Genomic DNA, 72,089 nt, shown 5'->3' with positions numbered 1-72,089 from the left:
TACTAAACTCAATTGACCCTTTGGGGAATGATGAGAATAACTAATTGGCAATTAAAAATCAAGTTTGTAAGCCAGAGGGCATCCTTTGTAGCAGAAAAAAGATGTTAATTTATAGCTAATGTCACTGAAAGCTGAAAACAATGCCCAGCACTTAACAAGAGTAGTGCAACTCCAAGGTTCAGCTGTGCCTGCTCTGCCAAGATCAGACCTTGTATGGGAAAGAATGAGATCCTGACACATAGTTGGGGTTATCTGAAGTTCTTGAATCTCCTGACTCCCCTGCCTTATGAGGGGCTACTCCTTTCCATTAAGAGTTTAAACTGCTCCCCTTACTGGAGGATTATATGGAGGTCCTCCCTTGCAACACAGTATGAGCCACAATCACTATCTGTCCCCACTTTGTCTCCTGGCCACTAGAATAATAATAACCCAGCTAGAACATGTTGGGCCCAATAAGGAAAAAAAGGGACTCTATCCTAAAGGAGCTGTAGGATCTGGCCAACTCATACTAGAAGAAACTGGGAGAATTCAGATGGAGCTGGATTCTGAGGGTACTAGATCAAGACGGGTAGTACGTAAGTTTGAATAAGAGAGTACACTCACCTGAGATACAGGGTATAAAACTCTGGCAAAGACCTGAGGAGATGGTGCAAGCATGATGCTGGAGTAGCTCCTAGAAGCATGTGAAATGTGATGGCCCAGACTATGTGAGGTAGAAATAGGTTTAGAAGAATTTTCTCATGGTCAGTACTATACAAACAGAATGGTAATGTAGAAAAATAATAAATTCCATGCAACTATAGCAACTAGAGCTTACCAAATTGGGATTAAATTAGTCATTTGCATGATAATTAATTCTGCCTCTCCCAGTAGACTTGAATCTCCATGGAGTCAGAAACTATGTGTTTTGTTCAGCACTCACCCAGTGCCTAGCAGAAATTTGTAGGCTCCCAATAAATACCTGTTGAACATATAAATGAAGAAATGTAATTAAGAGAAATTACACATCATATAAGAGTAGACTATAGAGAGAATGAAACTAAATATCTTTGAGATTCTCTTCCCAGCTCTGAGCTTCTAATTTTTAAATTTTGATTCCACCAAGAATTTTCTAGAATGTCAGTCAAAGTCAACATCTCAGGGCATATATATAAAACACTTTTGCTAAAACAATTTTCCTTTGCCTTTTGTGAAGCATATATATTTTGGGTACAATACCACAGTAGAGTGTTTAAAGGAGCCACAGGCCTTATATGAATTTCAATGGGCCTGAGGAGACCTCTTGTTTTTGGAAAGTGATCAAGAACCTATTTTAAAAAGAACATATTGACAAGGTTAGTTCTGTGGTACTTGCCCTCTTTTAGTACTTCGCTTGGTGATGGAACTGGGTAAAAATTTATACTAGTTGGATTTGGAGAAAACACCAGGTTTATCCATTGGATCGTTATAATAGCAAAGATACGTGCTCCTTCTAGTTATCATCCAATAGTTTTCGATCCCTAGATTTATCCTGTACTAGAGCTATTAAGAAAAATTTGTCCTACCACATTGCTTATGACAATAAAGACCCACTAATGACAATAAAGAATATGTATGAAAGGCTCTTTTCATCTTGGAAAAGTTCCCAGAAGAAACAACAAGACAAAGAGTTAGTTGAGGCTTGTCTCAAAATAACTGAAATTCTGCTACTTGTGGATTCTTCTCTGCAGCTTTTAGCAAAGAAGAATGTACTGTGAGTAGTGACTCCTTCTGACTTTCCTCCCACAGAATAAGATTTATATTAATTGATCAAAGTTTTTACCCTTAATCACAAGTTCTTAAAGTTGTTGGTTTGTTTTCCTCAATTCATGTGTTTCCATTACATTCTCCATATGAAAAAGTCATCATAGTTTTTCTACCGTGGGAATGTCTTGTTGCTTAAAACAGACATTAATGGCAATTTGATTAAAAGGAAACCTCAGAAAAGTCAAAAGGACTGTGGGAAAGAGTGTTAATACTCTTTGAGGTTAAAAAAATATAACTATGTTGTATTGACACACTTCAAGGACTAATGTAAAAATTCTTCCTTTGGCTGTTCATGTGAAACGGACATGTAATCCAATCCCAAAGGTTTCTGTACTCAAGAGACATTTCCTTAAATGATTGGTTATGAAATTTTCCTGGGGAGGGATAGTAAAAATATTCTTCCCAGTTGTCCTGGACTATTCTCACTTGTCCCCTTATATTCAACACTTGAAGTACCAGAGAGTTTATATATTGGCTAAAGTCTATGGGTGTGGAGAAAGGAAGGGGGAGAACCCAAATGGGGCTGAATAAAGTACTTGCTAAGGACCTAGATTCTGCTTAGTCTCTAACGATCCCCTTAATTATACTAGATCAGAGACTCTTTGGGGGTATGACTAATTTCCTCCATCTCAGCTCATTGCCACTGAGCCTCTACAAAGGTCTTATGATGAAATGCAGGAGTTTCTATTCTTGAGAGATTTTGCTTGACCTACTCATGGATTCTTTCCTCACACTGTCTTCTCACCCCCATAGCCAGTTTCTCTCCAAGTTGACGGACATAAGTAGTATTCCTCAGGATCTTGTCAGTTTCCTTTTTGTTTCTTTGATGAGACTGCTGGGAAAGAAGCCTGGTCCCCTCTGGTTCTTTGACTTCTATTATCAAAAAATAAAATTTTTGAAATTTATGGCCTAATCTTGTTCTGTGATTGGTTTCTGCTGGTGAATTCTTAGCTTTGCTGATCAAGATTAATTTTCTTTGGGTTTGGGGCATGAGATTCTAGTCCACTACATCACTATGCTGTCTTCACTTGCAAATATTCCAACTTTATTCTTCCCATGCAGGAAACCTTGATGGAGAATTCAGGCTTTGGGGAAGAGTGAAGTAGGGGATACAAAAGAGAACCCTGAGCCAGTGATAATCTACCTGGACCATAGTTCTTGAATAAAGTGATAAACTGGGGCATTTCATTACCTTACTTACCTTGTTTCTTACATAGAAGAGGAAGAGTAAAACCAAGTTCATGTGTGAGAACCTTTAGAACTCTCCCCATCAGCAACATATTTTGGTACACTTGGGTCAAATCTACATTATTTAAACAAAGGAAAAGACAGTTATGAGCAATTATCAGTTGAGTCTAGGCAATGAACGAGCTATCTGCTAATTATCAGCCTTAGCTATTTCCTTTGACTAAATCCATTGGATAATTGCCCAACACACTTCTCACTTAGCTTGCCATGGATTTCCAAAGAATTAGAATCTAATTTACAATTTAAAAGTCTGATGTTATACACACACATGCAAATGCATACAAAGAGAAAGAAAGAGACTTTGAAACTGGGAAAACAAGTGAATCTTTATACAATATTACTTCTTCAAAAGATAAATTTTATCCTAATTCCTTGCTTAATGATATATAAAATATAATTTATAAAGAACTCGACCTGTAAAACTATTAAATTAGGAAATTATTAGCATGCTAGAAGCCTTGTTTAATTTCTAAAAGAATTCTAAAGATCTTTTTAGCGTGTAATTTTTTATTTTCAGGTCAATAAAAGGATAGTATTGACAGAAGAAAATTCAAAGAATTAGCATTGTATTTTGAAGGCCCATTAAAAAATAAGACTTTAACTTAATTCTACGGGGCAAAAATAATAAATATAAATATAGTCATAACTCTGGGCAAAATACCACACAAGTGGCTCCTGAACCAGTAACCCCACACAGAAAAGGGGTTACTAAATTTAACCAGGAGTTTGACTAACTACAGTTTTTTATTCTTTAAACTTGCCAGTAGCCGTTTGCAAAACCATCTGTATCAGCAAAAATAAATAAATGTTTGCAATTGTTTTTAGGACCTATTTAGTAAAACTTCTAAATTCGCAGGTATCAAAGAACTTAACATCATTCATTGCATAAGTTAATGAAAACACCCGAAAGCTTTAAAATTGCTAATTAGAGCCCAGTGGCCCTTCAAAGATATTTAACACCTAGTGACCTGTGGAAAACCTGTCCTATTTGGTCTACAAGTATTTATTAAACACCTATTTTATAGCACGTACTTAAGATTTAGTTTCTCCAATAATACCTACATTTCTTTCTCATATTAATGTTCTGTTCTTAATGTCAACAAAAAAATCATTCACTAAAAAATTTTTTAGGACCTGCTCTCTTTTTTCCTTACAATATTCACAATCAAACTTGGAAAGTAAAAACATAATAAAACAATTAAGAAAATTTATATGATCTAAATGAGTGATATACAATATACATTTTACTGTTACCATTATAAAATGTCACATTCTTCTTAAAATAACAACTTAGATTTAAAGTAGGTGCTCACTCTCCATTAGACTGTGTCTTTTGGTTTTCATATAGTTGTTGATGGTATCAACAAACATTTTCTGTAAATTACACATTTTTCGTGAATTTTCTGGATAATTGGAAATTAAGTATTTAACTTTTCAGTGGATATGCAGTTTTGTATTTTGAAGGTCACCATTGCCTAAAGGGTTTATGGCAAATATTAAAGTGTTACCAAGCAATAAAATATAAATAAGTAGCTACAGATATGCACCATACAATAATGGCAAAACCATCGGAGGAGAAGTATTCAGATTGTACCGTATGGACCGACATGAAGACTGCTCTGCCTATAATTGCCTGTATGTATTTCATGTAAACCTAACCTATGATTTCCTACAGTTCATCTTAATCCTGGCACACTAACAGGGGGCCTGGCAGCTTCCTGCCTCTTGCAGGCAATAGCATGGCCCAGGGCATAACTGGCAGGTCCTTTAAGTGGTTGATAGGGCAGTGAATTTGAACACTTCTCTACCACCACCAGAGAGAGCAAGAGTCTGCTGTCTCTAGATGCACCTTCAATCACTCTGCATACTGTCATTTAAAGAGAAGTGTGAATTGAAATGCAATGGGATAGGTTAGGAGAAGAGAAACAGGCTGTTGCTGGATGTCTTTTAGACTTAATCACATGTTAAAAAGAATCTTCACCACATACAGGTCTCACACATTCCTTAATGAGACCATTGCAGAAACTAGAAATGAAAAGTGGGCACTCTAACAAACCAATGCTGGATTATTTTAAGGCAGCTATATATAGCAATGCTTATTTAGAAAATTAAAACTCGGAGACAAATGCTAAGCCAGTCAGGAAACCAGGACAATTGGTAGAAACTGGGACTTTCTAGGCAAACCGGAACATATAACTTTATCTCTTATTTAACACTATTATCACAAACTCTTCCAGGCCTTCTAGTGTTTAGCCCCTAAAGACTATTTTGGAAGCCCTGGCAATACCCTGTGTGATCCCTTCCTTCTTGGTCACAGGACCTCTAGAGCTCAGATTATACCTCGGCCCTTGAGATGAACATGTTCCTATATGTACAAGGACCTTTGGTTACAGATGACAGAAACTCAACTTGAGCTAGCTTAAGCAAAAATCAACAAAAACAGCAGCAGCTGCAATTACAGCAAATGATGTTTACCGGAAATTTATTGCTGCAGCTTGCAGAATTAAAGATGAGGAGCCAGGTGTCAGGACACTAGGAGTCACAGCAGCATCAGGGCCCTCAGAGACTAAAACCAAGAATCCAATGCCACCAGGTGTGTGTGCGTCCCTCTCATTTTTGCATCTTTCTGTGCATTGGATTTGTTTCCCCCAATGTGAACCAGCTTCTTCCACATGGCTGGTATCATGGCCTATGGCAGCTGCTGGGTCACATCCCCCCAGCTTCACTACAAAAAAAGAACCTTCTTCTATTAATTTAAATCTCACAGATAAATCTAGTTTAAAGGTAGAATACCTAATTATATTAAAAGTCAATGTTACCATTAAATGACAGTAAACACACACTTTTTCTGTACCTTGGAATCATACAGATGTTCATAGCTATAGGACCTCAAAGGGAGTTGTTTTATTTCCTCCACATGTTATGGAAGCTGTAAAATAAGGTAATAAACTAAACAAGGTGCAAATAAATAGATCTCCAGAACCAGGGTTCAGAGACTGGCCTTGTTTCCCACCATTCTCATGCTGACCTTAGGGATTTAAAACAAAAGAGCGAGGATTCAGGACAAACACAGAGTTGATTGGTTTCTATATTCTCTGTCTTTCTGAGGATTGTTTATATACACATGCGTGTGTGTGTTTTATAAATGTGCTCTGTAGGATTTTATTGCTGTATTGAAAATTAATTCTTACCCACAATTTTACTAAATAAATACTTTCTTCACAGTTCAAAAGCGTTTTACACACTGGAAAAAGAACAAAGAGAGGAAGCTGGCTATTGAGGCATAGCAAAAGAAAAAGCATGTTTTATAGGCTTTGAGGCTAATTGAATCATATAATCTAACTATATGGTTAAGCCTGGTTTCCCATTCAAACAACACTGCTAATGTATCCCCTTTCCCTGTCTGTTCTATAGAGTATGTATACTCTAGATATGGTACTTTTAGAAGTCTTGGCAGAAATTATGTCAACAATAAAGCACTGGCTGATTTCCTGGAAAAGGAAAGGTTAAACACACACACACACACACACACACACACACACACACACACACACACACACACACACACATTCCTCTTAACTTTGCAGCCTTCTTCCCCAAATAATTTGCTTGCTTAAGAAAAGTGTTTGACCTTAATTAGTATATTGATAAAACTGTTCTTTCAAGTGGAATTAGCTCTTTGTGAAATTCAAGGCTACTCTGGAAAATGCACAGATATTCTCAAGTAGCAATTACATATAAAGCAAAAATTCATTCTAATAACAAATTACATTTGCGATCAAATTTTTTAATTTGAGCACTTTTTTTTATCTTGTCATATTTGGTTACTATTTACAACATCTTGACCCTGAGTCCCAGTGCCACCATTTAGTTGATAAGTAACCTTGGGCAAGTTAGTTAATTTCTAAATTTTTCCCCCTGAATGACAGTAACATTAGCTTCTTTAGAGAGTTGCTACCAAGAGTAAATAAGGTGATATACGGATAAGCCCTTGATATAGACCTGGCATAAAGTAATGTTCAATAAATTTCTCAATAGGCTTTACCGTAGGTTGAAGTCTGTAGCTCAAAAGATAGCTATCAAAATTTTATGTAAAGTGAGTCATGATGGCACAAAAATAATCAGATCTTTCTCATTCTTGTGGGACCCTACGGGGTTCTGATAATACAATGATTAAAACAACATTTATCAAAGAAACAGAATACCTCCCTGTACCTTTCTATTTTCATCCATAGTCCAAATATTTTTCTTTTTAGAAGGGAGCATCTTTCAGTTTCATAGGAGTATAATAAAGTTATATGACAACATAGGTTATCTCCTGGACCTAGGTAATCTGCTTCTCTATTTCAGTTTGCTTTGGATGGTTCATTGGTCTAGCCATTTCACGAGCTGAAATTGCTAATTCATTTCATCCCTGTGATTCACAGTGGCCCACAAGGGTAGTATCACTGTGTTAAAAGGGATTGTAAGGTAATTCATCACATCTACCTGCTTGAAGTTTGATTCTTGCTTTTGGTTTGTGAGGTACAGTCTTTAAATGCTGGCCCATTCTTTCTGCTTAGATGGTAAAGCTCATGGAAAGGACTGAATATAACTCACCTTTGAATCTTCAAAATTAGCTTGGCTCCTAGAATGCGAATCTTAATATGTGGTTGTTGATCTGAGCTGCAATATATGATATCTCAGTCCTCCTTATCTTTTCTCTTGCCTCCAGGACTTGGTGTCATCGACAAGTGTGGCACAAAGATAGTGTTAAACTCACTATCACACAGGACAATCTTTAATCAACACATAGAGATTTGAGATGTATTCTTCTTTCCCTTCCCTTCTTTCAAATAATGGCATGTAAGGATTTCTGTGGTTAAATTATAGCCTTAAATCAGCCCTTCAGCCACCAGAGAATTGAATCAAATCTTCCATAAGCAAGGAAGCTTTTCATGTGGGAAGTCTCATTCCCATGGGATCTTTTGTACCACTGTTCACATTTAAACAATATATCTAGGCGGGGGAAAGAATGTGGGAAAAATATAATAAGTTTTTCTTGTGTGTTTGTATAATTGCTACTTTTTGGCCACAAGAAGTCATATGTAATCAATGGCTTTGTGTTTTTTGGCACTTGGTCCCAAGCCAGGTTGAAAAATAGCTCCTCTCCCACTGAGGATCGTCCCAAGGCGTTCGTGTCTCCTTTGTGTTGTGAGAACCACATCCCAGGATGTTTCCCTTGTTCTGAACTAAGGAAAGTGGACGTGCAGACCTGAGCACTGTGGCCTGGTCATTAACACTCCCCAGCTGTCTCAAGACGTGGGAGCTCAAAATAAAAGTGACGTGAAACATCCCCAGACCTAAAAAGTCACTCTACTAACAGTGGGGCATGAGAGAGGAAAGAACTTTCTGTGACTCCAAGCTATAGCTTAAGTGTCAAGGGAAGAGCACTTCCTGATGTTATTTCTACGAAACTGGTGAGGGGAGAACTTGGCCTCTGCTTTCCCCAGAGGTCCAGGTGTGGGAGCAGCTGTGTGAGCATGTGACCTTTGTGTGGGCTTTGCCCTTTGCGTCATTATCAGCCAGGGTCTGGGACCGGAAGAAGACTCTACTTCAGACAGAAGCATTTTGTGCAATTATTATTTTCCCATCCAAATTTAGGTCAAGAGATTGGTTAATTTTTTATGGGAATCAAAATAAAATTAAGATTGGTTGTTAGAGTTGTCAAAGTAGCCAAAATGACTGCATCCTTATCAGGATAATTTTATTATGTAGATTAAACTGATTTGTTCTTTATAAAAGGACTAATGAGATCAGTGTGTAACAGGACTTGAAATATTCAAACTCCACTTATCCAGATCTAGGGTATGTGTAAAGGGACCTAAAGCCCGTGTGTCTTTTTAATCTATTTTTATCTAAATTAAAATCAAATAAAATCAAGTTCATTGCAGACCAGATAGAAATTAGAGGTGAGTCTAGAAACTGAGTCACCTCTCGGCTATACATGTTCAAGAATCACTGGGCTATCTGATTTATAATATACCAGGTCTTGGAATAATACATACATACATACATACATACATACATGTGTATATTTCCCCTTAAAATGTTTTTTAAAAGGAGAGAAGATAGTGAGTGTCATGAAAAGACCATGAGCTTAGGAATCAAAGCTAAGTTTGGATCCCAGCTGTGCTACCAGCTAGCTGTGATGTTGGTCAAGTAATTTTATCTTCCGTAGCCCAAACCTCCAAGTCAGCAATACCTACCTCATCGAGTTGCAAAGAGTAAGTGATAATGTATATGTAAAAGACCTTCAGTGTCTATATACATGGTAGCAGCCCAATTAAAGTCAATTTCCTTCCTTACTAGGCAATTCAAGGTATTCAAGATAGTAAATATTTCTCAAATATTAGGCACCTATTTATTATACCTTAAATTGTGTGAGTTGTATTTTGAACTAGGCCAGCTGTCCCATATTTTGGGGTTTCATTCTAGTGAGTCCACCACTGATTCATCAGATTTAAAATCCATTATAACAGCAAGTCATCCTTCAAAATGAGTTACAGTTTCTAACTGAAAACTAAGTAATATTTAGAGACCTTAAATACTGAAAAATTATGGTATAGCATCCCCCTTACCACTCAGTCATTTATTCAGTCATCATTTAACAAATATTTATTGATTACTTACAATGTGTCAGGCACTGTTCTAGGCACTGATAGAGAAGTAATCCAAAAAGACAATAAACTCTACTGATATGAAGTTTATATTTTTGTGCAGGAAATAAATAACATAATAAATGTTGTATCAAAGGTGATATGTGCTTTGGAAAAAAATAGAGAGTTGGGTAAGATAGATGGGCTGCTGGGGCCAAGGACAAAGTTTGAAATTGTAAATAGGCCCCTCAACATACTCCTCAATGTGAGAAGTGAAGAAAACAAGGAAATAAGAGAGAGAGCCATATAAATACTACAGGGAGAATCTTTCAGGCAAAGGGAATGGCCAGTGCGAAGTCCCTGAGGTAGGCGTGCATTTGCTGTGTTTGAGGTAAAGCAAAGAGGCCAGTATGGTTGGGATGGAGTGAGAGAGAGAAAGAGTACTAAGAGATGACCTCAAAAATGTAATGAGGGCCAGGTCTTATTGACCTTGTATTTATTGTAAGGACTTTGATTTATTCTCCATGAAATATGGAGTCACTGCAGCATTTTGGGCAGGAGAGTAACAGAAACTGACTTACATGCTAACAGGACCACTGTGGCTGCTCTGCTGAAAATAAATTGTGGGGCAGCCAGAGTGGAGGCTGAGAGATCGGCTAGAAGGCTATTGTAATAGTTCCAGTGAGAGATGATGATTGAACCAGGCTGGTAAGAGTGGAAGTGGTAAGAGATGGTCAGATTCTGGGTGTACGTTGGAATTAGAGGAGCCAACAAGACTTCATGACAGGTTGGAAATAGAGGAGTCAAGAACGCTTTCAATGTTTTTGGCCGATCAACTGAAAGGATATGGAGCTACCGTCAACTGAGATAAATAAGACTACGGCAGAGGAGATTTGGAGGTGGAAAGAACATTTGGGCACATTTGAGATTTTTATTAGACATCCAAGTTGAACTGCTAGATAAACGGTTGGCTATATGTCAGAATTCAGAAAGGAGGTTTAAGGTCAAGATCCATATATATATTTGAACATTGTCACCATAGAGCTGATGAATAAATTCAGGTGGTACACCAAACCCACAACACCACTTCTCATTATTTTGTGGAATTTATATATAACACAATTAGTAATCTCTTCTTCTGCATCAGGTTAGCCTTAAAATAGTCCAGCAATTCCTGTCATACACTTGAATCTTTTGGACTCTGCTTAAAATGTGGATATTTTACTTATATTTAAAGCTATCAATCTAAAGTAAATCACTAAGGATTAGAAAATTAGGGAGAAGTGGGGAAAGAAATGGCCAGTGAGGGAGAAGGAAAACCAGGAGGTTGCTGTGTCCTGAAAGCCAAGCAAAAAGGAGTTTTCAGAAGACAAGAGTGATCAGCTGTGCGTAATGCTGCTGACATGTCAAACAAAATGAGACCTAAGAATAAAAATTGGATTTAGCAACATGGAGACCATTGGTAACTTTTCAAACACACCATAAAAAATTCAAGTAAAAGAATATATATTATAAATTAAGGAAGACCAACAAAATTCTGCATTTGACATTGACTACTTTGATTTCTTTTTTAAATTATTATTTTTAAAACAGGAGGTAGGTAGTCCATTTGTTAGTGGCTAAGAAACATACTCAGTCTGGGTTTTAGATAATCTAACACTGGAATGATTAACCCATTAAATTACTCACCATGCTGAATTTAAAATGTCAAAGTAGGGACTTTGTACCAGTAGCACCATCTTTACTTACACAAAATCCCTTAGTAGTTACAACTTCAAATAATTTTTGAATAGAAATTTTGAATGTATCAGAAATATATCTCTAGACCTCAGGCAAAGGTCCATTATTTTTTGAACTACATTAGATACAACAATTTCAAATCTTAAATAATATTAATTACGTGTTGGAGTTTATTAGAAATTCATTTGTCCTCTAATGAGTACATACTTAGAGTGCCATCTACTGTTTGGTAGTAAGATCATAACTTACTGGCAAATTAGGATAAAGAAATAAAATGCAGTTATCTTTCTTATCAGTAATCCCCTTCTGGAAATCAGACATTCTATGTGACAACACTAACACATGATTCAAACCATCATCTTGGACCACCGGGTCTTGATTGGTGTTTCCAATTGTCCTTCCAGGGAGGAATTTTGCAGCTTTCTGGTTGAAAGGAAGCTGTGTGTGTGTGTGTAACACACTCATGCATTTCTCTCTACTACCTTTTTATTTAGGTTAGGGTGTGGGGACATTGTGGGTATTTGGGAAGAGGGGAAGGAGGGTTTCATTGTCTTTGAAGTGAGAGCTTCTTTTTACTTCTATTGCCTCTGAGAGCTTTGTAACTGGAGGCTTGACCACCAGCCATGACCTGCCAACTGTAAAACCTGGAGATGGTGAACGATCCCCAAGCCACAGCCTTTTTGTCTCTGGGGAACTGCCTTCTTCGGAGAGAAGAAGGTGGGGAGATATGAGTTGACTGTTAGTTTCTTATATATAATTATAAATATATATATAATATATATATCCACTAGGATAAACTACAAATATCTGTTAACATAACTTATTCAAATTTAAACCAAGCAGTGGCATCCACTATGCCGAGACCTATGGTACGTGATGCGGATAATGTCAGCTGGAAAAGACTCAGCTCCTGTGCCTCGGGAGCTCACAGAGTAATGGGGAGGCAAACACTTGCCTCATGTGCAGTGTAACAAGTATGTGGGAACAAAGAAGAATCGGAGTGTAGGGAAAGGAGTGATTAAATGCAAATGGGTATTTTGAAAGTGCCTGGTAAGCAGAACCTTGAAAGCCAGCCAAGACATCAGCAAATGAAGATGAAAAAATGGACCTACCAGGAAAGGACAAAAGAGAAGCAAAATTATGGCAATAAAGGAATGAACAGTATTTTTAGAAAACAGCAAATAATTCTGTGTGGGTAGAGAGTTCAGATGTCAATTTATAGAAGGTTAAAGAGATTATTCTGTTTGTGCTGGTGAAGCATGGAGGATTTTGAGAAAAGGAACAACATGATCAGATAGATGTACTTAAGGAAGTCAACCCCGGCAGGAAATAGTTGAACTGGCGTTGGATAAGGCAACCAAGAGTAGAAGTCTGCAGGATCCATTGTGGGCCCCAGGCTAGGGTGATATCAGTGGGTATAAAGTGGAGAAGCTGAGGCAGGAGATACTCTGAATATAGAACGGACAGAAAGAGGCACAGAGGTGATTCTAGGATTTTCATCTAGATACTTAAGAGAGCTGTGGTGCCATTGACCAAGATCAGGAACACAAAAGTCTAGAGAAGGACAATAATATTGGAAGTTTCTTAGGAATGTCCATGTGATGTTGACAATGGGCAGAGGAGAAAAGAATGAAAAAGAGAGAAACCAGGGATAAAGTTGAAAATTTAATAGTAATTTATTCAGGAGAAATTGTGAGCACAGAGAAACTACAAAGAAGAATGTAAAGTGAGAAGAGGAGAGAAAAACAAGGATTAGAAATGTCCGAATTTAAGATAGAAATGTCTTGTTTCAAAGTAATGGCATGAACTTGGCATTTCTGCCTTCTCTCCCTGGAAGGCATCCAAAAGCAACGAAGAAAAAGAGACTCAGAAACACTAGCGCTGTTTTGGGCAAGACTAGGAGACAGTTAAATGTCAAACGGTAAAACAGGTGAAAGGGCTTTCAGAAGCAATGGGGACCAAGCAGGCAAATGCCCCCAGAAAAAGCAAAGAGATTTTCCAATGCTGCAGCTGGATAGCTAGAAAGATCCAGAATAAATGTACATTTCCTGAAGCAGAGCTGCACACCCTAAGGTACAAATACTATATCCCTGGTGGGCATCACTAGGAAAAAGCAACACGTATGAACTGCAGGAGCTCGTTTGGTTCCAAATATTGGTGCAGCCAAAGCCAAGAGAGGACTCACATAAAGGGGTGGTTTATAACGCAGCAGCCTGTATCTGTAGCAGTGGAAGATAAACTTTACCTTGTTAAACAAAACAAACAAACAAATCTTATTGGTGTCTATCCAGCTATTCTGCCACAAAGCCTGGGGCTTCCCTTGCTCCCCAAATTCCTGCAAATAGCTAGAGAAAATTATCCGTTTCATCAATTAAATGAAAATCTGTTCAAAACTCGTGTAGAGATAGTAGCAGGAGAGCCCTAGCCAGTTTTGCTCAGTGGTTAGTTTGTCGGCCCCTGGACTGAAGGGTTCTGGGTTCAATTCTGGCCAAGGGCACGCACACCTCAGTTGCAGACTCGGTCTCTGGCCCCAGTCAGGGCACATGCAGGAGGCAGACAATCGGTGTGTCTCATCATATCGATGTTTCTCTCTCTCTCTTCTACTTTCTCTGAAAAGCAATAGAAAAAATATCCTCGGGTGAGGATTTAAAAAAATAAAATAGATACCAGCAGGAGAAAAAGAGGAAGGAGAAAAAGAAAGGAACAGGAGAATCAACTGACAAGTTAGGGGCACTGACTAGAATAACATCATCAAGGAGTAAATAAAAATTATCACCTAATATTAATATATAAATGAAAAAAAATAAGCAATTGCCTCTAAGGAGCAAGAATAAGGAACAGAGATTTAGAAGCTCAACAAAGATTTTGTGAGAAAATAGATAGAATATAAACTGGGAGAAATCAGAAAAGAGAAAACAGAAAATCATTCACCGAACACAAGTGAGTTAGAAGAAGCACAGGGAGATATAGATGGTGCTGAAAATGCAGAGAGGGACCCAGAAGATAAAAATTAAGGGGAGCCCACAAAATGAAATGGAAATGAAGAGTTAAAATGAGAAAAAAATAATAGAAATGGACAATAGTCAGAGACAGGTGACATATACATCCTTGAAATTTTCATCTAAAATAAATTTCAATAAAATAACAATATATATTTGAAGCTATGTTCAAGAGAACTTTCCTAAAATATTAGAAGATAAAAAATTCAGGGAAATTTGTTCCAGAGCAGTCAACATCATGAAATAGCCTGATAAAGTTTCAGGTTTCAAATGATCTTAGGAATGCAGACATAATTATATGAGGAGTGGTGTGTAGGGGTTATTTAATGGCTTCTAACGTTTGAACAAAAATAATCACTGATAATAATAAAAATACTAATGACCAAAATGTATTAAATATCCTAGCTAAAACGAACAAGTTCTGAGGAGTGACATCAAAGGAATGGCAGCATGAGAGGTCCTCTTGGTTTCCCCCCTTAAAGTTTCAACAACTTGAAGGACTATAATTCAACAAAGGATGTGCTGTTCAACACAGAAACATGTCTGAGAGATCTGCACAATGTAACATCTGAAGGTGGGTAAGTGGGAGCGAACCAGAGAGGTGGGAAGAGAAAAGAACTGACTGTGCCAAGGACACAGCCCGGGTGTGAGCGTGGGCTTGCAGAGCACATTAGTCTGCAAACCTGAGAACTGGTACTACAGAAACATTTTCTCACTGAGCAACAGGCACACTCTGTGATTAACCCCAGAGTCAGGTAGAAATACAGAGGGGAGGCTGCTGAGGTTTGCAAGTTATCACTAGTGGGAGAGCAAAGTAGCAAAGGCGACAGCTAGCTTCCCTCAGCTCACCCCACCCCACCCACCACAGCCGCACTGCGGGCAGCAGCTCGCTGCATGGCATAGCACCGGGATTTCTCGGATTTGGAGCCCATCACCCACCGCAGTCCCACGCTGGGTTGGTCTCCTGAGACCGAGGTGACCTGAACACAGAGGAGACATTAACCTTCCCAGAGAAAAAAGAACATTTTCTACCACCCCACAGGGATCTGAAAAGCAAGAGCAGTGCAAGAGAAATAAAAAACTTGTGCTTCAGCACCATTTACTAGAAGACAATAGAAAAACTTCCTAGCAAACTACTAGAGAAATGCCACTCACGCATAGATGCCTAGACCATCACTACATTGTAATCCAGCAATTTCATTTATAGAAATCTATTCCAGGAACTTCCACCTATATCATTACAAATTTATACACAAAGTTATTAGGGTTTATTACCTTACATAAAAATGTTTGGCAATAAGGAATTGCTAAGTAAATTATGGTCTGTCAACTTAAAGTAATTTTAACAATAAGTTGAAAGACTTTGTAATCATACAAACAACAACAACAAATCTCATTCTAGCCTAAATACTTCTCCCCTTATGCTTGCCTACCTCAGAACACATAAATTCTATCACAACACAAACCACTCTCTACTGAGGTTTGCCTGTCTCCCATCTGAACTCTGAGCTCTGTGTCCCACTCGTCCTTCTTTGGTATTCCTAAAGTGTAGACCAGGGCCTGGCTTGTGGAACGCAGTACATGTGTACAAATGGATGAATAAAAGGATTTCTCTGTGTATTGTGTTTGTTCATATAGGGAATCACAAAATAAGAAGTGATACAAAGATATTTTTTACTATAAATATGAATGAATGATTCTTCAGAAGCAACACTTAACACTCATCTTTAAAGGAAGAAAGTTGAATATTTGCTTTGAGAGTGGTTCATTTGTATTCCTCCAAAGACAAGCAAACATTTCCTCTTCCTGGGAGAGTTATTTCTCTCTTATCCTCTCTCTTTAAGTTTTATTTTATTTTGAAAGAACACAACATGAGATCTGCTGTCTTAACAAATATTAAAGTGTACAAAACACCAGTGTCAACTATAGGTACAACGTTGTATAACAGATCTGTAGAGTTCATTCATCTTGCTTAACTGAAACTTTATGCCCATTGATTAGAAAGGAGAAAAATATATTAAATGAGCATATTTTAATTTTATTGAAAAAATATTTTTCGAAACTTCTGTGCCATATATTGAACTAGGTGAATCACCTTCCACTTTTACTACCATCCTCTCTCCCTCTCTCCTTCCCTCCCTCCCTCCCTCCCTCTCTCCCTCCCCCTCTCTCTCAAGATTGAGGCAGGCAGTTGTCAGCTCTAATCAAAATTGTACTGTAACAACACAAAGTATACAAAATGTTTTATTATCATAAGGCTGCAACTATTATATGTGGGCAGAGACTGGAAAAGTAACATGAAATGCAGTTCAGTTACATCTACTGAGCACGTACTGTGACCTACCCATTGTTCTGGATGTGATTACAAAGAAGGAACAGTTCCTTTCCTGGAGGAGTCCACAGTCTCACAGCATTTACTCAGATTGCTCTAATCTCCTTTGATGTGTAACTGTTGTGCCACTTGCTCTGTCCCCAGCTGGAAGGACACCAACATGCCACAGGAGTCAAACTGCTCAGGCTTTGGTGGCCCATCAGAATTTATGAGCTTCTAGGGAACTACTGTGGAGAATATAGATTTTATTATTAGTGAGAACTAAGATTGTTACTGGGGTGGAGAGGAGAAGAGTTTTTGGTATGTATGGTTACCAAAAAAGTCAGCACAACAACTGCACAGGTCCTATGCAAAGAGCCAGGGTATGGCAAACTGACCACTTCACCTGTAGTTCTGGATGGTTCCTGGGGTCTGGCCCCCTTCTTCAGGCACTGCATTGATATTTGTTTATAGCCATCCGTTCCCATATCCAAGAAGAGCACAGCTTTTACTTCTAGAACCAGTCCCAGGAAGGGCTGGGCTATCCACTACTTCACAAGCAAAGAGATCTAAAGTTTCCAGTGGCTGTCCTAGGACCCAAAACACTAAAGGCTTATTCTGTATCTTTCAAAAAGGATCACAACCTGAGAAGCACAAAGGTCTTTTTACTCTCCTTGACAAGGGACAGCAATACTACTACCTTCCTTTGCTTCTGGATGTATTAGGACAGACAGGGAATTCTCTAGTTTCAGATACAGGCTTACAAAAGTGGTGAAAGGCAAAATGCATGTTAGGTAAGTGACACCTTACCAAAAATCTATTAAAAACAAACGAACAAAAAGCCAACCAAAACAGAACGTGTGTGTGTGTGTGTGTGTGTACATATCTCGAACCTCTTGGCTGGATCAAGAGGTTTAAATGATGCCATTGGGCCTTTTCTTCTTTCTCTCTGGGTATCTTGGTCCTGCTTTCTTTGGTGTTTCGGCCCATTTCAGAACAGCAAATCCCCTACTCCCCTCCCCTTACCCTGCTCTGAGGATTCAGGTTTATAAGGCCCCAATTACCCAAAAACTCAGTAAGAGAAAGATCCTTTCTTTCCCAGGGTCTCTGGGAAGTACTCCAGTGGGCTCTGCTTGATCACATGCCTGTCCCTAGACCACCGCTGTGTTCAGGAAGACGAGGCACTTGGATTGATCAGCTTGGGTTACACACCCTCCTATGGATGTGAGTGGAAGCCCCACCAGGTAAGATCAGAAACAATTCCTAAAAGGGAAAGATTTTTAGCAGACAAAAAACAAACAAAAAGACACCAAAACTCCAAAACCAAACAGACACATGAAAAAAACTAGAAAAGGGGAGAAGAGTCAGGTTGCCTTCCAGGTTTTTGCTGCTGGCTGGCTGGTGATGTTAATAGAAAATGCAGAGGTAGAAGCAGATTGAGCCCGGAGGGAGGGTTGAGTTGTTTAAATGTTGAATTGAAGGTGAATGTAGGGCATTCGAATGAGGTAATCTCTTGGAAGTGATGAGTCACAGCAGCACAGCAGAAAGATATACGTTTAAAATATAATTTTTAAATATAAAATTGACTCATATTAGGGTGCATCAAGGTATGCAGTAGGAAACCCACTACAATTCTTAAGCGGCTAAGTTCTTTAGCAAAGAATCAATAATCTCTGTTGCCTATTTTAGAAATCTCCTTACGATATCAAACCCACCCGCCCCCGCGCTACCCCCGAAGCGGCACTTCCTTCCAGTCATCTCTGGAGGTCCACTGCTAGGCTTGGGTTTGGAGCCCAGGTTACCTGGCCTAGGAGACCGCGGCGAGGCAGTCACGGACTACAATTCCCAGCGTCCCCCGCGAAGGGGCGGGCCGGGCCGGGGCGGGGCCAGGAGCAGCCACCCGGAGAGCGGCGGGGCGGGGAGATCCGGCTGCGCCCGGCCGAGGTGGTGAGAGAAGAGCTCCCGGATGTGGAGAAGCTGGGGAGAAGGCGTGGGAGGAAGATGGACTCGGTGGAGAAGGGGGCCGCCACCTCCGTGTCCAACCCGCGGGGGCGGCCGGCCCGGGGCAGGCCGCCGAAGCTGCAGCGCAACTCCCGGGGCGGCCAGGGCCGAGGTGTGGAGAAGCCCCCGCACCTGGCGGCCCTAATTCTGGCCCGGGGCGGCAGCAAGGGCATCCCCCTGAAGAACATTAAGCACCTGGCGGGGGTCCCGCTCATTGGCTGGGTCCTGCGTGCGGCCCTGGACTCGGGGGTCTTCCAGAGGTGCGCACGAACGAGAGCGGGCAGCGCGGCCGGGGCGGGGGTCCGGAGCGGGCGCCGGGCCGCGGGAGCAGCCGGGGCCGCGGGAGCAGGTGGGGCCCCGGGCGCTCGCCCCTGAAAGGGGGGTGTGCAGGATCCGGGGCGTCTGGGCCCCGGCTGAGAGCCCAGGGAGAACGGGCTCCAGCCTCTTCCTTGTTCTGTAGCTGCTAACAGCCGTGACCTGGACAGTTCCTGTCCCCGCCCTTTTGAGTGCCACCCGTAAAGGGGGACATTTTCTCTTCACCGTCTTCCGCCGCTGGTTGACCTGACCGGGTAGAGGAGGCCACTGCTGTGAAACGTCTGCGGTCGTGTGTGAACTCTTAGACCCAGGCCCTTGGGGTGCCCCTGTGGCTCAGCGTCTGATAAGCACTCGGTGTGGCAGATTCGGGAGGCGTCAGGTTCATTAGTGGAGTGGGGTGGAAAGGCTTTCTCATTTTAAGCTCAGCTTGGAGATCCTTTCCTGACCTTTGAAAAATACCCAAAGCTGTCTGCCTGTGAGTCAGCACAATGAGGGCTCCCTACATTTGCAGGCAGGTGAGAGACAGTGGGAGAGCGTGCGGCTCGCCGGTTTATGTGCTCGTAAATGGTTTTATCCTACCTTTGGCTGCCCTAAGGACAGCTGCATTGTTGCTCATATAGAGACATTGCCATGTGCCGTAATGGTTAGGGGTTACAAGCTGATGTCATTCATAAAAGATGGGAGGCAGAATTCTGTGCCAAGAATAAATTTACACATAGTAACTTCAGCCTAATTGTATTTGAATTTGTTATTGAGGAGAGTCAATTATTTTAACCTGTTGATGTTTGGGTTTTGGTTTTTAAAGAGATGGCTGTTTTTGAAGCATATTAATTACCCACATTTATATACGAGTAACTGATTTTCATTTACCCCATCTTGTTTAAAAAGGAGATAACAAAAATGTATAAATTTACTAATTCCTTTAATGTTTTAATCCAAAAAGGAAGCCTGGGTGGAGAGAGGTAAATAGGAGCTGGCACCCAGAAGAAAACACTAATGTAATAGGAAGTGTGCAGCGGGAGAGATAAGGGAAGACTTGAGAATTTGGTTGATTTCAGTAAACATTTACTGAGCCCTAATTTCTGCTGTATACATCCAAGGGAATAATATCTGGGTGAATGTGACATGGTTTTTCACAGACTTTTGAAAATTTTCACCACCTTACAAAGGGTATACACTGAAATATAGGGACTAAGAGAGGCTGCATCCAGGCAGCAGTGGTGTAGTAAAGTCCTATTTTTGTGAAATGAACTTGAAATCAAAATTACAGATTGAGCCCTGGCCAGTGTGGCTCAGTTGGTTGGGCATCCTCCCACGTACGGAAAGGTTGCTGGTTCTATTGGTTCTATTTCCCTGTCTGGGCACATGCTGGGTTTTGGCTTGATTGGGGGGGTGGGTTGTACAGGAGTCAGCTGATTGATGTTTCACTCTCACATCCATGTTTCTCTCCCTTTCCCCCTCTCTCTAAAAATCAATGAAATATTTTTTTTAACTTTACAGAATGAAAGCAGAACTCATTTACATATCTTTGGTTGCATATGTAAGGACACCCCTTTCAAACTGACTAACCAAAAAAAAAAAAAAAATAAGGCTTGTTTGAAGTACCATCATATTCAAGGGCAAAAAGTGATTCATTCATTCAGCAAATATTTATTAACTATCCTTGGTGATAGGCACTGTTAAATGTCCCTAACCAGAGATTATAGTGTAGCAATAGGACCAGTCCCTAGTTTCATGGAGTTTTCATTATATTAGGGGGAGACAGACAGTATACAAACAAATTAATGTATATGTATCAGGTGGTAATAAATATTTTTAAAATAAAGTAAGGTGATGGTATACTCTGTCACTGGAATCCTCTTTCTTGGTTTTTCTATATAGGCTCTTCCTTTATGGTATCAAGGTGGTTGTGCTGAGAAATTTTCACACACATAGCACCTCCAATCCAAACCTTGGTACTCAACCAAACTCTAGCATGGTTTCTAGCAACTTAAGTCCATGTTCTTAGGGTGATCCTAGCCCCCCTTAAAAATGCCTGCCTGAGAAAGCTCAATTCTGCCAGGAGAATTTACTTTTGTTTTAACAGCCCCTGAACTCCTTATAACAGTTACTTTAGAAAGTTTGCAATTATAAATCCCTTTTCTGCCCTTTGAGATCTAAATTTACCATCCAGAACTTTCCACAGGGACCTGACAGCCATCTCTGAAATGCAAACATTCTGGGAGGTAACTCCTTCCCAGTCCCTAGAGAGGATTACGGTGCCTTGCTTCAACTTGTACCTTGCCTCCTGTCATAAGGTAGAAGTTTATTTCTCCTGTAGATAAGCACTCGTTAACACACCCAGAATGGCCTAGTCATATGGACTCACCCTCTTTAACACCCCTCAGTGCCTTTCCCTTAGCACACCCCAGGCTTTAACATGTCTCTAGCCTTGTTTTGGAGAATTTAAGTTGTTCACGCTGGAATCTTTTCCCTATTACAATAATGAATGAATGAATGAATGAAACCTGTCTTTGCTGCTATAACTAGTGTCTGGCTTTGTTTATCCTTGACAGTATTCCTCATATTCTGCCAGGTTTAAGTCTAGTCAGAAAGAGCAGTTTTGCGACTTAGTCTCATTAGGTCTCATTTGGGTCCCCTGCTCATCCTCGAACCAGTTACTGTGGCTATGAGAACACAGTGCTTGTTTTGGTATAGTCTAGCCCTGTCTTTTACTCCTGGAGCCAGTAATGAAGCTCCTCCTGAAACAATGACAGAGAGGTTCATCAAGAGAAAAACTGGAGTGTAATTACCAAAAGAGGGAATAGACACTGTAAGTCAAAACTCAAGAAACAACTATTGTGGCAGACATTGGGGATTTTGCTATGAAATTATTGAAAAATATGTCAGTGATTTTCCTTTTTTAAAAAAAATATATCTTCATTGATTTCAGAGAGAAGAAAGGAGAGGGAGAGAGATAGAAACACCAATGATGGGAGAGTCATCATTGATCTGCTGCCTCCTGCATACCCCCAACCAGGGATCAAGCCTGTAACCCGGGCATGTGTCCCGACCAGGAATCGAACCACAGTCTCCTGGATCCTAGATTGACGCTCAATCGCTGAGCCACGCCTAGCCGAGCGATTTCCCTCTTTTTATTAAAATGCATTTCTTTATAATTCCATGAAAGAGTAAATGACTGGAATACTGTATTAACTTTTTCTGTGCGAGTTTTATTTAATACATCTAGACTAGAGTATAAACTCCTTAATGTTTTATAATTTGAGCCACCTATGGTATCTGTCACTATACCAATAATATTTAGAAGTAATAAAACCAGTATTTTCCTTACTAGCAAAATGAGCATAAGCTAATTCTTTCTGCTTTTTTTTTTTTTTTAACTTTTTATTTATTGATTCTAGAGAGGGAGGAAGTGAAAGACTGAGAGAAAAAGAAACATCAATTTGTTGTTCTACTTATGTATGCGTTTATTGATTGATTCTTGTATATGCCCTGATTGGGGATTGAACCCATAGCCTTGGTATACCAGGACAATGCTCTAACCAACTGAGCTACTGGGCCAGGACTCTAACTCCCTTTTCTAACTTACAGTATTGTCTGTTAATGTGATTTTATTCTATTCAAGTCACATAGCTGCTCACTATCTGGCATCCTTTCTAGAGATCTGGAAAACAACTCAAAAGTTAATAGAAGGGACCAGCATTACTTCCTCCATGAAGGTTTTGCTGATCCACCCTGGAATCAAATGGATGTATTAATTGCAAATTTGGGTAAATCGCTTAATGTCTCTGTGCCTCCGTGTCATCTTCAGAATGTCTTATCTCATAGGCTTGCTGAGGGAATTGAGATAAAGTATATGCAACCCTTAGAATAGTGCCTGGCATATAGTGACTGTGTGATCTATCCTTGACATTTTCCCCTTGTACTGAAGGTTTTTACAATCTTCATCTCTTCCATGGGCCAGTTTCCGTACTGGTAAAATGGGAAAGTTGTAATTATTTCAAAGTTTTTTTAAATTCTAACATTGTTTTGAACCAAATTTGGCCTGGGATGACCCCTGCTCTACTAAGTGAAAAGCTTCTTGTGAGCTTTGGTATGCTTTATATATCAGAACCTCAGTTAAAATGTGCTGGTTGAATTTAATTGACTTACTCTGATGCTGCAGTTGGAATTTGGAGCAGCCTTCCTGCCTCTTACCATCTACTTTCTTTCTTCAACAAATATTTAACCCAGGAAGGAAATCTGCCTGATTTGTGTTTTTCAGGAGATTATTTGTTCAAAATAATGATTTGACTCAGTTGAGGCAGATTTTTCTGGCCTGCTCAGAATCAAAGCTAGTAATACTTAAAAAGTTACTAACTTGGATTGTTAGCAGTGAAGAAAAAATACTGCGATAATTTTATTTTCTTTCAGTAAAAAGTTCTTATTAGGGCTGAATTTGTAAAAGCCTAATTTTCAACCGTGGTTCAGTGCTATGTAAGTAAACCTCAGAACAAATTGATTTTTTAAAAATGTTATCTAACATACTTGTGAAAAATAAGCATTTCTAGGTGTGGACTTCTGACTAATGAAAGGCCTATGCACTGTTCTCATAAAAATGGCAGTGTACGATTTGAAATAACTTTCATAGGCACCATGGTTGAGATTCCTGATTATCCTATTAGATGATTTCATGTGAGGCTAAAGCCGTTGGCATTTAGACTTTGACATTTACTCTAAATTTGATTTTAAATTTTGTTAGGCCTGTTTGTTCATTTGCTCCTTTCTCTTTTTCCCTTCCTCATCTGATTCCCCTAAATCAAAGGAAAATTATCTACTTACTTAGACCTTCTAATAATAGGTGATGATCGCTGGATTTTAAGTGTACATATTGGATGCTATTGTCAGATTCCCAGTGTCATTGCCTTGTATAATACAAATTAGACATTTGGACCTTTGATGGTCTGAAAGCAGAACTTCAGTTTCCCTTCCATCAGGGTCATTGTGAGGATTAAATGAGACTGTGTAGATTTTTTTTATTACCATTTCTATTTTATTATTTTGAATAGCAAACATTTATTTAATGTTCATTCTGTGTTGTGGTTTATAGTTAATCCTCATAAGAACTGTATGGGGTAATTACTATTATCACCTCTATTTTACTGAAAATTGAGGCTTTGGGAGATTATGCATTTTGCATAGAATCATATAGCTAGCGTGTGGTGGAGCCAGGATTTGAACGCCTTCCTTTAGAGCCCATGCTCTCAACCATTTACTGTTTCATTCAGCAAATATATGTTAGCACCAGTTATACAGCAAGCACTATAAAAATACTTTGTTAAAGGTAAAGCATTACAGAAAGGTTAGTTATTGCTTCCTTACCTCTGTTTACTTAATGGCTTCAAGGGAATTATAGTACTGTGTTGGCCTCTGTCTCTGCGATAGGCCCAGAGTTTCTCAAGAAAATGGTCTGTGTATCCCGTGTCCAGACAAGTGTCTAGTACCTGAAACAGACTAGGACTAAGTAAACATTTCATCAATAAAGGAATGAGTGAATGATAAAAGGGAGCAAAGAAGAAAAACAAGCAAACAAACTTCTTCCAAAACCTCTGTTTTTTAAGTTTGTCTTTTAAGCAGTTAAAAAAGATCACTGAATCCAGTAAAGATCAGGATAATAAAGTAAATGGCTTCAGTAATTTATTTCAATTAATGAGGTAAATTATATGTCAAAAGACTCATATTTTTGCTTTTACTGTTAACTTTTAACTATATTCTATTACCATCTTACCATTCTCCCTTTACCTCTATTTTAAAAATTCACTAGGTTTTCATTGGTACTTTATTTTGTTATATACCTTTGGTTGTGACATTTCTCCAGTGAAAACCTATCCCCAAATTATTTCAGATTTCAAGATAGAGGAAGATGGGGGCCCCATGTTCTGTCTTGCACAGAGTAGCATGAATAGGTATGAGACACCTGACCCCTAGCCAGTGACTCATCTTATTTATTAGGATTCCTTAGAAAAAAATTGGGGGGTAATTGACTTTACTGCCACATTTAAATCCTCCTGCAAATATTAAAGGGAATAAATGAAATGAAATTAATAAATGAAATCAAGAGATGTCAGAAAATTTTCTTCAGTTATTGACTTTCTTTTCATTCTTGGCAATTGAGCACAGACATTTGAAACTTGTAGTTCCTTTTTCAAAGAATGTTGAATGAAGGGGATAAAAGAAAAATACATGTATATGCCAAAGTCTGTAAGTCATTAAATTATCTTTGTGTAATATTACTAGTAAAACGTTGTGACTGTAGTAATATTCACATCTTTTCTTTCTAGCAGTGGGAATTTGTAATGGTCCAGGAAACTTAATTTTAATAGAGATTAGTACACCTCTTCAGAATAGCTTTTAGTTTTTAGTCATCATTCATTTAAAGTCTAAATGGGCAATTGTGTTAGCTGTGGTTAATAGAGCTGTTAAGCTAAACTCTCCTGAACCAATCAGGTCATGTTCTAATTGTTATCAGTGGATTGTAGCCCAGTCTGTTGTGTTCAAATATTTATATATATACTCATTATTAATTGGCACAAAAAAAAAAAAGTTGCAAATTTTTGTTATTTTGAGCTCAGACTTCTAAGCTAACCAAAGTCCTTTTTTTCCTCTTAGCAAGTATATTAAAATACTTCATAAAGTATTTTAGATTTGGATGAGGAATAAGAAGCAAAATCTGTTTTATTTTCTTTAGATTTGAACTTCTAGAGCTACTGTTTTGCTTAATATACTAGTAGTCTTAAAAGTTCCAAGTACCTTTCTTTCCAATTTTATGAAACTACATTTAGAGCTACATAAATGATACTTATATAAATAGCTATGTTATATGTAATATAAATATTTCTATATGTAAATATAAACATATCTAGGACATTTTAGATATTTAAAAATACTGTTTATATTAAAAGTACTGTATTTTTTCAAATTTTGTATTGTTTTGGATCTGTAGTATTTTGATGGTACAAAAACTATGCTAACATTGTGTGAGCTGTGTTTGGGGGTTTTAGAGCTCCTTTTTATCTTTAGTGATTTCTTTTAGTGATTTGGCTCTATGTATTTGTTCTTTTTAATATTTGTACAGTGTGTGGGTTTCAACGGACCATGATGAAATTGAGAATGTGGCCAAACAATTTGGTGCACAAGTTCACCGAAGAAGTTCTGAAGTTTCAAAAGACAGCTCTACCTCATTAGATGCCATCGTAGAATTTCTTAGTTATCACAATGGTATGAGTTTAATAATTTATTCAAAATTTTATGTAATTTCCTACTTATAATTTCACAAGACTTGTTTTAACATTTGCATTTAAGATTACTGTCTTGCAAAGAGCTTTATTCTGATGTCTTTTTGTTTTGTCTTTTTAAAGAGGTTGACATTGTAGGAAATATTCAGGCTACTTCTCCATGTTTACATCCTGCTGACCTTCAAAAAGTTGCAGAAATGATTCGAGAAGAAGGGTATGATTCTGTTTTCTCTGTTGTGAGACGCCATCAATTTCGATGGAGTGAAATTCAGAAAGGAGGTAATCTGTTATATCAGTCTTTATTTTAGCTCATTTTATGGAGAATCAGTTTTTTTATATGCAAATATTCTTTAGGATTGAGGAGAGTAAAAAGGGAGCAGTAAAAGAGAACATATGATTCTTAACTGTAGTAGGTAATAACATTTCTAATCAGTTCTAAATTTTGTGATTTCTGAGGGAAGACAGTGAACCCAAATTAATTCCTTGCTTTATTTTTACAAAGGACCATTTTAACCATTTATTTGCCTTTTCAGATTGACATGTAATCTAGATCAAATACTTTTATGCTTGTTCTAGACATATTTGATAAACTCCATACAAATCATATAGAATTGTGTGAATGGAAAGCATCCACCAGAAAGTTTTAGGTGACCTCAAGAATGAATTGTGGGATTACTTCCCAAAATATGTAACTCCTTATGTACGAAGAGTTCCATAGGGTTTAGGTAGAGCCTGATTCCTAGCCAGATAAATTTGCAAAATATGTAATAAAGAGTAGAATCACCAACAAATAGGTAAATGTAACATACCTGAGGAAAGGCATTATGGTTTCTGTTAGGTGCCTTAAATGTAGGAAAGCTGGCCTAATTATCTCTAACATATATGTAACTTAGGATGTTACTCTTTTGAAGATGCATCTTTAACATGTTATTCCATTATCTTCTACCATCCATTGTTTCTTATATGAAATCAGGTGTAATTCTCACTATTGCTTCTGAATATGATTTTCCTCAGGCTACTTTTAAGATTTTATCTTTATCTTTAGTTTCCATAGCTTGACTCTAATTTGTATTGCTGTGGTTTTCTTTGTGTTCATACTGTTTGGAGTTCTCTGAACTTTTCATATCTATACGTTGATGATATCTGTCATCAGTTTTCAAAATTTCTCTTCAAATATTTTTTCTGCCACATTTTTTTTTTCCTCTTTTTTTGGGACTCCAATTTAAATGGATTTTAAACAATTTTATGTTGTCCACATATCTCTCACAATCTTTTCTGTATTGAAATCAATAAAAATATATTAAAAAAATAATAAAATAATTTTTAAAAATCTTTCTGATTTCTTTAAGGTGTTCATGATAGTTATTTGAAAATTCTTGATTGAAAATTCCAACATCTGGGTCATTTATAGTTCTGTTTCTATGACATTTTTTCTGATTAGGGGTCATGTATTTCTGCTGCTTTATAAGTATCATATTTTATCATGTGCCAGACATAGAGACTGAAGTATATATTATTTTCCTCCAGGCAGGACAAACCTTTTCTTCTGACAGGATAGGGGCTAATCACTTTGATCTAGGAATTGGGCTGGGTTACAACTATAAAAACCCTTCTGGTTTCTCCTTATTCCAGCAAAGTCCCTCTGCTTAGGCCAAGCTTGATTTTTCTCTTACCTCTTCCTCAGACTAAGCAAATATTCAGTGAGAATTCAGCCACTGATCCTTGTTCACCTAAGAAAGACTTGTTCATCTCTTTCCTTTTCTTCAAAGTATGACTTAAATCATCTAGTTTGTTTGCTTATTGCCTATCTCCATCACTAGGTTGCACACTTCATGGGAGTAGAGAAGGTTATGTTCACTGCTGTGTATCCATTGCCTATAAAACGATACCACATAATCAATATATGTGTACTGAGTATTTTCCTAATTATATCAGACATTGAGGTGGAGTTGAGCAGAGGATGGTTGCATTAGGGAAGCATGTAGAGGTTATTCCTAGAAGCCTTTATATACAGAAGTGACAACCAAAAGTGAAGAAAGATTCTGAAGAATCACCAACTATTAAATACGCACACAACACAAGTGCCTATGTACCTACCCATCCACGTCCACAGACAAAGTTTGGGAAAAATTAAGTGAAAAGGCATGGGAATCTAGATATCAGTACTGAGAGCATCATTTATTATATCATGTTGTGATATTTAATGTTGATATTGCTGAGCTTCATTACCAAGAATAACAAATAAACAAATATTATTTATTATTATGGTTAGTATCTTTTTAACCACTGGTAAGAATGCCTAATACATTATATAAACATTTCTCTCACTATAAAAGTTTCAGTAATTTAATGGGGAAATTTTCATTTTTCTATAATTCCATGAAAGTCATTTCTCAACCACATTAGATAAATAATGCATGTGTTGTATTTCTATAGAAATAATGAAAAAATAGTTTTAAAGGGATCAAATATTGAATATGGATATTTTATGACAAGCCAGTTTTCTTGAAGTAACTTTAAGGTTGTCTTGATATCCTCCTAAAGTGTTATATTTATATAAATACCTTAAAATCTTAATTATGCAGAATTCCTCTATGAAATACTTTATTTTTTCATTATTGTTATAATAAAACAAACGTAAGTTATCAGAATTATTAGGGATTTTGTTAAAATCTTTTAATTATTTATCCAGATACAGAAATATTTTACATTATGAGTTCATTTTTATGCTTTTAAAATAATTACTGAATGAACACTTTTAGTATCCAGAGCAATGTGGACTTACTATAGCTTTTTGCTTTTAGTTCGTGATGTGACTGAACCTCTGAATTTGAATCCAGCTAAACGACCTCGTCGACAAGATTGGGATGGAGAATTATATGAAAATGGCTCATTTTATTTTGCTAAAAGACATTTAATAGAGATGGGTTACTTACAGGTTTGTGCCTTCATTTTGCAAAAACCTTTGAAACCCTTTTGTGTTTATGCTTTGAGTTTTAGGAAAGAGGTATGGCACAGTTCATAATGGAAAATATCAACCCCTAAAGGAAAGGCCGTAACTGACAACATTTTTTATGTGAGGCATTTATCCTGCAGGCTTACCCCAAACTGATCTTTGGAATCCATTTAGTAAATATGCAAGGAATTCTGCTACAACTATAACATGATAAGAAATGAGTCAAATATTGAATGTTCTATATGTGTCCTGGTGTTCATATTATTCCTCTCAAAACTCTGTTTAATTTATGGTTGTGTTACTGTCAGGTTGTGGTTATACAGTTGAATAACTTGTGTTACTTTAAAAAGAAACAAACAAACAAAACCCAGTATAGCAGAGGTGAGATAGCACCAACCTGGGCATCAGGAAAACTGACTATAGTTCTGTCTCTATCCTTATGTAACTTAGAATATATTGTTTTATCTGTCCTTGCTCTTATTTCAAAATGAGGTTGGATGTCTCTCTCATTTTTAGAGCCCACATGGTTACATCATATGCTATTTTTTCATTTTAGTTATTGCTATTATTTAGCACTTACTATGCACCAAGGACTATAGAACCACTACATAAGATATCTCTTGTAACCTGCATAGCTACAGAATAAAGTGGACATTCCTAGCCCAGTTTTTCAGAGGAAGAAATGGCTGCTCTGAAAAATGAAGTAATTGACTCAAGGCCAAAACAAGTAGTAAATGATACTGTCAGGATTTGGATTCAGATCCTTATGTTACTCAAAATATAGTGTTTAAAAAAACCCTAAAACTCCACTCTCTGTAATAGAAATTCGCATGTGACCCATGAGCTGAGGGAAAAGTGTTTCTCCAATCTTCCAGTCACTTCATAGGCAAACTGTAGGCTGACTAGCTAAGTTTGAGTGTTAAGGAAAATTCTATTTGACAGATAGAGACACCACCTTCTCTAACTGTGGTTGACCCTTCCCTGAAGTGTAGAGAAAAGTGAAGTCTCTCATCCTAACTAGATTTGTGAGGAGACAAGCAATTCTGAAAAATTGAGCTTGACATTGAAATGAATGTAATCACAGGAAAGGCTTCTCCTCTTGACCCCATGTCCCAGGATCAGGAAACCATCCGTACCTTTGCCCACACATGACTCAGACATACTTCCCACTCCCATCTGTAACGCAGGGATCTAAGATAATTCTGTACAGTAGATACTACAGTTATTCCTTCCTTCCCTATCTTGCCCCTTAGTTTCAAATAGTAACAACTTCCAAAAGCATTTATACTGCTTTTGAATGATGATGAGAGAGACTGCCAGAACAGAAAATTCCTGTGGTCAGAAAACTGGAGGGTGGGTATTATTTCCACTTTTTGCAATCTTAAAATAGAAATCTATTCAAAGAAAAATGAGAACTTGCACTCTGTAGATGAAAGCTGAAAAATGTTAAAGTTACTTGTTTTATGTGGTTAAAAAAGGATTTGTTGTATGTTATTAATATTACTGGGTATTTATTTCTCTCAGTACTGTAGAAATGAATTCATTGTTCTGTATTAGAAACGTTTTGATATATGTAAATGCGTGTTAAAATCAGTACTCATGGCATTTGTGCTATGTTTAGGGTGGAAAAATGGCCTACTACGAAATGCGAGCTGAGCACAGTGTGGACATAGATGTGGATATTGATTGGCCTATTGCAGAACAACGAGTATTAAGGTAAAAACAAGACATATGGTCTTTGCACGAGACCCTAACATTATTTTAGTAGATATGTTAATTGTATTTATGAACACTGATTTGTGATACTCCACCATCTTAGGATCTGTATAATTTGTTTGCTCATGTGAGGAAGACATATACATAAAATATTCCTTTAGATGACTTATTCAGTATATTGAGAAACACAGAGTCCACTTAGACCACACTATAACTTAGTCTCCACTGTAAGTTGAAGTGTATATGTGAAGTAAATATGAAGGGCAATGTTTGAGTAATTGAATGGGAATGGGTTATTAAGTTTACTGGCATTAGCCAGATGAGAGGGAGTGATTAGTATTGCACTTGTATTCAAAGGTCTATTTGGTTTCTTTTAGATATGGCTATTTTGGCAAAGAGAAGTTTAAGGAGATAAAACTTTTGGTTTGCAGTATTGATGGATGTCTCACCAATGGCCACATTTATATATCAGGAGACCAAAAAGAAATAATATCTTATGATGTAAAAGATGCTATTGGCATAAGTTTATTAAAGAAAAGTGGTATTGAGGTATGTGCCCCTGAATATAGCAATGTTTTTTAAGATTATGATTCAGGGTCAATGAATGTGAGGGAAATGAAATATACATTTTTAGTATTATCTATTAAAATATCTGAAATTTAGCCTTCACATGCCTAGAAAATTATCATACTATTTACTTTTAGATGAGCAAAATGCCAACCAATGAGTAATATTTATTGTTTGTGAACATACTATTTTTAAATAGGTGCTACCTAGTTGCCATAGGATCTTGCAACAGGAAAGATTTAATAAAAAAATAAGTGTCAGTGTTTAGAAAAAGCTAATATCTTATGGACTTTAAAATGTAGCTTATTCTTATGATTAAAATTTTTAATTCACAATAGGTTAGTATTTGTGTATTTTCAAAAATGAAGGCTAAGATGATTTCTCATAATTCACTAGAACTCTTAATATGTGTGTTCCTAAGCAGAGCAAGAGACAAAATATGGACTTTTCTTTGGGTAAACTGAATTATAGGAGAATCTTAGATTGGCTTCAGACAGTGTATGTTGTATTTTTTACCTGTAGATAGTATCCTTTCCACAGTAAAAAACTGTCTTTCACCTTTATGGGACTATTAGATATAAAATGTTTTAAAACTTTATTATTTTAAAATAACAGTTGATTTTACTGAATTTGTCCTTCAGAAGGACAAAAGACTACTTAGTTGTGACTTGTATTATATACAAGGTATTATCTTATTCTGTTTCCTTTATTTTATTATTTTTTTTAAGGTGAGGTTAATCTCAGAAAGGGCCTGTTCAAAGCAGACACTCTCTTCCTTAAAACTGGACTGCAAAATGGAAGTCAATGTACCAGACAAGCTGGCAGTTGTGGATGAATGGAGAAAAGAAATGGGCCTGTGCTGGAAAGAAGTGGCATATCTTGGTTGGTATCTTTTTCTTCAGCCAGGATTTTTTTTAAAGAAATATATAGAGAAATAAGAAAGAAACTTCCCAACATTTGCATGATTGTAAGGAAATAGAAACTCTCTTACACTAATGACAAAGGTATAAAATTGGGACAGCCCTTCTTTCTGGACGTCACTTTGATAATATTTATCAAGTGTAGTCTAGTGGAGTCAGACCACAACACTGATGCCAGTTTTGGTAAGGAAAGCCTTGGTTTTCTTATCTGTAAACTGGAACTGTTCAAAGTACGTATTGTCATTGGTCTGTTATAGGGATTAATGATATAATATAGGTAAAGCATTTAGCAGATTCCTAATATATAAAAAGCACACTCTGAATATTTTAGCAATTATTACATGTACATAGTTTTAACCCCAAAACTCAAATTTCAGGAAAGAAATTGGACCAATGTGCCAATAATGGAGGAAAAAAATAAATCACCTAAATATCCCACAAAAATAGAGTACCCATAAAATCAAATACTATGCAACCATTAAAAACAATGCTGTAAGCTATATTTATTTACACGGTCAGATGTCACAAGTTTTTCACTTTAGTATTAACCAAATATATTTATTAGATGTCTACTATATGCAGGTTTTAGTTCCTGAGACTTAATACTTAACAGAGCTTACAGTCTAATGTCAGTATTTTAAATATTGATAATGGCAAGTTATTAAAATACATAACTATAAACCATATATGAAATAAATACAAGGTAATATGGACCACTAAAGCAGCATAGAATGCTTTGGAAGCATATGATCTGGGGACTTCAGAAACAGCCTGTGAACTACATGTGAAGATTCTATGGAGAAAAATACTGTAGAACCTTTGATAGAAAGTGATCCAAGTTTTATAAGAAGAAAACAATTTTATTGGAACATATAACAAATCCCAGCTATACTTATTATCTGTGTGGCCATATGCAAGCTCCTCTAAACCTTAGTTTTCCTATTTATAATATAAACACAAATCAAACTTAATAAAACCATTGGAAAAAAATCAGAAATAATATAAAATGCATAACATAGTGCCTGTATATAGCAATAATAAGTGTATTATTTATACAGGTAAAACTAGAATTATATATGCCAAATTGTAGTGACTATTAGTGATAATTAGGATGATTTTGAATAGTTTTGCTTTTATTTAAAAAATGTTTCTGTCAAGATATGCATTACTTACATAATATAAAAAAACAACTGTGAAAAGTAGAAGTTAGAAAATCAGGAAAATAGAGAATTGTCTCCAAATTTTTATTTTAAAAATTAGTGCAGTATTTTATATGGACCACATAAACATATAACAACATATTCCTTAAAAATATTGACACTTTTATAAGTAAAATTTAGTAAGTAAAGCTTAATTTGGGGGGATGGATAATACAAGAAATACCTTAATTTTCATCTTTGAATGAAAACAATTTAAATTTCAGTACATTTAGTAATAGAAAAAATTTCAGTAGGTAAGTGTAGAAAAGTATAAAACAAATAAACTTTTAAACAGCATTTTATTATTAGTTTTTGCTCTGTAGTATAATAATAGTTATACTCAGAGTGGTGAGTCTAAGGTACTGGGAGCTTCTGAAATTCATCCTGTCAAAAAAAGGGGTGAGAAGGATGGGGAGTAAGAAGCAGCAAGACAGGGAGAGAAGGGGTATAGTTATGTTCGTTGTAATGGGTAATTTTTCAACAAATAAGTGATATACAAATCAGAACTAATACAGATTAAAAGAGACTTAATATATATATCAACAAAAAGTGATATGTAGACCTTGTTTGGTTTCTGCCTCACATAAATCAACTATAAAAAGACAATTTTAAGACAACTTGGGATATTTGAATACATACTAGATTATTAGATGATATTAAGGAATTGTTGATTTTGTTAGCTTGATAATATTGTGTCACTTGTAAAAATATATGTATATCAGAGATAGATGAGGAAGAGTTTTGGGGGTAAAATATATCTAGGAATTTCTTCCTCGCCTCCAAAAAACTAGGTGGCAGGAAATAGACAAAAATATTCATAAATGATCCAAAACATTGATAATCATTCCACATGAACTTGGGGTTCTTGCATATATTTGAACTTTTAAATAATTCATAGTAATTGTAATATACATGGCAAGCAGAAAGTGTACTTATTTAACTGATAAGAGTTTATTTTGAATTATAACCCTACACTAAATTATACTTTTAAATACTTTAACATATTTTTGTTCCATCTAACCTGTACCATTCTTATATGCAGTGCTTTAGGTTACTAAAGTTACCCAGAATTCTTATTGGTTGCTGTTTGCATTATTTGGAAAGAATATTCTTTGTCTCTTTAAATGTTCAAGCAGTATCTCTTTACTTGATAGGAAATGAAGTGTCTGATGAGGAGTGCCTAAAGAAAGTGGGCCTGAGTGCTGTTCCTGCTGATGCCTGCTCCACTGCCCAGAAGGCTGTGGGATATATTTGCAGATGTAATGGTGGCCGTGGTGCCCTCCGAGAGTTTGCAGAGCACATTTTCCTACTAATGGAAAAGGTTGTTAATTCCTGCCAAAAATAGAAATTAGTATAATGTGGGGAAAGAAAGCTGCTTTACTTTTATTTTTAATTAAGTACAATTCCATGTTTTAATGTTATAGACAGTGTGACTTGATTTGTGATATATCTTCATATCTTTTAAAGAAAAGTCTTCTCCAATTGTCATTCCAAAACCTCCTATGAAACAATTGTGCCGTACTTTTCTCTTTATGCAAGATAATTATTTAGAGATTGATTACAGTCTTTCTCACATTTTTAGTAAATGCAAGTGAGAACATGATCAAAATTGACTTTGTATTGTACCCTGTAAAACTGTGTGTTTGTGTGCTTTTAATGATGCCGATATTTTATTTATTTGGGGACAGTGTATCTGGTAAGACATGCTCTTCTATTAATAAAATTACATTTCACAGACTTGATGAAAACTGCCTTGTTGCTATAGAAGAAATTTACTGAACATACCCTGATTGCCTTTAAACACTGATCATGCAATGAGTGTGAGAAACAAACCACTAAATACCAGGTGTAAAACTCCTAATTATACATGTATATGTATAGCACATATACACAGTACAGATATCCGAAGAAATGTCGTAAAGTTTGTATATTGACTTGGATAAATTGTTTGCAGTTACCTCTGAAGTCATGGTAATTATGTATTACCAAATTATGTAAATTTGGCTCTCATCACAATTTTTTAGCCACCACAAATTACTATCCTACCTAGTTAGATTCTAAGAATGGGGTATTATCTCACAAATATGGACACTTACCTAATAAACACTAACCATTTCCTGTGGAACATTTGTATCTATTTCAAGTTAAAAAAAAAAATTCATGTAAAACTCTAGCAAGAAGCAATTCATTCAGGCCAGGTTGCAGGTTCAAGTCCCAGTCAAGGGCATTTACCTAAGTTGCAGGTTGGATCCTCAGCCCCAGTCTGGGCATGTGCGGGAGGCAAGCAATCGATGTGTCTCTTCCACAAAGATGTTCCTTTCCCTCCCTCCTCCTCTCCCACTCTCTAAAAATCAATGGAAAAAAATATCCTCAGGTGAGGATTAACAACATCAAAAGAGGCATCTCACAGTTTCTCCCTAGAAGGAACTTAACCACATACTTAACCAGCTGCTGCCTGAGAGTCCAGAAAGAGAGGGCGGGAAGGAGGGGGTGGAAGTTGAGAAACAATGAACAAATGCAATGAGTAGAAAACAGTTGCACAGATGGTAAATTTTAATCCAACTATATAAATAATCACTTTAAATGCAAATAGTCTAAACACACCAGTTAAAAGACAGAGATCATCAGATTCAATTAAAAAAAACTAGACCCAACTATAAACTGTCTACCACAAACCTACTTTAAAGACTCATAAATGTTAAAAGTAAAAAGATGAGGGGGTGGGAATCATACTAACATTAATCAAATGATAGTATCATACACTGTACCAGTTAGCTGTTGCTATATAATAAGCTATTCCAAAGTATATTTGCTTAGCCCTTGCTGATGTGGCTCAGTTGATTGGATCATTGTCCCATGCACTAAAAGGTTGCGGGTTTGATTTCTGGTCAGGGCACAAACATAGGTTGCAGTTTTGATCCCTGGTCGGGGCTCATATGGGAGGCAACCAATTTATGTTTCTCTCTCCCTCTCTCTCTCTAAAAATCAATAAAAATATATTAAAAAATTCACTCAATTTGCTTAAAACAACCACCACTATTTTCTCACAAACATGGTTCAGCAATTTTCGCAGAGCTCAGCAGGGTTGTTCTGGTCTTACCTGGGCTCACTCTTGTGATTGCATTGAGCTGGTGCCTAGAATGGCTCAATGGTTCAAGTTAGTTTTATTCACTGGCTGTTTGGGCCTGTCCTCTTCTTGATCTTTCAACTTTAAGGAGACCAACCTAAGCTTCTTAACATGGCAATCTCAGAGCAGTAAGAAGATGAGATTGGATGCTCCCAAAACCTCTTGAAGGTTTCTTTAGAAGTCACCCGATGTTACTTCTGCTCCATAGTGGTTAAAGTGAGGTAAGTTACTGACCATCCAGCCCGGATCAAAAGGTCAAGAGATAGAGTCTACTTAATAATGGATGGAGTTCTATTTTAATCCACTATATATATTGATATGTCTGGGTTTGTGAATTGGAGAAGCTGGAAAAAGATACCTGAGCATTTTTATTGTAATATTATACCTTTTGCACTTTGAACAAGTTATCCAGCCTCTCTGTGCCCTAGTTTCCTTACTTGAATTGAAACTAAAAATAGTATCACCTCATAGAATCACAAAGATTAAATTAGACAATATAGTATATTTAGAGGAGTACCTGGCTAGTAATGTAGGGCCTCTAAATATTGATGATTATGATGATTGTGATGATGATAATGGTGGTGATTGATTTAGCAATTAAGACATTTGGATTCTAGCTTCAACTTTGTCATGAACTAGGTAAGTGACATTTTTCAAATCATTTAATACCTGCAATCTGGTTTATTTAAATATTAACTGAGGGACTTAGACTACCTCTAGGTCCCTTCTACTTCTACAGTTGCAAATGTACTGATATTTAACTTAGAAGAAATATTTCACAGAGAAGATATATATACCATATTTATGGTAAATGTAGGCATTTAGGTCTCTGGGGATGATTGGTTATGAAATTACAGTGCAGAAATCTTTTAAATTTTTAGGTGCATCAATGAATTTGGAAAGGAAATACTCTTGATTAGACTCTATAATTCTTTGAAGAACAGTAGCTATCAATAAAGTAATTTTATCTATGAGGACTATTTACTTTTTCTCAGTTCAACAATAGAGGATATATCATGTTAAAGACATTGTGATATTCCCTAAAGATAGAAAAAATAAGACACAACTTCGCCACCTAAGCCACAGACAAATTTAGGGAAATGGGATTAGGGGATGCGATGAGAGATGGGTCTAGAGAGGTAAATAAACAGAGACCAAGTGAGTTACATTAAGGATTTTTTACTCTAAGAACAGGGTAGAGAGGGGCCTTTAAAGGGCTTGAAGCAAGAAAAGCTTTTCAGGAGGAGGTGAAATTTGAGCTGGGCCTTTATGGCTGCTGAAAATGTCATTGTTGTCAAAGGACAGTATCAGAGAAATGGAAATTCAACATGTTATGTTCACAGAATGGAAGAGGTCCTATGGGATTCAGAAGGAAATGCTGAGGAATGAGACTAGAAATTTAGGACCAAATTGGGGGTGGCCTTTAAAAGAAAGTGCTTGATTCCCTGTTGACTTTGAAATGCTCAGTGTCTTTCTGATTCAGTCTATTCTATACCTGTTTAATTGTCTACTTTGTGCTTGTTATTTCCCTTGTGAAACCTTATATTGACTCAAACTGTCCACAGAATAAGGGAAACACTTCCTAGTCCAAATGTTATATTTCTCCTTTGTATTGTGCCCGCCCTTCTGCTCTCATGAGAGAACCAGCTGAGAGCTAAGCAGTAGCCTTCCTCTCCTCACCCCACTCTTGCCCATTTTTCTCTTAAAGCTCACTCTTCCTTCACAGCTCCGAGTATGTGTCTGGGCGTTCATTTTTTAATGTGTATCTTTAAGTTCCTGGTGGTCATAAAGCCTCTCTGTTTTGTTGGCATCATATGACTTCAGTGTGGTGAACGTTGTGATGGGCCGTGCAGATCATCACCCTCGAGACTGGAGGACATACTCCCCCAGCTGCTGGGAGTATTGTCAAAACACAAGCTCAGCTGCCAGCCCTTTTCAGCTCTGCTTCAGCCAAAAGAGAGTTGCTTCCCTCAAGGTCACCCCCTTCGTGGGGTAGCCCACATCCAATGACTGGATAAATGCAGAGGATGAAAGTCCTGACCCTTTGGCCCAATAAGAGACAACACGGAGGGGCCATGCCAGCTCCCTGTGGGGTCAGCTGAAGCCTTTGTTGAGACCCCATGGCAGCTCTGCCCCTCCTTCTTCCCCTCCTTTCCCTTCCACAAGTGTGATCCCAAGAGCACTCCTCATAAACCCTTTGTCATTAATCTTCCTCTCAGAGTCTACTTTTCAACCTGGAACACCAGGAAATATTTCTAGAATGAGTGAATGAATATACAGAAGAATAGACCCTGTACCAATCGGATATGAGAAGCAGGTGAAGTAATGGCCTTTACCCGAATTGGTCATTATTTCCTACCAGCCCCCAACCCCCTCCAATGTCTTTTCCAGCCACCACCTTTGGAACCACCTAGGCCATCCTCAGCCTTCATGACCAGCCAACACTGCTTTTTGCTGAACAACCATGAGTCCCCAAATTCATCAGAATTCTTCCACCGAGGTGGAGGCCACCATCAACCACCCGGCCAACCTGCCCCTGTGGGCCTCCCACACCTACCTCTCTCTGGGCTTCTATTTCCACCTCGACGATGTGGCTCTGGAAGGTGTGGGCCAGTTCTTCCCTGAGTTGGCCTGGCTGAGGAGAAGTGTGAGGGCCCAAGTGTCTCTTAAAGAGGCAAAACCAGCGTGGTGGCCGCATTCTCTTCCAGGACATGCTCAAGCCTTCCCAGGATGAGTGGGGTGACACTCAGGACGCCATGGAAGCTGCCATGGCTGTGGAGAAGAACCTGAGCCAGGGCCTTTGGATCTGCATGTGCAGACCCGGGTTCTACCTGCGCAGACGCTCATCTCTGTGGCCCTTGGAGAACCACTTCCTGGGTGAGCAAGTGAAGCTCATCAAGAAGATGGGGGACACCTGACTCGCCTCTGCAGGCCGGCCAGCCCCAGGCTGGGCTGGGCGAGCAGCTCTTCAAAAGGCTCACCCTCACTCACAACTAGAAGCTTTGGAGCCCAGAGGCCTTTGAGGGGTCCCTCTGCATTCCCCTGGTGTCTGGCTTTTGCCCGAGCCTATCCCCCAAAACCACTATCCATTCTTTTAACCACCCTGGAGCCCTCTCCCGTGCATTTGACCAAATGGAAGTAATAAAGCTTCTTGCAGAAAAGAAAAATAGTACTAAAGCATTTTGGTGTGTCCATATTTCATTGATGATATTTTATTTTTTAAAAAATACGTTTTTATTTATTTTAGAGTGTGTGGAAGGGAGGTAGCGAAACATCCATCAGCTGCCTCCTGCACACCCCCTACTGGAGACTGAGCCCGCAACCCAGGCATGTGTCCAGACTGGGAATTAAAAAAAGGTGACCTCTCAGTGCATGGGAGGACACTCAACCAACTGAGCCACATCTGCCAGGGGATCAGGGCTCCTTGATGGTATTTCTAATTCAGGACTATTTCATGCTTTGTTATTGAATTGCTTTAAAAGTGTAAAGATAAAGTAGATGCAATATTAAGTATTTGTATGCTGGGGAAAATAATTTATATATTTTAAAAATCTCAGTGGTTAACATTTTGGCCACTGGGTGTCATCACAGATCCAGTTTTTTGTTTGTTTGTTTTTTGTTTTTAAAAGGAGTTTTAGCCCACTGATTGGAAATTATAGTCTAAAAAATTTAAAAACATATTTTCATTGTTCAACCTTTATACATTGAACATTAATATCCACTATTATGTGTAAAGTACAAATTGAGTATTTCTTTCTTCAAAACAAATCTAATTGCAAAAAGGTTTCTTCTAACAATGACTGTAGTGGACCCTGAGTGGTGGGGAAATGGGGCAGGAGGCTAAGGCTGAACTACAATGTGGAAAGAGCTGAACGACTGCCCTATTAGAGGACCAAAACCAAATAAATAGAGCTATATTCCCAAAGCTACCCAGCTCTGTCCCCTGGTTACCTCAGGCCATAGAAATGACCTGCCTTAACTTCTTTTAATCCTCAGAGCCCATATAAAGTAAGTACTTTTATTTCCTCCATTTTTCAGATGGAGAAATTGAGTCACAGAGAAGTTAGTAACCTCAAGGTCAGATCAAGGTGACAGAGCCAGAATTCAAAACAGAGAACATTCCCAGGGGGTAGCAGATTATACCTTTGGTGAAGACCTAGGCAGTGTTTTCAGAGTACGGTGTTCCCTCAACTACTTTCATCAAAGTGGTATATAATCACTGTTAAATATAATACTTGTTAGCACAGAGATTCTAGTTGCATCCCAGAGACACCAAATCAGAACCTCTGGGATAAGGTCTGAGAATCTGCATGTTAGTAAAATTTAGCAAAATTTTGACTTTTATGCACACTAAATTTTGAGAATCCTTTAGTTGAGTGAAGTTGGGGAGACCTCCTTCCCTAGGAAGAAAAGAGAGAGAACTGGCTTCCAGAAGTGTAGCAGGGTAGAATCTGGATTCAGGAACCACCCATGCCCTCTAGCAGACGCTCCGTGTGCATTGGAGACCCTCTCCCGACTACCCCAGGCCTCAGTGGCCCAGTCCCATCCCACCCTCACTCCTCTGCACACGCACCTGTCCACCTGTGAGAGCCTCCTCTAACTCAGGGGCCCTCCACCCCGACTGCACATTTGGGTCACTGCGGGGAGTTTTAAAATCATACAGGCGCCCCGAACTAACCCAGACCAGTCAAATCAGAAGCTCTGCGTATGGGGCCCAGAGAATTGGTGTTTTTACCAAGGTACTTATTCCCAGGTGATTCTCATGTGCAGCCAGAGTTGGGAACTCCTGTTTGTGAGCAATAGTTCTCACACAGAATCTTTAACAAGTAACTTGGAGGTGATTTGCATGCAGTTATGCAAAACACATTTGGAGAAACTGTCTTTAAAAATAAGAGGGCAGAGCAGGGAAATGAATGCCAAGAAAATGAGGGGGGAAAACGTTAGATTAAACCCTTCTAGGCAATATTAAAGTGTGGCTGAGTTTCCAGACCCGGAGGCCAGGCAGTCTTGAATCCCACGTCAGAGGCTGAGCGAAAGGGCTCTATCCAGGGGCAGCGGGCTCAGCCTGAGTCCTTTTCTTCATGCCTGACCCCTCGGGCGGGGAACTGTGTTTTGCAAAAGATGGGGCCTGATTGGCTATGTGGGCGCTCTGGGTGCCCTTCACCAGAACGGCTGACATCAGGCGCATCCACCATTGGCAAGAGACGCTTCCTCCCGATGGCAGTCCCTGCAGCTCCCGCATGGACCCATTCCCAGTCCCGCATGCTGAGGCCCACTTCTGGACGTAAACTCTGAAGAGGCAACACCTTTGGCTTATTCACTGGTATTTTCAGGATCTGGGACAGCACCTGAAGTCTATTCTAGGGGATTCCCAGGCCTCTTCCTGTAAAAAGAGTGAACTAAACTTTTTGGTGCTTGCTTAGCAGAAAGCCTGAAGTACTGGCAGGGGGAGAGCGACAGAGCAGGGAGTTAGGGTAAAGACAGGACCCGACGTGGCTGGGGACATGACATCTCTGTGTCTGGTTCCTTCTGTCCTCTGCCCACACCCACACTCCTCATCCTTCCCATTTCTCAGGGATATTATCCCCCAGGGAGGCAATTCGGGGCATGGAAAGGTGCTAACCTGGATGTGCCCTCAGGGGTGTTTTTTACACTCTCCTCATTTATAGAAGTAAACATTACCACTCAGGTTCTCTTTCTTTGAATTTCAGAGTTTTCATTTGACAGCAGAGACCTAAGCCTCATTTTAGAGGCTTAGAGACCTCATTTCCAGCACCTCTAATGGAAGCCAGGAGCTTCCTTGAGCCAGCAGACTGCTGTCCTTGGGAGTAGAGATAACAAGTGAGGCCCCCAACACTACACTTGGGAGCTGTCCTTCCTGGAACACTGGGCCCTCTGTTTAATTCACATTCTAGAAAAAAACCCTGTGACAGGCCTCTCATGGCAGCCTCACCACCCTCAGGCCTCAGTTTTATTCTCATTCTATAGCGGCCTCAAGGAATTCCTACTTGGGTTTCATGAATCTCAGGGGAGAAACTTTACTTAACCCCACTGGCTACTGAAGCCTCATAACCTCAGTTACAAATCAAAAGTTGAATTCTCACAAAACAGCGTATAGTCAATCTTCATTATACGACCAAGAGAAAAATGAAATGAGATATTGATTGGATTGGCTAGAACTGCCTCTTGGAACAAAATTATCATTAATATTATTAATTTTCCCGTTTACCTGATGATTTTTAAATATTTCTGTCTGGAGTGAATAAACGTCTCTAGATCATTTTCCAGTTCAGCTGGAAATTTAGCTGATCAGACTAATTTCTTTTAATTAAAATTCTCTTTGGGCCAATTACTCAGAAACATACTCCCTCTCCCTAAAATCTAGCTAATTATCACAAGAACCTTTTGTCCCTCCCTGCATGCCTGCATCTCCCTTGTCATTTATACAGATCCTAGTAGACTATGAAACTTTCACAAAATAAAGGTACAATCTAAATAATAGAGAACATCTAAAGACCTATATTTTCTCATCTCTATTAGAGCAAATTCGATAGCGTAAGTTAATGTAAATATAAACCATTGAAATAAATAACATTTGAATTGAACACAATCATATTTTTAGAAAAATACAACTTGGGGTGGTGAACACACAATACAATATGCAGATGATGTGTTATACAATTGTACACCCAAAACCTATGTAATTTTATTAACCAATGTCACCCCAATAAAATCAAAAAAAGAAAAAAATAACAATAAAATAGGCAAAAGTCATGATAATTTAAAAAAAGAAATATACATATATATCACAGACATAGATTGGCTCAGATTGGTGCTCTTATTACCAGTTATAGTTTGAGATTTCCCTTTTTATCCCAAGGATAATGAAAACCCAGCTGGTGAAGAGTAAACCCTCATAGCTATATACCAATAGTCACAAAGATTTTAAATTGCTAATGCTTATATTGCAAATAATCAAAAGCAAAAACGGCTCAAATTTATTTGCCCATATCTGTGTAGTAAGAGCTTGAGACGATGCTCCTCACACTCTGAAGGGTAATAATCCGAACTGTCTAAGTGAGGCACACACGATGCTTACCTGCAGTTTCCCTAATTGGCACTGGGCTGTGGGGAGTAGGGGTAGGCGGACTGATGGCTCCTTGTTTACTTTGTTCTAGAGCTTTTTGTGCAAAGTAGCCATAAGGGCCTTTCCTACTTCCTCATTTGCTAACTCCTTAGAAAATTTCATCTAGGTCTGCACTTGTGCACTTAGAAGATCAGCAATTCTTTCATTAAGCTAATGTAAAAATAAATAAAACAATGTGAACATTATTTAAATGCTATATTATTCCCCTTTGACATCGATTTTCAATTACCTAACATTAATTAATATTTTATAAATGTGAAATTAGCTGCTGAAGACAAAAAGTATTTTTATTTCATAATATATTACAAGGAGAAATTACAAAAAAAGAGAAAGGTTAAAAGCACATACACACATGAACACACACAGGTTAATTTACCCCACAAGTGGTAGCTACAGGCTGTTCTTATCACTTATAAATGGTCTTGGCTTATGTTTATGTCTGAAGGAAGATTGATAAAGTCTTTCATTACACATAGAATGGATTAAAAGTTATTGAAATGCAAGAACCAATAGTATTTGGACGCTGGTTTGATTTTGAAATTGTGGAGGGGAACCAAGAATTAAATATGACTCTAAGCATTCATGACTACAGGACCAGGAAACTGAGCTGGTGGATAGACAGGAAAGTGTTCATTCTTTAAATTATTCATTCACTAATTCATTCTCCCATTTAACATGCCCGTATTGAACAATTTCTGAGGGCAATACACTGCCTCAGTCACTGAAAAAGCTTCTTACAAGCTCTCCATTTAAGCTCTACAATAAAATTGGGAAGGAAAGACTTGCATAATGTGAAATAGTTAAGTAAAAATGGAAGGGAGTAAGTGATTAGGTTAAGAAATAATTGAATGCCTTGGCCCGGGCGGCTCAGTTGGCTGAGCACTGTCTCATGCACGGAGAGATGGAAGGTTTGATTCCCAGTCAGGGCACATCCCCAGCTGGGGGCGTGCAGGAGGCAGCCCGGCCTACATTTCTCTCTCTCATCGATGTTTTTCTCTCTCTCCCTTCCTCTCTTTCTAAAAATCAATAAAAACATAGTTTTTTTAAAAAAAGAATTGATTAATGCAGACATGGAGTAATAGGAAAATACGAAAATAAGATCAAAGTGGGTTATAGTATAGGAGCTGAGTTTTCTGGAAGACAGAATTAAACTGACGCGTGAACTCAGTTCACACCCGACATTTGCAAAGCATCTAGTGTTATGAGTGCTGTGCTGGGCTGGGTGTGGCGAAGGCTACGAAACGAACAGGACATGGACTTCAACGGTTAGAAACTTCCACACTGGACTAGGAGACAGACACTGACATAAAAATACAAGGCCTCCATGGTTACATGTGGGAAGTAAAATACAAGTGAGGGGTCAGTGGAGAGGAGAGAGAGAGAGACAGAGAGAGAAAATGGGGCAAGGGGCCAGGGTACCAGAGCAGGTTTTCCTTGAGCTGGTGTTAAACCACTTATGGGGCGAAATGCCTTTAGGGCACGAACAAATACACTGAGGTGAGAAAGTGCCGCCTAATGAAACCTTAAGAGAATCACTAGGATTTAACAGCTACTTATTGACTCCAGAGAGGAGGGGGCAGGGCAGGGAAATAAAAGAGGAAGAAGAGTGGGAAATAGAAATGGGGGATCTTTAGGGGAATCGCGGGAGGCAATTTGGATGAGGAAATGCACAAGAGTCGGTCCGCAGCTTCAAGGAAGTGCAAAGGCACTGTGGTAGGTCAGAGTTCAGGCGAAGGCACAGAGCTCACCTTTGAAAAGGGGAAAGCATGACTGGGCCTGGATATCCAGGCAGTGAGTCTGCAGCACATTCTCAGCAATGCCCATCGTCACGGGGATGCTCATTTCCAGAGTGCTCTGTAAATCTAAACTGCCTCACCCTCCCACACCTCCACACCTTCTTGAACCCTCCCAGGGGGCCCCAGGGAACAACACAGCCGTCATCAGAGAGATTCTTTGATGCAACCAATTGCCAGGTGTCTAAACAGACATTTCAGACAGTGTGGCCATAGCAGAAGTCTTGATCCATAGCTCCCTCCCCCACCAAAAAATTTATTCTTTCAAGCTTCACATCTAAATAAATGGTATCTTCAGATATTCACCTGATTAGCCAAAACTCTAGGCTTCATTTATTCCTTTCTGTCTCTCCCTCCTGTATTGATTGGTTAGCTGGTTCAATATCCATATTATATCCTCAAATTGGCCATGTCTCAGCATTCCCACTGTCCACGTGCCTCTCGTCTCTCACCCACACCACTGTAACAGCCCTTTATCCCTGCCTCCTCCCATGACCCGTGGGTCTGATGCCAGAGGGGCAAGTCCCTAGGGGAGACTCACCCCAAGCCAAGAAGATTCTTGGCTTCATGCAGGAAATAATGAAATAATTCAAGACTCAAGCCACACAAGAGGTTAAAGTAGAAAAGCAGCTTTATTGAGCAGAGAGGATAAGAAAAGCCACTCCCTAGACAGGGTATCGAATTCTCCTCGAAAGAGAAGGAAGAGAGACTCCAACCATATCTAGAGGTTGAGCTTATATCTGTTTGTAGTTTCTATAGCAAATGGCTGGTATGGGGAAAGAGAGTGGGGAAAAACATTAGAATTAACTTTAACCTTTACAAGGTATATTTTGTGGTCTGTTTTTCCTTTATGGTAAAGGTAAATGATAAGGTATGGGTGAGTAGCTATTAATGAATCTTTGCAGGAATTTTCTTTGTCCAGAGACTCTCTGTGGTCTGCTTGCATCTCAGGTCAGCTGAGTTCCGTGTCAGGCTGCATGTAGCAGGCCCCTGACTTAACTTTGATTTTAGTTGATTCGTATAGTTCTCATGCCCATCTCCTATATGAGGCCCATCCTCCATCTAGCGGTCAGAATGATCTTGTGAAAGTGTCTCAGAATGTCTCACTCCCCTGTGGAAAATCCACACCAGGCATGAAAGCCAAACTCCTTGTCATGGCTCCAAGCCCAGGGAGCCCCATTCATCAACTCCTATGGCACCGCCTCAGAGTCCTTGGCCCAAAGCATTGGCTAAGGCAGCTCTTTACTCGCTGACACATTTAGTAAATAACACATTATTACCTTATGTTATTTTCTTTATAGCTCATATGGTGCCTGCCATATCTCAGATATTTCATTAAAAAATATTTTATTTAAAAATTATGTATTTATCCCCACTAGAATGGAAGCTTCTTGAGAAAAGGGATTCATTCAAGTTCATGTGTCCCTACAGTCTACAATAACACCATCTTTAATTTTTTTTAAATGTTTTAATTGATTTTTTAGAGAGAGAGGAAGGAAGAGGGGTAGAGAGATGGAAACTTCGATAAGAGAGAAACATTTATCAGCTGCCTCCTGCATGGCCCCTACTGGGGATCGAGCCCGCAACCTGGGCACGTGCCCTGATTGGGAATTGAACTGTGGTCCTCTTGGTTCATGGATCGACATTCAACCACTGAGCAACTCCAGCTGGGCTCATATTTAATTGTACAGTTCAGTAGCATTAAGTATATTCATACTGTTGTGCAACTAGTCTCCAGAACTTCACCTTGCAAAACTGAAATGCTATACTCATTAAACAACTCCCTGTTTCTCCTTCCCCCAGCCCTGGCAACCACCATTCTACTTTCTGTTTCTTTGGATTTGACAACTCTAGATACCTCACATAAGTGGGATCATACAGTGTTTGTCTTTTTGTGAATGGCTTCACTCAGTATAATGTCCTCAAGGTTTATCCATGTTGTAGCATATGTCAGAATTGCCTTCTTTTTTTAAGGCTGAATAATATCCACTGTTTGTATATACCACATTTTGTTTATCCATGAATCTATTGATGGATACTTGGATTATTTCCACTTCTTGGATTGTGTTAGTAATGCTGCTATGAATATTGATACAATATTTTTTGACTGATAATAATCTGAGAACTAAGGCTTTTAGTCACACCTTTAGATTGTTGACCTTAAGCAATTTCCTATCAAAATTAGATTACAGTGACCCCAAAGAGATCTAAAATACGATGGATGATGCCATCAAATAAAGGCCTATTTCTGTTCTTTTGATCTTAATGATTATTTTAATCTTATGAGGTGATATAGCCTCATAGGAGTGGATGCCTTTAGCACAACAGTCTTTGTCACCTTCAGTTGCCAGTCTCATCCCATCCCCTTCATCATGTTCTGACTGCACATCAGTATCAGGGAAGGGTAAGTGTGATTTTAGCTCTCACCATCCTGCCTTTCTCATTTGCTAAACTCATTTATTTGGGGAAGGGAGATGTCTTAGTGAGTCTCTGTGTATCTTAGTTTTGTAAAAAATAAAGAAAAAAAAGAAAAACACAACATGAATTGCATGAAGTCAACAGGAATACATTTTATTTGTAACAAGTATGTATATATAGAAGATTCATGAAGATCTAATACTGACTGAATTGTGATAAACTTGGTACAAAAAAACTCCAACAGATGTGTTACTAAAAATAAAATTCACAATACATTGATGTTTGGCTGAATTAACTCATTCAACCCATTGCTTTGGTTGCATAGCTCAGAGTTATATACAGTATACAATTCTGATTTCCCATTAGCCTTGAGTTAGATACTATGGCACAGATATAAACAATGTGACATAGATGTTCATAACGAATGTACTGTAATTTATGCAATAATCATAAAATAAGTACACAGAAATATCATTACAATGTCCTCTGTGTAAAGCTACAGGATAATAGTCATTACAGGAGAGATTTGATTAATGCTAGAAATGCTACTGGAAGAAAGATTACATATTCAAAATACTATAAAATATAATAACCACTTCAGGAAAATTATACCTTTCATAACTGGAAAATAATAAATTTTGTAATATAGATGACTTTAAGATAAAGGACATACTTGAAAGCCCCACCAGTGTTCATTTAATGTGAAAGGGTATCTTTCCACCCTTCATTTCACCAAAATACCGGATTGTGATCATCAGATATAATTGACCTATTAGGTGTTTTCACCTTATTAAGATTGTTTGTCACTGCCATGACATTAGAGAATATTTCTACAAGGACATCGAGGAATGTTGAAATAAAAATGTTTGTCTAGAGGTCATGATTGTCCAAATAGACAGAAAATATATTCTCAGACACTGGTTATTTTAGATAACCCCTCACCTCTTTTGTTGTATGTTAGTGCGGTTTAAAGGACACCCACAGCAATACACTCTCCGAATAACAGTAATCTTCTTGCCTTATAAATACCATGAAAGCAGATATATAATTCAGCTATTCAAAAATTATATACTTCCTTTCATTATTAATTCTCTGCTACTATCAAATATGATAATAATAGTCTCATGCATGGCACTTTTGATGTATCATAAAGTGTTTGTTTCTCATTGAAAGAAATAGCTGCTTTTCCACACTGGTAAAAAAATACTTATGTATTCCATGAGCACTGTATCGCATAAAATGGAAATTGGCTTCATTTTCCATTTATATTAAGAGTAATCTTCCAAGTGTCTTGCTAGTTCACTGTGTTTCATTTTCTCCATGAACAGTTCATCAAATACTCTCTTCTGCTTTGGAGTAAAGTAGTTTATCCAGTCACCCACAGCTCCTGGAAAGTGTATCAGACAAGAACCAATTTATATGTACAGTAGTCACAAAAGACATCTGTCAGATTTATAACAAAATGTGGACAATTTCACCCTTTGGTGATAAGGTGATGGGGAAATTATTCTTTTCTTAATTTGCTTACCTGTTGCTTCTAATTTCTTTAGTAATAGTTGCATGTCAATTTGTATAGTTTAAAAAGTTATTTCTTAAAAAGAAAGGAAGATTAAAAATACACAAGTGTCCTAAGTTTTATGGTAGCAGGCAAAAAAGTCTCTCAACTAAACCTAATCAAAACCTAAAGCAGACAGTGGATATAGCGATGCTTCATTTACTCCCCTGTCCGTGTGCCTCCAGAGCAGCAGCTGTGCTGATAACACATCACAGGGGTGAGCAACTGGCCTCATTTTAAGGAAATTTATTTTACAATACTGATAACAGAGAGTTGAAAATAAAATTGAAATAAGATACAGTTGAACCTTGAACAATGTGAGGGTTAGAAGCAGCCACCCCCTTCCCCAGTCACAAATCTATGTATAACTTTGGACACCTCGAAAACTTAACTACCAATAGTCTACTGTTGACTGGAAGCCTTACCCATAATGTAAACAGTTGACTGACATGTACTTTGTATGTTAGGTATAATATATACTGTATTCTTTCAATAAAGTAAGGTAGAGAAAAGAAAATGTTATTAAGAAAATCATAAGGAAGAGAAAATATATTTACAGTATGTATTGAAAAAAATCTGTGGATAAGTGCAGTTCAACCCATGTTATTCAAGGGACAACTGGACTTCACACAGTCCATCGACCTCTCCTGTTCTTACCAGTCACCCTCTCAGCCTCGGCACAATGTCAACCCCTCAGGACTGCCCTTCTCACATCCACTGTGCGCACTGTGCCAAACCCCACCCCTAGATCTTGCCCACCATGGTCTTCTGCTACTTCTGGCCCTATAATTCATCCCTGGGGTCTAGGTTAACTGGAGACAGTAATGCATCATTTTATTCCCTCATTTACAGACAGCCATATATCATTCTGTATTATCTTCCCCCCTGATTAGTTTATAAACTCTTTCAGGTTATGGATTGTGACGTATTGTTCATGTGTATTCCTGTGGTACCAAATCCAGTGCTGACTGTATAGTGGATGCTCAATAAAACCCATGGTTTGATTGAATGTTAGACAATGTCAGCTACAGCAAAGAAATTTATTCATATTATAACTTAAGAAATGTTTGATGTTGATTCCTAGTCCAAAAGGCTGGGTTTAAAAAGAAAGTAGAACTCTTCTGTTTGGGATAGGGGAAGGAAAGAAAGTACGAGAGAGAAGATCCCAGAGTCAGGAAATGACATAATGACATTGTTTCTAAAACACCCCACTTGGGGCATAAGGTCAGTTTCAATATTCTTTGGTCTCTCCTGGTTCTCCCTTGTAGTTTCTGATATCAAATCACCTAGACCACTGCTGTCTGCTTTTATTTGACCTGGCTTTTGTTTGCTTGGTTTCTAATGTATTCTTTCACTCTGACTTTCTTTTACTTTTAAAAAAAATATTATTTTAAAAAATAAAATAGTAGCTATTAAATGTAAGTTAGAGGAAATACCTATAAGCAAAAGAAGATAAAAATCAAGAAGATATACTCAGCTAACTTGGCTAACAAATCGGCTGGCATACATTCTTCCAAATGTTCTTCTTCGCAAACATAAATGCATATAAACTACATCTTAAACCACACAATTATAACCTAATTTCCCCCACTTATTATACTTTGACCATCTTCCCAAATTAGTGTTTATATACCAACAATGAAAGTTATGGTGAGTAGGGTAAGACTGTTTGGATTCAAGTCTTGACTCTACCACCTACTACTTGTGTGTCTTTGGACAAGTTATTCAGGTGTTTGGTGTTTCAGCAAAGTGTCATAACATAAATACCATCCCCAGAGGTCTATTGTCAAAATCCAGACAAACCAAGCAATGTGCCTGGCACAGAGAAAGCAGTCAGTGAATGCTAGTTGCTTTTACTCTATAGTTTTCATGACTCCATCGTAAACCCCTATACGGATGTGACTTCCTATGTTAACAGTTTCTGATTAGCGACCCTTTCAGTGCATTCTAGGTTCTCATTGTTAGAAGCAATATTGCTACATACATCTTGTCCATACACCTTTCCATACTTCTGTAATTCTCCCCCTAGATTTTAGTACGTCAGAAGCTGCAGGACTTCTGACACTTGTGAGGACTATCCTTGCTTAACACCGTATCGCCCTGGCTACTATAGTCATTTTCTAGAATATCAGCTCTATTTCTGAGTTTGAAGTAAAGACCGCTGCAGGCACAAATTCTCCTCTGTAAAATGAGGAATATCTCTACATGCCCAGGATTCTGAATCAACAACCTTCATAGTTTCTTTGAAACTCTTACTTTCAGAGGATGGATCCCCCTACTCCCACCCCTTCCAGCAAACATCCGTGTGTTTAGTTCCTCACACAGACCAAATTTACCAACTGGTGCTCATGGTGACTAGTATCAGTGAGGATGTTCCTACTATCAACCTTCTGTGCTTTGTTAGATACAAGATAAGGAAACCTATAACTTATAGAAAGAACTTAAATGTGTTAGAATGAATGAACGTTGTTGGCTACAACTATGTGGATACAATTTAACTTGGAAATATTTGCTAGGATCACAACTATGGCAGGTCAGAGATAAACTCTATTATCTTTAGAGGAAAATTTCTCAAGTCTGTATGATAAGATGTGTGAATTCTGAGAATTTGCTAATCAGATCTCAAAGGGCAGTGGTAAAAGACATCACTGGACTCCAGCAACCATCAGAACTTTTTTATTTCTCCTCATCTTTACCATGGTGCTTCCCAATCTCTCTCTCTTTCTCTCCCCTTTGCTCATTTCACCTTCATTCATGCACCCTTTTCCAAATTCTTTGTCTTCCCTTTATCTTCTCTCTCCTACCCCTCTTTTTTCTTGACCCTGTCTCCCTCCTAAGCTCCCATATCGTATCTTCTTAAAAGGGTGCTCCTTATTTACTGCTTCTTTTTAAATTTTTCATCTCTTTAAACCCCTCAACTTGGCCTCCAATCCCACTCTCAGAATTCACGAATGATAAATAAGTGTTCGTGTTTGACCCTGGCTTTCTTTCCAATTCTGGCTAATCGCTTTTCTTGTCTTGGAGCTGTTTCATTCCCATTGATGGCAGGGTCCCTGGGCTACCCCTTCTGTCCCTTTCACCACTAGGCCTTCCCACTCACCCTGAATAATTTTACCAAATTTCACAATCTGCGAAAGGCTCCTAAACTGACTTCTAAGCTGAGCTCCACTCAACAGTGATTCACCGCCACTGATCAAATTGCCATCATCAGTGTTTCATACCTGGACTATTACAACGACCTCTTTACTGAACTTTCTGCCTCTGCTTTCAAACTCTTCTAATCAATTTTCCACACATGTCTGACCATGTCAGGTCCCTTCTTAAAGCAAACAAACAAGGGAGAAGAAAAACCTCTGTGTGATGTCCATCAAAGCTTTTGCTCTCTGGCCCCAATCTCTTCATCTCCTGCATTCCACTTCATACATCGTATACCATTCTAGCACATGACAGTCTACCTGCTCTTTCTAGAAAATACCATCCAATTTCATGCTCGTTCTGAGCTTCTCTTCTTGCTGTTAGCTCTTACTACCCAACCTGCTTCTAAGTTACATGTTAGGAAATAGTGGAGATTGATTTTCTTCTCTTTGTGTTTCCATGCAGAAGAATGTCCTTAGATAACAATCCCAGCTCTTGCTCCGCCCCTTACTTCTCTGCAGGGTAAGTTATTTGATTGATGAGTTTGGGAAAATGCACTGTCCACACTCATCAGCTCCTTTCTGTCTCCTGAAGAAAACATGTCATATACCATGCTCTAAACTGACCTGCTCCATAGGGGGGACAGGACTGCATCTGATTGACCATGAGTAAGAGTATGTTTATAAAACTCAGGGTAACTTATTAGCAAAAACACTGGTCTACAGACCAGAGACACATTCTTCAAATAATTGTATCATTTCTATCTGTTTGCCACCTGTGTTTTTCTCTCAATTGGTTCCTAACAGTGCATGGAAATCTCAAAGTCTGGAAAGAATGCAATTCAAGAATTTCATTTAATAAACATTCACTGGTGGATGGCAATGTGTAACCTTGTGCAAGATATGGGGTGCAAGATGGTGAAATGAGGGTTAAAAAGGTAAAATGGAACTATTTCCAAACATAAGCCCGAGGCAAAGGACCACCTCCCTTTCTGACTTACCTTTCCTAAATACCAGGTTCTTATTAGATGTGAGGGCACAGATGGTCTTGTTGGGGTCACAGTTTTCTTTGGCTGCGTTATTTTTCATTTCTTTGAATGAGGATTTCCAAGCAATCTGATGAATTTCGCTCTCACTCACATTTATGCCGAGGAAAGTCGTTATTTTCTTTATGCTTTTAGAAAGATCCTGAGCAATAAGCAAATAAATAAATAAATGAGTTTTGTTACTCATCAAAACACCAAATTCATTCCCTCAAACCTGAAAACAGAGTTCATTGATCGATTTCCTGTATTAACTGAATTTGACTTAAATTTTGATTGTTGAAAAGTTAGGAGAGACTTACTTTCTTCATTTCTTCATAGAATATAAATAGAATGTTTTTATCATTTTTGTGATCTTCCCAGCTTAAAACATGATCAAACCAGGATCCATACACAACTAGAAGAAAAGTGAATTGTTGTGTTAATATTAAACATTGTGGCTTTGGGTCCCTGGGTTCTTCCTACTTCAGCAAAGTTGTCAAAGCAAGGCACATACATCTTAGACTTCCAATGAAAAGGCTTTCCTTAGAAAAGCTCAGTTTCATTATTGTTTCAACTCAATACAATATTGTGAAGTGAAGTTGCATAGTGTTATCTTTTCATAAGGCTGTATGGGTTTTTTTTCTTATTTTTAGTAAAAATATTTTTTATCATCAAGAGAAGTGACAGCAGAAATACAGTGATATACTATTTCCCAATAACCATGTTTTGATAACTGCTCTGGGTCTTGAGAGAAATAGAGAAACATTGAGAATTTGCTATTTTATTTCTATAATGTGACGTGCTTTTCATAATTATAAGTTCTTAGCATGAAAAGTTTATAAACCTCCCTGTCCCCAACCACCACCACTAACCAAAAAATTAATTCTATTCAGGTATCTTAGCTCAAGATTGAGAAATACAGACTTAGGGATTTGTAAGTAGTTGATATTGTCTCTTTAATGTTTTGTTAATTTGACAGATTTAAATATCTCCAGATCTTAAAAGTAAAATACTATCATGCAAGGTAACCTCTAAGGCCATGATGATTAAAAGCAAACAGGGGGCAACTGCTTGTCACCACAAAAAGTTGACTAGGTTGACAATCTAAAGCATAAAACAATAATTTAAAATACTAAATATACATCTTTCCAAGCATCTTTATCATCCAAAGATTTAATACTAGCTGGTTCCCCAGTCATAAAAGAGCTACTCTCCTAGTGATTTCCTGAAGATCTGCTGACTATTGATTCATTTAATAAACATCTATTAAGCCAGACACTGTGCTATGTACATTTCAAACCATAAAGCTTTGAATAAATTACAGTATAACTAACTCTAAACTAAGTGCGATTTTTCATGGCTTCAACTCCTGAGGAAGCAAAGAGCAAGAGAATAACTATAATGTATTTTTGAAGCAGAAACTTCTGGGACTGCGGTGGTATCATTAGAGTCAGCCCAATATTCTACTACCCTTTGGACCTGAAGGGCTGTATAATAAGAACTGGTTCTTGGAAGAAATATCCAGGTACAGTTTTCGGTTATCAGCAATCTCAATGCTATTTCCGTGCCTAACATTATACTTTGTTTTAGAATTACCCCAATTACCGTATCAGTGATAAGGGTTTATCTTCTAAGAATGACCAACATTTTCCCAAGCACAAACACATGGTAGGAGGAAGACTGATTTTTCTCTCACATAAATTTAGGAAGTTAACTAGTCTCAACTAGTCTCTAGTTCCTCAGACTACCTCACTGTCTCAACCCTCCATGCCAACCCCCACCAGCAGTCACAGCCCAGCCCTTGTAGGTAATGTCACTGCCAAGAGTTGTTGATAATGCAGAGCCCTCAACACCATCTGGGGGAGCCCATGCTTCTGTGGCCAAGAGCTAGGTAGGGAGAGAGACCCAGAGTCACACTTCGTGGGTGGGGTGGGGGTGGGCAGGGTAGTGTGACTGACCTGCCCATTATGGTTATTCAGCAGGAAATGTATTCCAACATATCCAAAGTAGATTTAAGAGGAAACATTTGGATCCTAGCCTGATCATAATTTGAGAGCCAGCTGTTCTATTATTAACTAATTAACTTATACTGTCCCTTGTTCCAAAAGGACTCAAACTAGCCAAAAGAATCTACAGAAATTGGCTGCCTGTGCCTCTCTCACTAATGTAGGAAATTACAGTTTGGGTTAATTTTTAAATCATAATCCTTATTGTCCAAATCATGAATAGAACTACGGCATTAAAGAAAATACAGTTTCTCAAATAGAAATTTGAAATCTTGCTTTTATGGGAAATGTTTTCTCCATATCTTTCACTTAATTACAAAATTATTCCACCACTTCCTGGCCTTAATAACATATGCTTAGATGGCCCTCCTGCTCTCCAAAAATTACTCTTTCCCCTGAAATGGTCTTAAATACAAGTTGTCTTTCTGAAACAATTCATGTGTCTTAGGGTCTAGAGAGCGAGTGAGCAATCTCTGCTTTCTAGGGACTTCGAGAACTCCTCCCTCCGAGACAATCCAGGCTCCTTTAACATGTCCTTTGGCTATACCGCCCTTTCCATCCTGGTTTCAGCCAGAAACTAACCTTCTGATCTCTCCCCCACAGTCACTGAAGACTGATTTTGGAGGACAGTCTTCTGTGCGATCTCAGGCCTTGCTCCAGCTACAGCAGCTTTAATGGACAGTTTCTGCAATACCCTCCTCTACCTGTACTTTCTTCTCTTTGTACATCCCCTCAACAATTTTCTCACCAATATTTTCCATTTCCTTGCCCCACTATACTTCATTTTAATCACCTCCAAAACACTCAGTATTGGATCAAAACACTTCATCTTCTTTCCATCTCACCTACTACTTCTGAGTTCTGCTGCAGAAATTCATACCACTCTGTGTTGACACCACCGCAGACTCATTTTCCAGCCGAAAGGGCCCCAGGGCTGCCTGGCAACCCGATCTGCGCTGCATTAACGCACTCGGCTATTCTCCAGTTGTTTCAAACCTCCCTTAATATCTGCAAACCCTCTGCCCCCTCATATCCAGTTACGATGAGCATCTTAGTGTCCAGTTTCTAGGAAGCATTCTGATGACAGATAATGGTGCAGAAAACAAAACTCACAGGGATGAAGTGGCCTAGGAAGTACAGAGCTCTAACACACCACGGGAGAAGGGGCTACAGGGGATAAGTAAATGCTCAGATATTGCTTCACTGAAATAGTAATCTGCCAGGGTACTGGCAGAATACAATTTATAGTTATTGTTTAATTTGAAAACCGGAAGTGTTTGTAAACTGTGTGAAAGACAAATTAGATGATTAGATAAATGTGTCACTATCTTCATCTTTATAGTACTGTCTTGTTATATAATGTGTAATTATGTCTATGGTTTAAAGATGGCTTTTGGAATATCATGATGCCTCACTTGTAAAATAGTCTTTCTAGGTAAATATCTACTTATAACATTTCCACCTTAACGTGAAATTATTTAAAAGTCTTTGTGTCTTTAAAAGTTATGTCTAGCCTGGCCGGGAGTGGCTCAGTGGTTGAGCATCGACCTAAAATCTAGGAGGCCGGGGTTCGATTCCCAGTCAGGGCACATGCCCGGGTTGCGGGCTCGATCCCCAGTCAGGGGCGTGCAGGAGGCAACCGATCAATGACTCTCTCATCATTGATGCTTCTATCTCTCTCTCCCTCTCCCTTCCTCTCTCTGAAATCAATAAAGATATATTTTTTTAAAAAGTTATGTCTAATAGAATAAGTCAGTAGATTTTTACGGCAAATTTTAGTCATTACTTAATTTGAACCTCTAAATAATCCTACAAAATAGATGGTTGTATTAGTCCCATTTTATATTAGGAGTTTGAACCTTAGAATGGTTAAGGTATTGTCCAGAATCTCACAGAGAATAAATTATTGTCAGGAATGGATCCCAGGCCTTCTGCTCCTAGAGCCTGTTCTTTCTATTATATCATGTTGTCATATGCAAGAGAAATAACCCTCCCCTCAAACAGTCATTGAAGAACACTCTTGAAACACAGTCATATACATCATACACACACACACACACACAGGAAAACAAACAACACTGTCGTATAAATAGTAAAATGTTAAGCAACTGCTCCCACCAGAGTAAATTTTAAAAAGCTTTAGTGATTCAATGACTATCCCCGTGTCTGCAGGGTTTGCCCAGGCTGGATTACACAATTGTAGAACACTTACAAGTCAATCTCTTTACAATGAAAAATCTATTAACTCACCTAAGAAGGTATAAAAGAATCACCTGGGATATTTTTTCTACCAACTTACTCTGCTACAATTCCTGATACTTGGATAGCAAAAGCAAATGTTCCATGAGGCTAGTTTGCTTCCCTGTGTGTGGCCTGTGTTGGCCTTTCTGTAGCTACGTTCATAGAAAGATAATCCTCGAACAGAATTAATCAGATCATATCCTAAGGCTGCTTTGTCTTCTGGGCATTGCAAAATTATAGACCTACAGCCAAATCCGAGCTCATGCAGTGGTGAGGGAGGAAGGGGGAGCCACAGCAAGTAATAATGGGAGACAAATGCAACTTTTTTTCTTGAGAAAAAGCAGGCTCAAGGTCTGTTTTAAAAAAATAATTTATGTATTTAAACTCTGCTTATTCCAAAAATGGAATTAAGGCAGAGTTAGGTATGCTAACCATCTTCAAATATTTAGAAGGCTAACACGTGGAAGAGCAACTAATGATCGGGGCACAATTATTTGGTGGGATGAGATATGGCACAGTGGTAAGAGCGAAGATTTGGAGCTGACATCCGAATTTAAATCTTGGCTCTACTCCTTAATAGTTATGCATCTATGGACCAGTTATTTGGCCTCCCAAGGTCTGCATTTTCCTCACCTGTAAAATGAGGATAATAATATTGACCTCATGTGGTCTAGTGAGGGTGAAAAGAGATCACGTTTGCACAGCACTTAGCTAAGTGTCTATATCACATGGTAAGATTTTTTTTTTAACATTTTAGAAGTATCAAGATGAAATGTGTTCCTTTGGAGCAGGAGTATGGAGTGTGAACATGTTGTCAAGGTTGTTAAGAAGTTCAGGCTTAGTCCTGGCCCGTGTGGCTCCGTTGGTTGGGTGTCATCCCGTGCACCGAAAGGTTGCCAGTTTGATTCCACATCAGGGCACTTGCACAGGTTGTGGGCTCAATCCTTGGCAAGGGCGTGCAGAAGGCAGCCGCTCACTGTTTCACTATTACATTGATGTTCCTCTCTCTCTCCCTCTCCTTTCCTCTGTCTCTAAAAATCAATAAAAAATCTTAAAAAAAAAAAAATTCAAGCTTAGCTTCTACAATTCTTGGAGATGTTGTAAAGGTGATTCAAACATCGGGTGGGTGTTTTATACAGAGGACCTTTAGTGTATGTGTCACTCCTGAAACTTTATGAGTCTCCTAGATGTGTGCCATTAAATGAGGAACTAGAGGAGCTGAAATAGTATGAGAACAGCATATCCTTCCAAAGGGAACAGATATAGCAAAACAAAGTATTAAACCTTGTTGCTGGTGACTTCCCAGTGTCCTCAGGTTAAGTTTACACTTACTGTGGCCTCTCTTAAATTAACAAGCAAAAGCAGGACAATTTCATGTAAAATAGTGAAACTAACAATTAAGATCTACTCTAAGCCCAGTAAGAGATAAAATCTGGATACACACCATTTCTAAATAATGTCTCTTTTCATTTCTGTATTTTCTTGGTATATTATTTTTGTTGAATATACCTTGGTCATTTAGAAGGTGCTTTTTGTTTTTGCTTTTGTTCTGTAAGAGCTCCAGACACCACTGAATTTATTCACAGGAAAAGGGAATAAATTCAAAGGTCATGCCTGTTAGCAAGACCAACATATGCTACGCAGCTCAATCAAATGATGTATCATTGTGGTGTTTTCAGGATAAATTACTTTGTTAGTTTTTATAAAACCAAGTGCCAGGATGGCTCATTCTTTCACATTTGTTTTATTTGGAGAATCTGAGGGTTGTTCGTGTGCATTGTTCATTTGTATTTTTTTATTGTACATGCAGCTATATATAAGGCATGTTTGAGGCTACTTTTCTAGCTCTCAGCTGTATTTCACTGTACTCCAATTAGTGCATAATTATCTCACTGAAAAGGCTGATGGTATAAAAAGAAAGAGATTCTTTGTCAGCATTAAGCTTAATAAGAAACTGCTAATATGTACTACCCATGGTGAAAAAAAAGACTGTGAAGAAGCACCATGAGGATTGCTTAGAAGTAAAAGAATCAGCTACTCAAGGATGTACTTCTGAAAGTAGGCACTGGAATCCATTTAAACTTTTGGAAAATTCTTTCATTTCGAGCAGAAAGGTTCACTGTATATTATGAATAAAAAATCATTGTCATATTTACCATTTCCTTTTAGAAATAGCTCTAAAAATGCAGCCCAGGTTTCAACGCCGGGGAGATTCGGGTTATCTCTGTAGTAGTGGAAGAGAGAAACAGCAGTATCTTTTGGATTCCTAACGATGTAGATAATCTGTTAAAAAGAAAACAATTTATTTTTGGGTGGAAATAGCACTAACACAAAAAATTCCCTATAAGAGAGTAGGAGTCAGTCCTGGAAAAATCAGGAGGAACACTTTGTAAAGTATATGATTGTCTAACTACTATGGTGTACACCTGATAATGCAAAATAATATTAAATGTAAATTGTAATTGAAAAAAATTTTAATAAAAAAATGTTAAAAAAAAGAAAAAGTAGAAGCTAAGCTTACCTGTGCCAGTCACGATTTCTTGGCAGCTTCAGCTAATTATTAACCACAGACTTAAGCCAGTGTTTCTCTACACTTACTGTGTATATGAACCAGCAGGGGATGCGGCCAGCTCACCAGTGGGGTAAGGCTTGGCCGGCCCCTAAGCCTTAGGGCTTGGCCATCAGCCACAGAGGCAGCTCATCCTCTTGGGAGACCAGGGACAACCAGAGTCTCCGTCCACATTAGAGGTCACATGAAAAGGCTTGTAACTTCTGCTGTACTTTTAGTGTGGTAGTTTAAAGAAGCACTCTAACCTTTCTGAGCTTGAGTTTCTTTGCTTATGAAAATAAAATACCCACTCCTCTCATTTTTGTAATGTGTTTATAAAACACAGCTCAACCTCTAGTAGTCATTTCTGATCAGTGTTATTGCACTGCCCTGAGTAAGGGTGATTGAGTTCATCAGACTCTTTTTCTCCCCGGATCTCTCTCTGTCTCAGACACAGTCTGAAATGAAAATGCTCGGCTGAGTGAAAGTGTAATCCAGTTAGTACAGCTTCACCTGTTCTGGTAGATTCGCTGGGGATAAAGGCAAAGCTCTATGACCCGTGCCTCTGCTTGGCTGTGTTTACTTTTCTTTGGGCAGAAGAATAGACGGTGTGCATAGAGACATTGTGGTCATAGCGTTATAATCATGGAAAGATCTGTTTCGATTTGTACACATTTGACTGGTAGGTTATTTTTGTTATTTTTGGAATATGGCTGACATTGTTTAAAGAGGCTTCACTACTGGGAACTTGTTACAATAAACACATGTATCTGCCTTTGCTTTTCAATTTTTTTTTCTGATCAAAACAGAATTTTTAAAAATGCTTCTTATACAGACATTTGTAAAGAAAATAAAATCCAATCCTAATGTCATACCACAGAAATCACTCGACATGCTGTTATATTTACATCTAGACCTTTTTTCTGTGTGTATATGTATATTTTAATTAAAGAGATTATTCAGAATATGTGTATTTAAACATGCTTTCTACTTAACCTTATTCCATAAGCATTTCCCCATGAAAACATAAATTTTAATACAAAATATAAAGATATTCTTTTAAATTACAGTTAACTTTTAAAATAAAAATAATATGGTAACTTTATTTTTAAAATATCTTGAGGTAATTATTCTTTAGCATGTTATACACAATATTTTTTATTCCTTTCCTATATAATACTTTGCAAAAATGACAGATAAAATAATAAGGCAAATTTTCTTCTCCTAGACATCAATATTTAAAGTAAAAGATTAAAACCACATTAAGAATAGAATAAGACATAGTCTAGTGTAATTACATTTCATATTTCTTTCATTACTGAAAGATTATTAAAATAACTTTTAAAAGCTAGATACCGTGGTCACACCTATACATGCACTGTCTTATTTAATCTTTACCACACTGTATGAGATCGATACCACTATTCCTGTATCAAATGAGGAAACAGACTCAGAGAGCATCAGCAGTTTTCCAAGGTCACACATCTCGAAAGTGGGGGAGCAAAAAGATGAATACGTGGGGGAAAAAAAAGTGACAAAATCTGAATATAGTACAGACTTTAGTTAATAATAATTTATCAACATTGGTTCATAAATTGCAATAGATATGCCATACAAATGTAAGATATTAATAACAGGGAGAAGGGGGAGATGGAAACTCTGTGCTATCTAGTCAAATTTTCTGTAAGTCTAAGCCACTTTAAAAATAAAGTCTATTGCCCTGCCCCTGTGGCTCAGTGGCTGCGTGTTGACTCAGGAACCATAGGTCACAGTTTGATTCCTCATCAGGCCACGTGCCTGGGTTTCGGGCTCGATCCCCAGTAGGGGGCGTGCAGGAGGCAGCCGATCGATGATGTTTCTCTCTCATTGATGTTTCTAGCTTTCTATCCCTCTCCCTTCCTCTCTCTCTCTAAAAAAACAAACAAACAAACAAAACCAAAAAAACACAACAACAACATTTAAAAAAATAAGGTCTGTTAATTTTTTTAAAAAAGAAAAGAAAAAAAGGAAGTCTCAGAACAATAATCCAAGCGGGTTTTGTGGTATTCCCAAGCTTCCGCCCTTCACCATTGAACTTACCTTGCATTGTTTTTGTTTAACATCCACTGGTAGCATGTTATAGTTCAAATGTGTCGGAATGACTCTTCTATTACAACACATTTTTAGCTCTTCAAATTTAGAAATGTCTCCCAATTCAATTGGAGATGTTAGAGTAATTTCAGCGTTGGGAATGTTCTCAATGACTTTTGCAATCCAGTGAGTGCCTTCACACAAAAATAAAATAAAATTCATTTTTAATTAAATGGTCCTCTTGATGAAATGAATTTAGAAAATTAGCATCAGGTTATAAAGTCAATGGATGCATTAATTTTATTATAAATAGTTTTACCTCTTGACACCCATTGAAACCTGCTAAAACATTTAAGATATTAATTCATTATACAGGAAAAATCACATTTTAAAACTGTATATATACTGTTTCCTCAGCTTGAAATACTCTTCTCTGCTACCACTCAACTCTAACACCTTCTCCAATTCACAAATACCCAGATCTTCCCACACATAGTTCCTATTGGTCCTGCAAGCTCATGCATCTTGCTCTCTTAGAAACTGTCTTCTGACTCCCCGCTCCCCTGGAATACTTGCTCACCCTTCCAGTCCCTCCTAAGAAACACACACCAGAGTATACCTGCCATCTCTTGTATTTATGTCTATCTCTCCAGTTCCCCCTTGAAGATAGACACTGGATCTTATTTTTGTTTGTGTGTAAATACAGAGTAGTTGTGCAAACAAAGCATTAGAATAATGAACAAATGGTATATTCAAACATCATAGAGATGCAAGCTTTCTACCTGGATGTCTGCAAGGAATAACACTTTATGTTTACATCAAGCAAATGTGGATGTGCTCCAGTGTTGTAGACACTAGTAAGTGTGAGTAGGGAAACAGAAGTTTGGGTGGGGACAATTTTTGCTACTTTGAAAGCAATGTCCGTGAAGAATTTAAATCAACCTTAGTTTCCATTTATCTCACTGCAATTACAATTTTAACAGATAATAAATATTCATAGTTTAAATAGTGCTCTCATTTGCATTATATGTCATAAATTTAAGACTTTTGGGTTATAACAGTCATATAACTGACTCATATAGTAGTGATAGTTGTTTATTTTAACAAACTATATTGATTTCTTCTAATGAAGAGAGAGAATACAATTTGTGCTGCTGAAGGAGACCTGGAAGCTGGTGGGAAGGTGTCAATTTCTAGGCACCAATATGTACAGTGGAAGCCTTATTCTTGGTTGTTTATATATGGTATAAGTTAGCCACCTGTCCCAAGAACCTTAAAAGTATCATTAATTACTTTCTAAACTAACATATCAATTTAAGATAAGGTATAATTATTCACAGAGCAACCTATTGCATAGCAAGAATACTGAGGTATTCTGGAGGCAATCATTTCATTTCCATTTGCAGCAATATTTTCCAGTAAAGGAGATACATATATGTTTTATATTTATTCTCAAAAACACCCTGGGAGTTCTGACCCTATGTGAACTCTGCATCATCCAAAGGAAGGGTTTCTTGGGCCTGACTTACAATCCAATGAGGGGACTCAGTACACACACAACACAAAGGGAACTTGGCTCTCAGTTGCTGAATCCAGGGTAGCAGGCATATGCTCAGCCACACACATCCACTATTCTGGACACAGCAACAGGCAGTTGGATAGTATATATACTGGTCACTTCTAAGAATAAACAATAACATTATTAATTTAAATAATAAGGTAAAATCTTTAATAAGAAAAGTATTTATAGTTCTTGTTAGTCTAGAAGGAAAAAAAAAAACTTATTTATTTATAAATCAATCATTAACTAGAAATAGAACAAACACTATTTATCACCATGCCTGGCACAGAGTACGAAGAGAATTTTATAATGCTATAGATATTAAGCTTATCATATATGTCAACATTTGTATGTCTTCATAAATAAAATAAAAACAAGAGTGTAGTAAAGCTCTAATTTCTCCAGTTGAGTTTTTCAAAGCACATTTTTTTCCCTCTACTGTTAAACTTTTCCATTAGAATAAATAAGTATTTCAATTTCCTGTGGGAAATTCTGATAAACAAATATTTTGTAAAAATTATTATATTTATTATTATTATTATATTCCTACATTTACAAAATACATTAAAATAAGCTTTACCAGATTTTGGATAGGAAACCAGAAACACATCATCTTCTCTTGCGTTGAAAGAATCCAGGGAATTTAGAAGTTCTTCTGAAGACATAGTAGAAAAGAGGATCTCCTTGAATTTATGAAGAACTCTTGACTGGTTTCGGGATGACATCCTTCAACAAATCAATCAAAAATTACTTACTAAACACCAATTTTACATAAGGCACAGAGCAAGTACAGGCCTTGATTTCTATCCTAGCTCAGTAGCAACGTAATCAGAATTACTGAGCTGGTATTCCAAGTAGAGGAACATATATATACCTTTTGCAATTTTCACAAGAGTAATTTTTAAGCCATCACCCAGCCAAAGTTTACTGTGACAGTTATGTTATCTGAATTTCACTGATAACACATATGAAAAAATATTTCCTCCATTTGTCACTCAGAATAATTTAGATACGAAGTTTTCAAGCTATTAAAATGTAATCCTTTAGGAGACTAAGATTTATCAAATCCCTTGACCTAAATAAGGAAAGACTTTTAGTGGCTATAATGGATAACATCACTATGGTAGTGACGGGGAAAACCACACACAGTAGAGGAAGTAGCTAGTATTGCATTTCGGGAAGAGAGGAGGAACAGAATGAGAAAAAGTTAATTCTGGGAATTGGCAGATCAATCTGTGACTAACTAAACCTTACAGGCAATAAAAGGCAACACGTGAATCAGGAAACCCAAGCCAGAAAAGGGACACACACAGCTACGATGCACACAGGAAGTTTTTGGTGAATTAAATAACTTGTCTGAGTCATTTTTAATTCTTGTCACTGATTCTATCGTCTGGATTCAATTAGATATGGCGATAAAGTGCCCAGTTACTTCAGTGAACCACAGTTGAATTGCTGCCTAACCATTAAAAAAAAAAAAGGTATACCAACAAAGAAATGATCAGTATTTAACTGAGTACAAAAAAGTAGAGGTCCACTGTGTACGAAATAACTAAAGGGAAAGACATACATAATAGTGGCAGAAATGAGATTTAGAATGATTATCTATACACATTGTGGACAAAAAGGAGGTTCTATGGATAGTAACCTCACAGGATGACCTGATCATAAATTCCTAACTAGGCAGGTCATGGTGGGTAGTCATGCCCCAGGCATATAATTTTTAGTAAAAGGGTTATCTTTGCTTTAAGCAAGCCTTGTCCATTGTTTCTGTGCATCTATGTTAACATGCCTTTGAAATAAGCCGTAATCACCCCCAAGAGAGCACATAATCTTAACTCTCCTGTTGCTTCCTTCCACCTTTGTGTAAACTTCCTAACCTTACCTCCTTCATTTCAAATGCATAAAAGAAACTGCTATTCTCAGAAGCATGTATCTCAGTCTGTTGAGATCTTGCTTCCAGGTGTATCCTTTGTTTGACTCAAATAAGTATTTATAAAATTCTCTACAGGTTTGGACATTTCATATGTTGACAATATAGAAAATCCCAAAGAATCAAAAAACGATTAGAATGAATATATAAATTGCATATGGTTGGTGGATTATAATAAGGTCAATACATGAAAATAAATTGTATTTCTGTATTTTAGCAACATGTAAGTCCAAATAAGTGTTGGTTTTTTTGGTTGGTTGGTTGGTTTGGTTTTTGTTTTGTTTTTTCCAACATAATGCTCTTAAAAACAGTATAGGTTTTCTGTGAATATTACTGGTGCTCCCTCCATGAGATAAAAGCCACACCCATAAATATCTTCAGGACAGGCCACATTCTCCTTTGGAATGAGCATCATGGTGCTTTGAGATGATGCCTTTGATATTCTTAGAAGCTCTTTTTGGTCTAGCAGATAAGGTCAGACAAACATGCCCTTAATATTCTTAAAAGCCTGTTGTCTGCCTATGTGGTCTATGAGACATGTACATATTTTAATCTTTCTGAGGTGTTAACAAAGGATCTTATGGCCACACTCTTGACTTCACCTTTACCCTGACACCATGTTTTGCTGGTACTATTATGGATGTGATCTTTGTTCTGAGGCCATTTCTTACTTTGAGAACCTTTTGCTAGCTAGAAAGACTGTCCTGGACCCTATGTCCACTAAATGCTAATACAAAACTCAACAGTTCCTCCTTTAGTCAAACTCTTTCTCCTTCTATTTTTATTATAGGCACTAGAAGAAGTCAGTTACCATTTTCAACATTCTGCCTGGAAATCTCCTTAGCAAAGCCACAAGTTTGTTAAGTACTCTTTCTTTTTTCCATACTTACTCAGGGGCTGGTGTTGCTAAGTGTTCTGCCATACATAACTCACACCCTCTTTCATCCAGCCTCCAACAATCACTTCCTCAGCGACCTTCAAGAGTTTGAAAAGTTTCCTCCTGGCCTGTCAAGCCTACTGTCCAGTCCCAAAGTCAATCTTACATGTGTCCACATAAGAATGTCCAAACCTGTATTTTATTATCTTATTTCAGCCAAACTGACAACATAAGTAAGCGAGCAAGATCTCAAATGTCCTGGAGAAGAGCAGTTTTGCAGCTTCTTTTATGCACTTGAAATTAAGGAGGAAACTAGGGAAATAACATGGAGGGGGAAAAAAGCATTATAGGATAGTTAACAAGATTATGTGCTTTCTTGAGGGTGATTATGGCTTATTTCAAAGGTGTGTTAACCTAGATGCACAGAAGCAATGGACAGGGCTTGCTTAAGGCAAAGATGAACCTTTTACTAAAAAGTCATATGCCTGGAACGTGACAGCTGACCGTGACCTTCCCAGTTAGGAATTTATAATCAGATCATCTTGTGATTTCCATAAAATTCCTTTTTTTCATCCATACCTTTTAAGTTTTTGTTACAAAAACACCTCATATACAACAGGTACCAATTTCTGTTTTATGACCTATTTGCTGAAAAAAAAATCATTCCTAAGAAGTAGTCTTAAGACAATAATGTATTTTATCTCCCATAGTTTTATAATGTCACTGGCCTCAGCTGAGCAATTCTCATTTGGAGTCCCATTAAGGCACCTTTCAAAAAGCTTGGCTTGAACTGAGTAGAAATCCAAGGAAATGGAAAGGCATTTTCATATATAGGACTGTGAAGAAAGAATGTTTGGGATTTGGTATCAGAATGTGGGGTACAAAAAAAAAAAAAAAAAAAAAAATACCACAACATGAAGTGCAGTTATTGTTTATAGAAATAATAAATTCAAGGAAAGAGGTTATTTTTCTTTCCCCATCATTTTTTGATGGTAACTTTAAGTGCCAGGATAAAACAGATTCCAGAACAGGAAATGTAAAAAAATAAGAATAGTTACCGGCAGGAGAAAAATCAGATAAGAAGGCAATATCAGGAAAGGTTCATAGGTAATGCAAGCAATAAAGTCATAAAGACTGTAGTGTCAGCGTAAGAAAAGGTAAACCTGTAGAGAATTTTCGTAAGAGTTGATTTGAGCCAAAACTGACATCAATTACTGGGAAGCAAGATTTTAAATGCTTCCGAGATCACAATTTGCAGTTTTGTTTGTTTGTTTTATGTACTTGGAGCTAAGAGGGAAGTTAAGGAAGATGACAGGAAAGTAGGGAAAGCAAGGGGAGGGAGGGAGTTGGATTACAGAATACTTAAGAAGATAATGTGCTCTCTTGGGGCTGGTTATGCCTCTGGTGAGTATTACTTCTGGTATTTTAAAGGTGTCTAATCTACATGCACCAGAACAATTGACAGGACTTGCTTAAAGCTTTTCACTAAAAAGTTATACGTCTGGGGCATGACTACCAACCATGACCTGCCCAGTTAGAAATTTATACTCAAGTCACACTTTGAGGTTTCTTTCAGTAGAATCCCTTTTTTGGTCCACAGAAGATATAAGTGAACATGTAGCTATGCTGTGATACTAATATTCTTATGTTTATTCTTCTTTTACAACAGTTTCTTATGAAGCAACAGTCACTCTAAGGCCAGAGCCAGAAAATACTCTTTTAACGTATTTTATTGAGCACTTACAATGGGGCCAAACATTATTCTGGCTTCAGGAAATAGACTCTGAATAAGACCAAAAGAGACATGATTTCATGGAGAGAATTCCAGTTCAGGGAGAAAGATAATTCTAAAAAATAGATCAACAAGAAAATATCTAGTAACGATAAGTAAAATAGCCAAAACAAAACCATGGTGATAAAAAATAGAATAACTTGGAGGCTACTTTAATTTGAATGGTTAGGGGAGGTTTCATTGATGAGAGGCTGGCTTCCATTTACCACATGCAAGAGGCGGTCCTCATTGAGAGTCTAAACGTGTATTGTTGTAGAAGCAAATGAAAAGAATATCACCTCAGGCCAAAACGTACAGACACTGAGGAATTGCTAAGAGAGCTGATAATTGTCCTCACCAGGAGAGCAAATTCTCAGCTAAACGCAGATCTATACAGCCATGATTAAAATGCAGTGTTGGTGAGTGAAAATTTGTTTTTAATTTGTTTACTTCATTGTTTTATTTTACTTTCATGGAGCATTTTCTTGCTTTTGCTATAAGTTGAGGGAGGTTTCTGGCAAAGATGGAGTAACAGGAAGCTGGCTTACTCTTCAATTTCAAACAACTAAAAACAAAACAAAAAATATATATATATGAAGATATAAGGAGCAGTGGTATTCCAGACATTGGACACTGGGAAATGAGTTTATCCTGATGATACCACCACATATTTCTTATGAAGTAACTAAATTTGATTGTCTAAAATTAAAAAGAGTGACCATACCCAGTTTTGGTGAGAATGTGGAGGAATTATCATAGCCACAATAGGGAATGTAAAGCAGTACTAATGTTAAGCAGATCTTGAATGTTAAACATATCTCTGCTACATGATCCAGCCATCCTATTCCTTGGCGTGAGAAATGAAAACAAATATTTACACAAAGACTTGTACATGAAGGCTCACAGCAGTTTGATTTGTAATAGAAGAAACTGGGGGGGGGGGGGGAGTCCATCATCAGGTAAATGAATAAGCAATTTATGTTATATCCATATGATGGAATAGCATTCACCCCAAAAAAGGAATGAACAATTGATACCTTCGACTACATGGATGAATCTCAAAATAGTTTAGCTGGATACACTGTGTGATTTTATTTATATGAAGTTCTATAAAACGTAAACTTGTCTATGACAGAACACAGATAAGTGGTTGCCGGGGCTGGGAAGGAGGCCAGGAGAAGCAGGAAGGAGAAATACAAGGTGGCAGGAGGAATCACTTGGGTGTGATGACACGCTCGTTATGTTGACTGTGGTGATGATTTCACAGGAGTGCGTATATGATGACTGTATACCTGAAATACAGACAGTTGACTGTATTCCAGTTATACCTCAATGAAGTTGTTAAAATGATTGAGGAAACTACTTCAATTCCAGAACCTGAAAATCAGGGAGATTCACGCAACACTCTTTGCTATTTAGTGTGTGCGTGCGTGTGGGCATGTGCTCAATATAAGGAGGGTCTTGAACACTGTTACTGAAATTATCTAACGAATTATCTTTATAAATTATTAGAAGTCTTTTTAGTTAGGAATTGGATTAGTGGTCTTAATAAGGCAAGACTATTAGAAGTATCATGTAATTATTTTGGTGTCTTTCTTGCAAAAGTTATTTTGCCTGCCACTTCCACCTTCTTCCTCGTGCCCTTCAGTGTGCCATTTCCTACCAACCAAAAAAATGCACCATACAAAAGGCACATCGAACCAAAGCATTATCGACTTTAAATATCAGGGCTTTGTTTCTTCATTTAGCTGTTGATTCAGAGATACATATTACGCAAATGAGGTTCAGCTTTGGGAACTATTTTATACCTAAGACTATGGGTGTTTCTCTTTAGTACTGAAGATTAATTGCTTTCCTTCTTTTGACTCACACACATATTGATTCACAGCTACCAAGAAGCTTAGCTATGAATATCAAGTGCTGTAGGGCCTGAGTTGGGACAGGGTATTAGATGTTTCAACCAAGTGGGCCTTGCTTTACTGCATCGCCCAGTTTGCGCACCATGTTCATACACTCGCTCTCTGAAAGGCTGCTAACAGCCGCACTCACACCAAGTGACCTCAGTGCTACCTGAAGAATGAAAGCTGGAAAGTTGCATTGTTTTCTCATGAGGCTTGGAAGAGACACATGACAGAAAAAAGTCAAGATAGTATGGGAAGTTTTTGCTTAAAATGGAGAGTAAATTCTTTGGAAGATACAGAATCCTTGTTGCATAAGGTTTATGGAAAGTTGATGGTAAGGTTAAAACTCATAAAAATGAGATTTCTATAGATACTATACAATTTTGCCATTTTTGAGGGCTTAGTAGGTTGACATAGTAAGAAGATTTAGAATGGAAAATGTATTTTATTTAAAATTAGAGGAATTCAGTTTTATTTATAATCTATGTATATTAAGGCCATCTAGCTAATGCACACAAATAGGACCATACATCTAACTTTCTTTGTCCAGTCTATCCTATGGATATCACCGGTACCCTCTTCCTTCTAGACACAAATATATACATACCATGTGATTCAATTTATATGAAATTCTAGAGTATGAAACCTAATCTATAGTATCAGAAAGCAGGTCAGTGGTTGCCTGAGCCAGAATTTGGAGGGATTTACAGAAAAAGGGGAACAAGAAACTTTTTAGAGTGATGAACATAGTTATGCCTTACCTGGTTTGTCAAAACTCATCACACTATGCACTTAACATGTTATTGCTTTTGAATTCTACTTCAATAAAGGCAATTTTTTAAAATGATATTAAAATACCATTTTTTACCTATCAGGTTGGCAGTAAATTCAAAAACTTGACAACGCACTTTGTTGGTGAGGCTGTGGGGAGACTGGCACTCATATTGCTTGGGGGAATAAAAAATGGTTCCGTTTCTAAGGAAGGGAATCTTATGTCTCTTGATATAATGTTTTCAGAATATGTAGCATTCCTGCCAAAAATGCATTAACTGAATTTAATCATGTGGAGATATAAGACAAACCCAAATTTAGAAACTTTCAATTGACCTCAACTCTTAATGATAAAGATCAAGATAGACAGAGAAATAGTTCCAGATTGAAGGAGACTAAAGGGATGTGAAAATTAAATGCAATATGTGATTCTAGATTGGAGAACATTATGGGCTAAAAAATAGCTATAAAGAAAATTAATGGCACTATGTAAATTTATATAATTGTCTAATCACTGTGCTGTATACCTGAAACTAATATAA

At 37.8% G+C, this 72,089-nt stretch overlaps 2 protein-coding genes across 2 annotated transcripts; one reads left to right on the top strand and one right to left on the bottom strand.

Annotated features, from left to right (window-relative positions):
- Positions 1–18,722: 18,722 nt before the first annotated feature.
- Positions 18,723–35,406, top strand: CMAS (cytidine monophosphate N-acetylneuraminic acid synthetase). Its single transcript, XM_016197399.2, has 8 exons — positions 18,723–18,982; positions 26,152–26,294; positions 26,435–26,590; positions 29,116–29,249; positions 30,889–30,983; positions 31,361–31,532; positions 32,279–32,432; positions 34,824–35,406. Exons 1-8 carry the CDS (start codon positions 18,723–18,725, stop codon positions 35,012–35,014), a joined length of 1,305 nt encoding a protein of 434 aa, XP_016052885.1. The 3' UTR covers positions 35,015–35,406.
- Positions 35,407–49,419: 14,013 nt separating this feature from the next.
- Positions 49,420–65,019, bottom strand: LOC107525342 (sulfotransferase 6B1-like). The gene is made up of 6 exons (XM_016197487.2): positions 64,875–65,019; positions 62,743–62,927; positions 60,272–60,398; positions 54,189–54,283; positions 53,845–54,031; positions 49,420–49,541 (listed from the first exon to the last, which is right to left on the bottom strand). Exons 1-6 carry the CDS (start codon positions 65,017–65,019, stop codon positions 49,423–49,425), a joined length of 858 nt encoding a protein of 285 aa, XP_016052973.1. The 3' UTR covers positions 49,420–49,422.
- Between the last annotated feature and the right edge of the window lie 7,070 nt (positions 65,020–72,089).

Source organism: Miniopterus natalensis, chromosome 2 (assembly GCF_054644295.1).
Source record: "Miniopterus natalensis isolate mMinNat1 chromosome 2, mMinNat1.hap1, whole genome shotgun sequence".
NCBI lineage: Eukaryota > Metazoa > Chordata > Mammalia > Chiroptera > Miniopteridae > Miniopterus > Miniopterus natalensis.
The sequence above is the reverse complement of the archived record's forward strand: the minus strand, read 5'-3'. Positions and strand labels throughout refer to the sequence as shown.

Coding starts and splice junctions, on each gene's coding strand:
- LOC107525342 (XM_016197487.2), bottom strand. CDS start 65,019: ATGTCATCCCGAAACCAGTCAAGAGTTCTTCATAAATTCAAGGAGATC. Junction 62,928..64,874: donor GGTTTCCTATCCAAAATCTG/GTAAAGCTTATT, acceptor TTTTGTGTGAAG/GCACTCACTGGATTGCAAAA. Junction 54,032..54,188: donor TCTATGAAGAAATGAAGAAA/GTAAGTCTCTCC, acceptor CTTATTGCTCAG/GATCTTTCTAAAAGCATAAA.
- CMAS (XM_016197399.2), top strand. CDS start 18,723: ATGGACTCGGTGGAGAAGGGGGCCGCCACCTCCGTGTCCAACCCGCGG. Junction 18,983..26,151: donor GACTCGGGGGTCTTCCAGAG/GTGCGCACGAAC, acceptor ATATTTGTACAG/TGTGTGGGTTTCAACGGACC. Junction 26,591..29,115: donor GAGTGAAATTCAGAAAGGAG/GTAATCTGTTAT, acceptor TTTTGCTTTTAG/TTCGTGATGTGACTGAACCT.